At 43.5% G+C, this 67,242-nt stretch overlaps 3 protein-coding genes across 3 annotated transcripts; all 3 read right to left on the bottom strand.

Annotated features, from left to right (window-relative positions):
• Nucleotides 1-9,100: 9,100 nt before the first annotated feature.
• Nucleotides 9,101-49,722, bottom strand: LOC121560146 (NACHT, LRR and PYD domains-containing protein 1 homolog). Its single transcript, XM_045219348.1, has 9 exons — nt 49,704-49,722; nt 49,339-49,376; nt 48,630-48,694; nt 48,283-48,497; nt 10,926-11,185; nt 10,542-10,676; nt 10,276-10,408; nt 10,164-10,193; nt 9,101-9,553 (listed from the first exon to the last, which is right to left on the bottom strand). The coding sequence occupies exons 3-9, from the start codon at nt 48,635-48,637 to the stop codon at nt 9,240-9,242; spliced, it is 1,095 nt and encodes a 364-aa protein (XP_045075283.1). The 5' UTR covers nt 48,638-48,694; nt 49,339-49,376; nt 49,704-49,722; the 3' UTR covers nt 9,101-9,239.
• LOC121561648 (protein NLRC3-like) lies at nt 13,870-18,950 on the bottom strand. The gene is given in 8 exon segments (XM_045219349.1): nt 13,870-14,549; nt 14,686-14,732; nt 15,192-15,247; nt 15,249-15,366; nt 16,228-16,401; nt 16,485-18,285; nt 18,441-18,607; nt 18,862-18,950. Coding segments are annotated over 8 exon segments (2,997 nt in total). The 5' UTR covers nt 18,933-18,950; the 3' UTR covers nt 13,870-13,986.
• Nucleotides 49,723-57,542: 7,820 nt separating the features above from the next.
• Nucleotides 57,543-66,654, bottom strand: LOC121562360 (protein NLRC3; the record flags this gene model as incomplete). The annotated part of the gene is given in 10 exon segments (XM_045219350.1): nt 57,543-57,853; nt 57,990-58,036; nt 58,496-58,669; nt 58,836-59,009; nt 61,509-61,546; nt 61,792-62,784; nt 62,786-62,827; nt 62,968-63,557; nt 63,719-63,912; nt 66,511-66,654. Coding segments are annotated over 10 exon segments (2,682 nt in total), but the record flags the coding sequence as incomplete, so codon positions are not given.
• Between the last annotated feature and the right edge of the window lie 588 nt (nt 66,655-67,242).

The following is a 67,242-nucleotide window of genomic DNA, read 5'->3' as shown; positions in this document are numbered from 1 at the left end:
GGTGGAGGGATGGAGAGGTGGGGGAGGGAGGAGGTGGGAGAGGTGGGGGGAGAGAGGAAGAGGTGGAGGGAGAGAGGAAGAGGTGGGGGGGATGGGAGGGAGGGAGGGAGGGTGGAGGGATGGAGGGGGTGGAGGGGGTGGAGGGAGGGAGGGATGGAGAGAGGGAGGGAGAGGTGGAGATTGAGCATAGTGCAATATCAAAAGTAGTGCACTATATAGGGAAAAGGGTGTCATTTGAGAGTACGTACTCTATACACTGTGTAGTAACATAGGACCTTAGAGCTTATTGACATAGGATCTGTCTCTCTCTCTAACACACACACACACAGACACACACAAACACACACACACACACACACACACACACCTTAACAGCGGTGACTACACTACATTTACAACTTGCGGTAACTCTCTGTGGTTCTAAATCAATAGTTGTTTAGTGGTCGGAAACATTAACTTGCTTGACCATGATGTAGGTCATGTCTGTTACATAGAATATGCATTGTGGACTTAACTGGACAGAAGTTGCTCTCCGGTTTTGTGATAAAACAAAGGTGTGGTTGAATTTATTCTGCCACTGTGTCTTCTTATTGTCTCGGCCTTTAGGCCTACAGTCTATTTCACGGTCACAAGGCATATGAATTAACAGTGATTTTACGCACGCACCTCTACTGGTGTGACCTCATAATAGGCGTGGATGCAATTTGGACACCCAAGCTTTAGGCTTCTGTAGGGCTGAACCTGCCGAGTTGATGAATGAGCTTCGAATGTTTTAATTATAGGCTATGCCCGGCCTTTTCTCCGTTTATTTTACAAGTTGTATCATGTTAAATATCAGCCACTATCGAGAGCCACCGTCAGTAAAACCCACATACATTTATAACTGTCACTTTAGTGTTCGTTTTCTTCAATTTGTAGCTTACATTTTGCATATTTTTTTGCGTCGTGTGTAAAGGTTCTCCAAACCAGTTTTTTTTATGATTCATACATACTTTCTTAACCCTAAAATGTGCCTAAATAATCTACAAAATCCGAGTATTTTTAATATTCTCAACCCGTTCTCTCGATGTATTCTAGTCTGTCGAAAAAAATATAATTAAAGGTACACCGTACTTAAAGGCTTAAAATATATGTACTGAAAACGCTATTTAATGAAAACTCCACCAGAAAATCTGTTGGCCAGCAAGTGAGAGTGTTTTCAGCGGTTGAATTACATTTATTCAGCGCACGCAAGGGAACCACGCCTGCAAAACCCGTTATGCAACTTAATAAGGTAAAGTCTGAATAGAAACTATGAGCAGTGCGTAGGAAAGAAGTGCATAAGAAAGGCGTAATTCATAAGTTGGAATAGTGGAGAGGGAGGGAGAGGTGGAGGGAGGGAGGGAGAGGTGGAGGGAGGGAGAGAGAGGTGAAGGGAGGGAGGGAGGGAGGGAGGGAGGGAGGGAGGGAGGGAGGGGGTGGAGGGAGGGAGGGAGGGGTGGAGGGAGGGAGGGGTGGAGGGAGGGAGGGAGGGGGGGAGGGAGGGAGAGAGGGAGGGAGAGGTGGAGGGAGGGAGAGAGGGAGGGAGAGGTGTCAAAGGACACCAGAAACAAAATTGTAGACCTGCACCAGGCTGGGAAGACTGAATCTGCAATAGGTAAGCAGCTTGGTTTGAAGAAATCAACTGTGGGAGCAATTATTAGGAAATGGAAGACATACAAGACCACTGATAATCTCCCTCGATCTGGGGCTCCACGCAAGATCTCACCCCGTGGGGTCAAAATGATCACAAGAACGGTGAGCAAAAATCCCAGAACCACACGGGGGGACCTAGTGAATGACCTGCAGAGAGCTGGGACCAAAGTAACAAAGCCTACCATCAGTAACACACTACGCCGCCAGGGACTCAAATCCTGCAGTGCCAGACGTGTCCCCCTGCTTAAGCCAGTACATGTCCAGGCCCGTCTGAAGTTTGCTAGAGTGCATTTGGATGATCCAGAAGAGGATTGGGAGAATGTCATATGGTCAGATGAAACCAAAATAGAACATTTTGGTAAAAACTCAACTCGTCGTGTTTGGAGGACAAAGAATGCTGAGTTGCATCCAAAAAACACCATACCTACTGTGAAGCATGGGGGTGGAAACATCATGCTTTGGGGCTGTTTTTCTGCAAAGGGACCAGGACGACTGATCCGTGTAAAGGAAAGAATGAATGTGGCCATGTATCGTCAGATTTTGAGTGAAAACCTCCTTCTATCAGCAAGGGCATTGAAGATGAAACGTGGCTGGGTCTTTCAGCATGACAATGATCCCAAACACACCGCCCGGGCAACGAAGGAGTGGCTTCATAAGAAGCATTTCAAGGTCCTGGAGTGGCCTAGCCAGTCTCCAGATCTCAACCCCATAGAAAATCTTTGGAGGGAGTTGAAAGTCCGTGTTGCCCAGCGACAGCCCCAAAACATCACTGCTCTAGAGGAGATCTGCATGGAGGAATGGGCCAAAATACCAGCAACAGTGTGTGAAAACCTTGTGAAGACTTACAGAAAACGTTTGACCTGTGTCATTGCCAACAAAGGGTTTATAACAAAGTATTGAGAAACTTTTGTTATTGACCAAATACTTATTTTCCAACATAATTTGCAAATAAATTCATTAAAAATCCTACAATGTGATTTTCTGGAAAAAAAATTCTAATTTTGTCTGTCATAGTTGACGTGTACCTATGATGAAAATTACAGGCCTCTCTCATCTTTTTAAGTGGGAGAACTTGCACAATTGGTAGCTGACTAAATACTTTCCCCCCCCACTGTATGTAAAGAAAAAAGTATTTAATAAGATTATTTCATTCATTCAGATCTAGGATGTGTTATTTTAGTGTTCCCTTTATTTTTTTGAGCAGTGTATATTTGTTTTTAAACATTTAATCGCAGTGTTGTCAATATACATATTTTTTCTTCATTTAGTGAATTTTATTTTTTTATTTTTTATTTCACCTTTATTTAACCAGGTAAGCCAGTTGAGAACAGGTTCTCATTTACAACTGCGACCTGGCCAAGATAAAGCAAAGCAGTGCGATAAAAACAACAACACAGAGTTACATATGGGGTAAAAAACATAAAGTCAAAAATACAACAGAAAATATATATACAGTGTGTGCAAATGTAGCAAGTTATGGAGGTAAGGCAATAAATAGGCTATAGTGCAAAATAATTACAATAGTATTAACACTGGAATGCTAGATGTGCAAGAGATTATGTGCAAATAGAGATACTGGGGTGCAAAAGAGCAAAATAAATAACAATATAGGGATGAGGTAGTTGGGTGGGCTAATTTCAGATGGGCTGTGTACAGGTGCAGTGATCGGTAAGGTGCTCTGACAACTGATGCTTAAAGTTATTGAGGGAGATAAGAGTCTCCAGCTTCAGAGATTTTTGCAATTCGTTCCAGTCATTGGCAGCAGAGAACAATAACATGACTCATTTCTTTATTTTATTCAGTTCAATCCAGTTCAATTAAACTGAGTCCAATCCATTCAATTCAATTCAACAGAGTCCAATCAAATCAATTCCAATCCATTCAATATGATTCAATTCAGTTCTTACTGGCGATTTCCAGAGAGGTGTAGGTGTGTCCGCAAATGTTGTCATTTATTAAAACTGAACTTGACATGACAATGTGCTAATCCTCCTGCAACCTTTAGACCATGCGTGCTCACAGTTTCTAGTGGTTGAAGTCTTGCATTGCAAGAAGGCAAAAGTAGCCTAGTAGCTTTGTGCAGATGGGGAATATATGACGAGACTCTTATTCAGAACAAAACAACCGGTAGCCCTAGCTAAATATAATAACAAGATGCAATCATTTGCTGTTAGTGAGAAGAGCGAAAATCGATGTATCTTTACATTCTAAAATAATTAGAAATATACATATATTTCCTGTTTTTATTTCATTTCCATGATCATTACAGAATAAAGCCTATACTCGCCAAAAAGCCTATAGGCCTACAACAAGTTAGGATTGGCTACCATTCGTCCCATCTCTCATTTAATAGGACCCACTTCACAGTAGTAAATAGATCAGCTACAGTATTTCCAGCAGCCTATTTTGCTCTATGCGATCCGATCCGAAGCGCAGTTTAACTTTAGAACAGACGATTCACCTTTACCATTGACGTTTATAGGCTAAGCCAGAATACTGAAACGTGACATTTCTTGCGTAGACAATATTTCATTTATAAACATAATACATTATCATAATCATTGCATAATAAATTCCTCACCTTTTCTGGCCATGATGAGTTCATATTCCCGATGTAGCCATACAACAAATTACCATGCGCATTTCTCATTTAATTGGGGCTATCAGAGAGGCTATTATTTAAAGTGTTTGCTCTATGCAGATGACAGGGTGCGCGGCGCGGTTTATAACATACAGCAGAATGGAACAGGTGAACAGACAGATTATCTTTTGTATTGAAGTGTGTAGGCTACCAATAAACTCTAGTTTATTTTTATTTTTTCGAGTAGACAATGTTTCAGAATTTGTGTGCAGGGCAGCATATTTAGTTTCGGGAAAAAGTGAATGCAAAACATTACTGCATTCCAACGATCTGTTTACAGGTCCACAACAATTTGCAATTGTTTTTGTCTTTTAGAAACGGTCAGATAGACCTACAGCAAATGTTACTGTAAAATAAAACATTCTGCCAACACCTCCAAAGACATTTGAAGTTCTCCATGGATATGTTCTTTAGATATACTGTCTGGGCCTAATTCCAATACTTCCCAACTATACAGCAAATAAGGTCGTTATTGTCACCATGAAGGGTGAATGATGGGCGTATTTCACGTGGAGTTATAACGCTCATTGTTACTCATCAAACCACAACTGAGTGAGACAAATAAAACCTTTGTGGTTTGATGAGTAAAAATAAAAATATAGTTACAAAGAGACCATTAGAACAATTCAAGTTACTTTAGCGATGACAAATATACTTTGAAGTGTTCTAATGGTCCTCTCTTTGTAGCTATGCTTTTTATTTTTACTAATCAAACCACAACTGAGTGAGACAAATAAAACCTTTTGGTTGAATTCAATATCTGACACTAGCAGTAGGCAATACTCACCAATACGCCATCCATCCTCAACAGCTCCCCCTGTAGGCGGATCGGCAACATTGCTGTTCTGCAGAATGAACAAGTCGTGCTTTCCACCTGGGCACTATATTCAACAGCGTCTTTTGCACCTAACATCACATATCACCTGCTCATTAAGAGTAGAAGCCTTCTCTGTTCACATAGCCTAGTTGAACTCGTTTTGGGATGGTGCTTTTATGGCGATGTGGGGGCCGTCTATTTCTCCGTTCGTATTTGGGAACCCATTGATGGCAAAGAAACCCCTCAACCTGTTGCGCGATATTGGAAATTGTATGTTACAGTACCTTTTGCTGATGATTGCGTCCAAAACATTGGCTCATCGAGGGATGTGAGATGCCGCCGCTGGCCGATCAGCAAGCTCCGGCTGAAAAGTGCCCTGTTGCCAAAAACCCGAGGATGGATAACACTTTGACGCGCACCCGAATGGCATGGGTTTGCCTTTCTAAAGTAGGTCTTAAATCCTCTCAAAGATCCTATAAGATTGGTTTTGGGAAACGATATCTGATGAGCCAATCTGTACTTTCTGCTAAAAATCCCACCTGTCTCTAAAAACGTGCTCTCTGTGAAATGCAGCGGTGCCAGATCTTCCAACAGAGCAAGATCAGCCATCTCTCATTGGATTTCCATTATCTCAGTCTTTTATAGGATTTACACAATAGTTTCACTTTCACACGTACCTCTAATTTAACAAATTACTGTACTTTATATGGATTATTATCGTTACAAATGCACCGATGTGGTCAAATTATATTTAGCCTGTCAAGCCGTTGCATGAATTCACAATGTCAATACAATAAAATAAATAAAATAATGTCATTATTACTCTCACAATTAAACACATTTTCAACATACAGTATATTTTCCCCGTTCTACGCTTGACAAGCAGTTCCCTTATTCCACCACTTGGCACTGATCGTGGTCATGGGGCTGAACACTCTCAAGCCAACATTTATATTGATCAATCTCACAACTATCTAGTAATCATTACTTATAATGCTGTTAACAAATGTCGATGGTATAATATTATTTGTGCTATAAAGGCGGTTGACTTTATTGCTTTTTTCATATTGTTAAACAACATTCTAAGTCTGCTAACATTTCCTAATTAAATGTTACGAATTTCAGTATAAAAGAAATCACTATCATCATTGATCTACAATAAGAGGTAGACCCGTTCCTCTACTTCATTATAAATGGACTTCCTGTTTCAACACAGTGGGAGGATTCAACACCCATAGGTTCATGTAAAGTCTTCATCCACTTAATACAAGTATTCAGCCTATAAGTTAAGATTCTATCTAGTAAAACTGAAATTACATTCTTTAATTTAAAAAGGTGATGTTTTGCAGTGCTACCAGGAGAGGGCAGTGTGACACAACAACCAGGTTTGGCAGAAGGACTCCAGACCAGTGGTTCCCAACCTGTGGTCCTTGGGGGTGGTGCAGGTGGTCCTCAATTACTTTTAGATTGTAGTATTTTATTATTCAAAAATAATAACAGTTGGGAGTATTAATGGTATTATAAGCAATTTTACATTCCTTTTCACAATGCAAATACTTTCTAATAATATTAATAATAGACCTTTACAGGCTTTGTTACATTGCAATATATTTGATGTGAAAAAAAATCAGCGACTCCGTGAATGGTGGTCCTCAAGAGCTTTGGACGGTGATTTGATGGTCTCCAGAATGGGAAAGTTTGGGAACCGCTGAGCTAGACAGTCACATCTGTGTGGTAACATGATAGGATGGAAAACCAATGATATACAATGATTCTGCTAACCCAAAACAGACTGATTATAATGTATAGTATATGACGTTACATTGAACTAATCACAGTAATCAGAGACCAACTCACACACAGTATATACAAAGACACACACACACAAAATAAATTCCTTTTAATTGACATGTACAACATGTATTTGACAGGGATACTGCACATCAATCAACATTTCTGTAAATGTGCCAGATTTAGCTGTAGTCCCTGGGCAGGTAGATACACATAGAAAAATACAACGTTATAAAACATTTACTAAAACATTGGGTATAGATGGGGGCTGATTGGTCCTTCAGCCTCTCAAGTCATTGGTAAAGGGGAGAGAGGTTGAACAGCTCCTTATATGTCCTTCAGCCTCTCAAGTCATTGGTAAAGGGGAGAGAGGTTGAACAGCTCCTTATATGTCCTTCAGCCTCTCAAGTCATTGGTAAAGGGGAGAGAGGTTGAACAGCTCCTTATATGTCCTTCAGCCTCTCAAGTCATTGGTAAAGGGGAGAGAGGTTGAACAGCTCCTTATATGTCCTTCAGCCACTCTCAAGTCATTGGTAAAGGGGTGAGAGGTTGAACAGCTCCTTATATGTCCTTCAGCCACTCTCAAGTCATTGGTAAAGGGGTGAGAGGTTGAACAGCTCCTTATATGTCCTTCAGCCACTCTCAAGTCATTGGTAAAGGGGAGAGAGGTTGAACAGCTCCTTATATGTCCTTCAGCCACTCTCAAGTCATTGGTAAAGGGGAGAGAGGTTGAACAGCTCCTTATATGTCCTTCAGCCACTCTCAAGTCATTGGTAAAGGGGAGAGAGGTTGAACAGCTCCTTATATGTCCTTCAGCCACTCTCAAGTCATTGGTAAAGGGGTGAGAGGTTGAGCAGCTCCTTATATGTCCTTCAGCCACTCTCAAGTCATTGGTAAAGGGGTGATAGGTTGAACAGCTCCTTATATGTCCTTCAGCCACTCTCAAGTCATTGGTAAAGGGGTGAGAGGTTGAACAGCTCCTTATATGTCCTTCAGCCACTCTCAAGTCATTGGTAAAGGGGTGAGAGGTTGCACCGCTCCTTATATGTCCTTCAGCCACTCTCAAGTCATTGGTAAAGGGGAGAGAGGTTGAACAGCTCCTTATATGTCCTTCAGCCACTCTCAAGTCATTGGTAAAGGGGTGAGAGGTTGAACAGCTCCTTATATGTCCTTCAGCCACTCTCAAGTCATTGGTAAAGGGGAGAGAGGTTGAACAGCTCCTTATATGTCCTTCAGCCACTCTCAAGTCATTGGTAAAGGGGAGAGAGGTTGAACAGCTCCTTATATGTCCTTCAGCCACTCTCAAGTCATTGGTAAAGGGGTGAGAGGTTGCACAGCTCCTTATGTCTTTCAATGGTCAATGTGATCTCACTGAGAAAACTGCTGATAGACTGAGGTGGTTGTGTTGATATCCAGCCCCTCTCATTAACCTCTATCAGGCCAACACTGTACAATATATTCATAAAATACATTTCTGTGGTTTTAAGTTGAATGCCAAATTCTCAGAGCCATTTTCCCGGACACATTCACAGTGAGTATGCAAATACAGTAAGTAAATTCCAATAACATCACAATACATGCTTACAATGCGTATACAATGAAATTTAAAATCTACAGTTTAAAATACACAGACATCAGGTAGGTAGGTGTGTTGGTGTGAGAGAGAGACAGAGTTGTATCAACATGTTCTGCTAGATAGGGGTCCAGCTAGGTACCTAGTGGAGGACTAACTGACCCTCCTGCTAGATAGGGGTCTAGCTAGGTACCTAGTGGAGGACTAACTGACCCTCCTGCTAGATAGGGGTCCAGCTAGGTACCTAGTGGAGGACTAACTGATCCTCCTGCTAGATAGGGGTCCATACCTAGGTACCTAGTGGAGGACTAACTGACCCTCCTGCTAGATAGGGGTCCAGCTAGGTACCTAGTGGAGGACTAACTGACCCTCCTGCTAGATAGGGGTCCAGCTAGGTACCTAGTGTAGGACTAACTGATCCTCCTGCTAGATAGGGGTCCAGCTAGGTACCTAGTGGAGGACTAACTGACCCTCCTGCTAGATAGGGGTCCAGCTAGGTACCTAGTGGAGGACTAACTGACCCTCCTGCTAGAAGATCCACACCTCCAGGAGGCTGCAGAAGGAGAGAGGCTGTGTGGCTGGACCTTTGGTTAGTTTATTGCTATTATAGTGGTCATGTTTGATTGACATTTTCTGTACATTTTTAGGAGCCTGAATTAAAGCAACAGACAACAAGACCATGTTGAACCACCCTGCCTGTCTATTCTGCCTGGTCTCCCCACACCCAGGGGTTGGCTACAACTTTAGATCTGAAGCTGTGTCCAAAGATAGGGGTCCAGCTCCCCAAGAAGGTTGATCATCCTGGAACATGACTCAGTTCCTTTTCTCAACACCATGTCGATGATGTCACGTGCCTTCTCTGCCCTCACAGCTATCACCTTTACTGACTCCATTTCCTCCTGGTTGATGACTGTGTGTTGCAGGAGTCCGTCCAGCAGACCTTCCAGGACAGGTCCTGACACTCGTCTCACAAACTCTGTCCGTACAGAACGCAGCTGCTGCGCTGTAGAACCAGTCAGACTGCTCTCAGCCGGACGCCCTGCCCCTAACACAGCACCTGAGAGAGGCAGGTTATAAAATAACTACATTTTTTAATTCACATTTCAGACATTTAGAAACAGACTTCTTTCAGAGTGACCTACAATAAGTCTTCATTGTATTATTCATCTTTCCATTAAGAACACATTCTGTAACAATAACAACCTGAATCAATGAACACATCACACCACTACTGTTTCATTCATATTTAGGGTTGGTTTTCACAGACGTAGAAAAACAGGCTGGGGCATTCAGAACCAGGCTAATCTACATCAAGTCCTGGAGGAGATGTCATTGGGGCATTCAGAACCAGGCTAATGTACATCAAGTCCTGGAGGAGATGTCATTGGGCATTCAGAACCAGGCTAATCTACATCAAGTCCTGGAGGAGATGTCATTCAGAACCAGGCTAATCTACATCAAGTCCTGGAGGAGATGTCATTCAGAACCAGGCTAATCTACATCAAGTCCTGGAGGAGATGTCATTCAGAACCAGGCTAATCTACATCAAGTACTGGAGGAGATGTCATTGATCTTGAAGACAGCCTTTTATAATCAGGACTAGTCCAACAGTAAACCATGTCGACTGGCCCTCAAGCCATTGGTTTGTACCTCTCATGTTTACTTACTAGTTGAATGGGTTTCAGGGATGTATTCATCTGAAAGAAACAAAAAGAGGTTATAATCACTAAATAGCATCTGTCAGAAAATAACAGAGTTATGATTGACATATTCTCCTACCTGTTGGTACCATATCTCTCCATACTGTCCTCTCATCATCCCCGATTAACTCCATCTCAATGTCAACCCCTGTGTTTCTCATAACCATCTTACAACAGCTTGGTGTGGTGTCTGCAGGTAACAGCTGAATCTTCTGTAGAAGGTCATATATTGCAACGATTGAGACGACAGACAGAGAGAGAGAGAGAGAGAATGAAATATAATGATATTCCAGTTATTCATATATAATATGACAGATTCATGTCCTCAGCCTGCTAAAACTGCACCTCTGGATTGATGGAGGAGGAATGGGGATTCTTGAGTGCAAACCAACTGTTCAGCTTTAAGGACCCGTTTGGACTTGACAGGACCAATTCTGAATATCCTTGGGACACCTGATGTTTCTCCCGGTCCCGAACAGCCTACAAAATGAGCAGTGTGTTAGTCAGTCTGAACAATGTAGTCTCTTAATTTACACAACATGCAGCTAACTGAGAAACCAATTTTGGTCATAGTTTCTATTGTATCACTGTATTAATGAATGCCACGACATAAATAGATTTCTCACAGAGCTGCATGTTGTCTTTGTAATCTATAGATTTTCAACAAACTATCAGCTTTCCTTTAGTAAGTTTCAACATACTGTTGTCACTTCAATGATGGTGCCTCACCTCTTTCTGACTGGAGTTTCTGAGGAGCATGTACAGCCGTGAAATTACTGTTGCCTTTTTTACTGCCATATAGAGGACCACGTCACAGTGGACATCTACGTTCCAAAAAAAGATATAGCTCAGTATAACAGCGATAGGTGAGAACTTGGGATGGAGAATCTTAGCATGGAATCTGGTGACCTCATGCACTTCCTCAACAGACACTCCATGTTCCTCTACATGAAGAATCTTCATCTCATTCCTCAGGGAAGGGTTGGTCCCTGAACAACACAATAAAAAGGAGACAGAAAGACAAATATTGTATTATTCATCCAACTAAAACCCAAAGAATATGCAGTATCAGATCACAGTAAATAAACTCCTAGAATATTCATTAATTAATTCAGGAAGTGAAACTCAGTTACATGGAAATGTCTTTCTGAATACTATGTGAATATGGTTTTACCTAAACAGACAAAGTGTGGCAGATGAACTTCTTCCAGTTCACCTAACTCCATAGTGATGTCCAGCAATGGACCACCTTGTCCGTACTGCATGTCTTTCAGAAGTTGACTGTAGGGTTCCCAGTTCCTGAAGTGATACTTCAGAATGACATCTCTCTCACACACCCAGCGGAGCCCAGACACTGTGCACTCATAACGCCCTTTGGGTGTCCTGTGCCTGAGGGCAACAACAAGATATGGTAGAGAGGGTCAATCGTCAAATGGAGAGGTTGGATTAGAAGCCTATTCCCAAAGGTAATGGGGAAATACACTAGCAAGTGGAATTAAATGTTAAAAGTAGTTATTTTACCTGAACATTGTCACTCCCTGGACAGTGGAAGTCAAGGGTTCAATCTGAAGCCAGTGTGTGGATTCCTGAACAAGGACAAGCATGTCAGTTATACATATGGGGCCAGTTTCCTGGACACAGATTGAGTCTAGTGCTGGACTTAAAGCATGATCAGTGGAAGTTTCAATAGAAAGTTCTTTAAGGTCCAGGACTAGGCTTAATCTGTGTCCGGGAAACTGGCCCATTAACCAAAGGAACTAATCTAATGTATTTATTCAATGTTACATGGAATGCTGGTATGACAACAGCTAAAATCCTGCATGCCTACAAGCAGAACACAGGACTGTCTATATCCCAGTATGAATGGTTGGTCAGTACACACCTGGCTTTCAGACTGTGTATATATTACTAAAGCAGAACACAGGACTGTCTATATCCCAGTATGAATGGTTGGTCAGTACACACCTGGCTTTGAGACTGTGTTTATATTACTAAAGCAGAACACAGGACTGTCTATATCCCAGTATGAATGGTTGGTCAGTACACACCTGGCTTTCAGACTGTGTTTATATTACTAAAGCAGAACACAGGACTGTCTATATCCCAGTATGAATGGTTGGTCAGTACACACCTGGCTTTCAGACTGTGTTTATATTACTAAAGCAGAACACAGGACTGTCTATATCCCAGTATGAATGGTTGGTCAGTACACACCTGGCTTTCAGACTGTGTTTATATTACTAAAGCAGAACACAGGACTGTCTATATCCCAGTATGAATGGTTGGTCAGTACACACCTGGCTTTCAGACTGTGCCTGACTCCTGAAGGTATGTAAAAGTGAGAATTGACATTATGACTTACCTCAACATGGTCACAAGTCTTACAGCTCTGAGGAATCCCTGAAGTCAAAAGTAGTTGTTATTTAAAATGGACAATCTCATGTAATAATTAATTAATCATTATTAAATAGACTTGTAATAAAAATGTATATAAGTGAGCAACAGTCTCATTAGCACACATTAGTGTTATATTAATGAATGTTTGTGGAAGCAGGAAACAACATGGTTCTGGTCCATGTTTTGTAGATGTTGGGGGCCTGATTTCTGGTAGATCCCAGGATGAGAGCTTAAAGGTAGAGTCAGCTAAATGATGTTGTACGAGCAGCACCGCAGATATTGTGATGAGCAAGATGCCTGACTTCTCTCTCACACAGTATCTGCCCATGTGCACGGGTTCTCTTCACTCTCTTACAGCGTGGTAGCCACGGGACCAAAACAGAGAAGTTTAGCATCGCGCACCAACACTCTTAGTTGTTGTAGAAGTTTACCCACTATGCTGTTTACTTTGTGCATCTACATCATATTGCTGACTCTACCTTTAAGTTTGTTTTGACCAAATAGATCATGATTGTGTTCCTTGCCTGGGACTCAAGAACGCTTTAATCGTATTTTGATTTTAAAACAATTATCAGTTAACACTCACATATCTGGTCTCTGGTGTTCTCAGGTCCAGGCTTGATACAACACTCTCCACCATGGTCTCTGCTGTTGGGAAAGCAGATGGATAGACTGTGATTAAACTAAATACAACTTATAAAGGCTTTATATAGCATACATACAGTCTTCATAAGCAATACAAAGGGTGTATAAAGGGTGACAGAACAGCTCCCTATGTAGGGTGCATTGCCTAATGTGACATAACACTATGTCAACTTCCATGAAGTCAATACTGATGGTGACATTACAGGTGACATTGCTTATCTTGATGAAAGCCCCTAGAGACGTGAAGTCACCAGGTATCATTTTAACAGGTTCTGATGCCCTCTTGTGGTTAGAGTGAAACTGACACTACAGTGAGACATAGGAGAGGAAACATCTGTACATCCAACAGAACACATTAAAAACACACCACCACCACTAATCTAACTGTCTGTAGGTCCAACAGAACACATTAAAACACACCACTACTACTAATCTAACTGTCTGTAGGTCCAACAGAACACATTAAAACACACCACTACTACTAATCTAACTGTCTGTAGGTCCAACAGAACACATTAAAACACACCACTACTACTAATCTAACTGTCTGTAGGTCCAACAGAACACATTAAAACACACCACTACTACTAATCTAACTGTCTGTAGGTCCAACAGAACACATTAAAACACACCACTACTACTAATCTAACTGTCTGTAGGTCCAACAGAACACATTAAAACACACCAATACTAATCTAATTGTAGGAATGATTCCAGAGGAAAACACATGATAAAACATTGCTATGACTCACCTTTGAATGTGTTGGTCATCTATCTGACACAGGGTCACTGAGGAGGAGGAGAAAGCCCCAATCCCAAACCCAACCCCAGGATAGAGGGGTTCAGTGAATGTGGTGTGTTCTGTGTAAAGGTGTGTCAGTGTACCAGAGGAGGACACACTATAGAAGGACAAAGTACCAGCTGGCCAGTCCAGATACACTCCAACTCTGTTAGAAACAGGACCAGGGATGGATCTGATGACTGCAGAATGGTAAAAGTCATATTCACTGTCAGAGCATAATAAAGCCCAGGACTTCCTATTGTATCCAATACAACTGTCATCCTCTCCCTTCCTCTGTATTCCTTTGTACACCACACCAATGCCAGCCCAGTCACCATCCTTCTCCACCTCCCAGTAATAACGAGATCCAGATAAGACTTCTCTGCAGAGAACTTGGGGAAGACTGTCAAATCTGTCTGGATGGTCTTCATAATGCTGCTTCTCCTCCACCCGTGTCACCTTCCTGTTCCCCTCAGACAGTATCAGGTGTGGGTTTGCTGTATTTGGGTCCAGGGTGAGATGACAGGCATCTGTAGACAAAAGGAGAGTTTAATCAAACCACATCTTCATATAAAATGTTGTTTTGTAGGTAGAGAACAAGTATTGATTAGTTACTATGTTACTGTAGTTCTGAATATGTAGTTAATTAGGATTGAAGAGACTTACATTTCCTCACCCCTGATTTCAGCCTGAACTCTCCACCATGATCCACACTGTAGGAGAAACAGGTTATTGACTGACAAAGACCTAATACAGCAGTCAACATTTAAACCATATTGTTGTGTTCTGGTGCACTATCCAAGTTCATTACTAGAGACATACAGGTATTCTGTCCTACCTACTGCATACAGAACAGAGTACAATTCATTACTAGAGACATACAGGTATTCTATCCTACCTACTGCATACAGAACAGAGTACAATTCATTACTAGAGACATTCAGGTATTCTTTCCTACCTACTGCATACAGAACAGAGTACAATTCCAACAGGATATCAGAGATGCAGAAGAAGAGTATTCATGTGGTGATGATGTATGCTGTGTTGGAGTGCTAAGCCTGCTGGGTAAACGTCTCCTGTATTCTACCATCATGTCCTCATGTTACTGAACCTACTACACTACATAGGACACAACCACTGCTCACACTATTAGGACATCTATTCTGACTTACTTCAGCTTCATCAGTTTATCTGTGGGATCCACCAGAGCAGCTGAAAGCAGTCCCCCCTGCAGAGTCTCCTGGGTGATTGTAGCTCAGGTCCAGCTCTTTCAGGTGGGAGGGGTTTGACCTCAGAGCTGAAGACAGAGCAGCACAGCCCTCCTCTGTGACCAGACAGCCAGACAGCCTACAGAGAGACACAACAGCTGTCTAGGTTGGTGGACTGGTGTCAATCATATTGTAGGACACCCATATATTTGTCCATGACACAAACATTGTGATGAAACATTAGATTTTTGTTTTACTAAGCTCAGTACCGACCTGACTGAAACAGCTGTACTTACCCCAGTGTGTGTAGTTTACAGTCTGGATCCTCCAGTCCAGCAGACAGCAGTGTAACTCCTGAGTCCTGCAGGTCATTGTCTCTCAGCTCCAGTTGTTTCAGTTGTGAGTTGGGTGAACTCAGGACTGAGGCCAGATCTGAACAGCAACCCTCTGTCAGACCACACTGACCTAGACTAGAGGGCAGAAGAGCACATGATTAACAAATGTTTAAAACATCCACATAATAACTCATACTGAAGAAAGTTAACTCACACTAGTGTCTGTATGTTGCAGAGTGGACTGGTTAGTCCAACACAGAGCAGCTCCACTCCTCTGTCTCCCAGGTCATTGTAGCTGAGGTCCAGTTCTCTCAGGGGGGAGTTTGGTGTCTGCAGAGCTGAGGCCAGAGTCTTACAGGATGTATATCTGAGTTTACAGTCAGCCAGTCTGGAGAGAGGATATATAGTGATACACTGTTAAATATGCAAAGCTTTAAGAATAATGAGATGCATTAAGACAATAACAGAAGGACACTTGATTAACCAATGTTAAAAATATACTAACTCACTCAAGACATTTAACCTTAGTTTGATATATTTATCACATTTTATGTATGTTTCTGCATATTTACCAAGACGTTCAAATAATGTTAAAAACATACACATACTAACTACATACATAATATATAAACACTCACAGTGGATACTGAAGATAGTTAACTCACACTAGTGAGTGTATGTTGCAGAGTGGACTGGTTAGTCCAACACAGAGCAGCTCCACTCCTCTGTCTCCCAGGTCATTGTATTTGAGGTCCAGTTCTCTCAGGGGGGAGTTTGGTGTCTGCAGAGCTGAAGCCAGAGTCTCACAGGATTCATATGTGAGTTCACAGCGATCCAGTCTGGAGAGAGGAGATAATCAGTTAGATATACAAATCCTTCAGAATAATGATAATGTATACATCAACTCAATAACAGAACTTACAGTGCTCTCTTGCAGGTTTTCACTACCGGCAGCAACCTCTGATAACCTGTCTCTGATGTGGTGTATGTCTTCAGGTCAAACTCCTCCAGCACCTCCTCTGACATCAGTAACAGGTAGGCCAGGGCTGAACATTGGTCAGGTTCTAGCTCTGTTTCTGAAAGAGTTCCTGATCGCAGGGAGGTTTGCATGTCTTCAACTAGAGAGTTGGCACCAAGTTCATTCAGACAGTGGAACAAGTTGATGATCCTTTGTGGTGAGGATTCCCTTTTGATCTTGTCTGAAAGGTACCTGACTGTTCTCTCAACTGTTTCCTCATTGCTCTGTGTTGTACTTCCTGTCTGTGTCAGAAGGCCTCGTAACAGATTCTGATTGGACTCCAGTGAGAGACCCAGAAGGAAGCGGAGGAACAGGTCCAGGTGTCCATTCTCACTCTTCAAGGCCTGGTCCACTGCTCTCCTGTGTAAGTCAGACAACTGGATTGACTCCTCATCTTCATCCTCACTAGTGGTGGAAAAAACATTTTCCTTCTTGTCCAGACATGATTCTAAAGCATGCACTGCTGCTAGAAACTCCTGCATGCTCAGATGCACAAAGCTGTAGACCTTCTCTTGGTTCAGCCCAGATTCTTCTTTAAAGATCTCTGTACACAATGCTGAGTACTCTGATGCCTCTGTGACATCAAGGCCACACTCTCTCAGGTCCTCCTCATAGAATATCAGGTTGCCCTTCTGCAGCTGTTGGAAAGCCAGCTTTGCCAGTTTCAGGATCATCTCTTTGTCTGACTGAGACAGTTCCTTTGGGTTTGTCTCTGTGGCTTTGTTGTACTTCTTGTTCTTCACAATGATTTGGATGTGCGTGAAGTGTGTGAACATCTGGGTCAGAGTTTTGGGGACTTCATCCTTCTCTGCCTCTTTCAGCATCATCTCAAGGACAGTGGCTGATATCCAACAGAAGACTGGCATGTGGCACATGATGTGGAGGCTCCTTGATGTCTTCATGTGTTTGATGATTTCATTGGCCAGATTCTGATCTGTGATTTTCTTCCTGAAGTACTCCTCCTTCTGTGGATCATTGAACCCTCGTACCTCTGTCACCTGGTCAACACACTCAGGAGGGATCTGATTGGCTGCTGCAGGCCGTGAGGTTATCCAGAGGAGAGCAGAGGGAAGCAGATTCCCCTTGATGAGGTTTGTCAGCAGCACGTCCACTGAGGTTGGCTTCGTGACATCACAGCACCTCTCATTGTTTTTGAAGTCTAGAGGAAGTCGACACTCATCCAGACCATCAAAAATGAAAACAGTTTTGGTTTCCCCATCTTCAATGCTGTCAATCTCTTTCAGCTCTGAGAAGTAGTGGGAAAGAAGTTGCATCAGACTGTATTGGTCCTTTTTCAGGTTCAGATCACGGAAAGGAAGAGGAAACATGAAATGAACGTCCTGATTTGCTTTTCCCTCTGCCCAGTCAAGGATGACCTTCTGCACAGAGACTGTTTTTCCAATGCCAGCGATTCCTTTTGTCAGCACAGTTCTGATAGGTTTGTCTTGTCCAGGTAAAGGCTTGAAGATGTCGTTGCATTTGATTGGTGTCTCTTGTGTGCTTTGTTTCTTGGATGCCATCTCTATCTGTCTCACCTCATGTTCATTATTGACCCCTCCACTTCCACCCTCTGTGATGTAGAGCTCTGTGTAGATGTCCTTTAACAGACTTTGGTTTCCATGGTGTCCAATTCCTTCAGATATGTGTTGATACTTGTGTTTCAGTTTAGCCTTAATGTCTTGTTGGACTGTCAGAAGAGTTTGACCTGTAGGAAAACAATGAGAGTTGGGACTCATAAATGCATGCATGTGTGTGTGTGTGTGTGTGTGTGTGTGTGTGTGTGTGTGTGTGTGTGTGTGTGTGTTTTTTAGAGGGGCCTTTGTACCGTTCTTTGTAATATTGTATGAAACACAGTCTTACTTCTTCTGTCCAGAAGGTTGTGTGTGATCTTTAATGCATCCTCACTGTCCAAACTCTCCACTTCCTTATTGTCATCTGGTAATGGTTCCTGGCTGAAAGCAGGTAGCTGATCACTCTTCATTGATAGCAGGCTGGGGGCAGGTGACTCTGCTCTGGGCTTCTGGACACTGAACAAAACAGGGAGGCAGATCACCTCATCAATATCTCATCAATACCTCATCTACATCATTTCAACAAGTGTATAGCTGAACTCATAGAAGTCCTGATGTTTCTTTATAAAGCTACAGTCTGCAATTGGTAAATCGGTTTTGGCCTTTTAAATGAATGATATAGGCCTACATTTGATGTAATTTGTGAACACTTTCTCTTCATTAGTTTGATATTTTTAAGAGAACTGTATATTATACAATTAATCTCTTACCTCTTAGAACTGGTGTCTTGAGTCATTTTAGAGGCAGTGGTCCCCTCCTCTCTCTCCCCAGAGAGACTCATTTTAGAGGCAGTGGTCCCCTCCTCTCTCTCCCCAGAGAGACTCATTTTAGAGGCAGTGGTCTCCTCCTCTCTCTCCCCAGAGAGACTCATTTTAGAGGCAGTGGTCCCCTCCTCTCTCTCCCCAGAGAGACTCCTTTTAGAGGCAGTGGTCTCCTCCTCTCTCTCCCCAGAGAGACTCATTTCCGAGTCACAGCTCACTTAGCTACACTAAGAAATAACAGAACAGTCAATATTTCCGAACATTAACAATGACAACACTTTTACTGTCTGTGGTCAAAGTTCAAACAGAGACTTCATGTTGCATTTAAACATGCACAGTCCAATGTGTTATTAATTTGATTTGATTTGACTTGGATCCCCATTAGCTGACTCCATAACAACAGCTAGTCTACCTGGTTGGATCCCCATTAGCTGACTCCATAACAACAGCTAGTCTACCTGGTTGGATCCCCATTAGCTGACTCCATAACAACAGCTAGTCTACCTGGTTGGATCCCCATTAGCTGACTCCATAACAACAGCTAGTCTACCTGGTTGGATCCCCATTAGCTGACTCCATAACAACAGCTAGTCTACCTGGTTGGATCCCCATTAGCTGACTCCATAACAACAGCTAATCTACCTGGTTGGATCCCCATTAGCTGACTCCATAACAACAGCTAGTCTACCTGGTTGGATCCCCATTAGCTGACTCCATAACAACAGCTAGTCTACCTGGTTGGATCCCCATTAGCTGACTCCATAACAACAGCTAGTCTACCTGGTTGGATCCCCCATTAACTGACCCCCATAACAACAGCTAGTCTACCTGGTTGGATCCCCATTAACTGACTCCATAACAACAGCTAGTCTACCTGGTTGGATCACCATTAGCTGACTTCATAACAACAGCTAGTCTACCTGGTTGGATCCCCATTAGCTGACTCCATAACAACAGCTAGTCTACCTGGTTGGATCCCCATTATCTGACTCCATAACAACAGCTAGTCTACCTGGTTGGATCCCCATTAGCTGACTCCATAACAACAGCTAGTCTACCTGGTTGGATCCCCATTAGCTGACTCCATAACAACAGCTAGTCTACCTGGTTGGATCTCCATTAGCTGACTCCATAACAACAGCTAGTCTAACTGGTTGGATCCCCATTAGCTGACTCCATAACAACAGCTAGTCTACCTGGTTGGATCCCCATTAGCTGACTCCATAACAACAGCTAGTCTACCTGGTTGGATCCCCATTAACTGACTCCATAACTCCTGGGGTCCAAACACAACTAAAATACATTACAGACATCAACTTTCCAGTTGACATTGAAAGACGGTAGAAAACATTATAAAACATTTACCAAGTAGACATTGCAGACAGTTAAAATAGCTGACAGGTATTTCTTCCTAACCCTTTAAGAGAATACAGCCTACACACCACTGCTTCTTGTTCTTATTTAGTAGTAGCCTACAAGGTGACACGCATTGCTTTGTTATGGGCAATTTTACGGTAACGGAATTACACTGAGACTCAGAGTTATCCCTTTAAAATGTATCCCAAACAAAAAGCATTTATTTTCTAAGTTTAGCTTTAGTTTTACTATTACAACAACTGTATATGCACAAGGACTCGTTCAAACAATTTACACAGAAACTGGAAGAACTGCAGATGCAAAGTTTGGTAACAGAATTACAGTAAAATCTCCCTCAGTTTTTTTATGCGACCACGTTTTCCAAAAACAAAAGATTTCTTCAGTAAAAAATGGGGTGTATATATTTTTTTTACTCAGACACCCGTGACCCATTCAAAACCATTTGGGTTGCGACCCACATTATACTGTCCTCTAGTGTACTGAACTCTAATCTACTGTACTATACTGATATGTACCGTGCTGTCCAAACTCGTGAAACATAGACGTCTAGGATTGGTTCAGATTTAGTCCGGACAAGAAAAATCAACGTCTGCGGACATTGAAATGAAGGCCGGTCCGAGCCGGCCCAAAAAACTACGTATATGTGGACGTTGAAATCAAGGCCAGGGCAGACTGACCAAATTTCAAAGTCCATGGAAGTCCGGTGTTGGTCGGTGCTCAGTGTATGCGGATGATGGTTACAGTAGATGGGAAGAGAGGGGGCTCATGGGTAGGTGTCAATAAGAGCCGGGAGAGGAGACATTACCTGGAGAGAGAGAGAGAGAGAGAGAGAGAGAGAGAGGGAGGGGTAACATTACCTGGAGAGAGAAGAGAGAGAGAGAGAGAGAGGAGGGAGGGGTAACATTACCTGGAGAGAGAGAGAGAGAGAGAGAGAGAGAGAGAGAGAGAGAGAGAGAGAGAGAGAGAGAGAGAGAGGGGTAACATTAACTGGAGAGAGAAGAGAGAGGCAAAGAGAGAGAGAGAGAGAGAGAGGTAACATTACCTGGAGAGAGAAGAGAGAGGGAGGGAGAGAGAGAGAGAGAGGGGTTGTCCAGACAGTGTTCACACTCTCGATCTGACCACCAGACCAAGCTTATTATAGTTTGGTGTTTTTATATTAGTTCCTTCTATTCGTATTTCGATATTTATTTGAAATTCAGTTTAGTTTCAAACTTGATTTACTCGTTTCTATTCAGTTTTAGTTTGACAAAAACATTTATATTTTTGTTTTTAAATGATTTAGTTTCAGTTTCAGTGTGAGGGACAGAAAGTATCCATGTTGGAGGCTAAGAGCCAGTTATGTTTTATCTGTCGCAAAGACAACACAGTACAGAGGAAAGGCAGAAACTGCTGCTCCAATAGAAAATCCCCCATCACACTTGTAGGCGATGTCATGGCGACATTGGCTGGCTAAACCAACGCAGAAACACGTCATCTGGTCTAATGGTCGTCTCGCACCAAACTGTGCATGTGCAGGCCTTCAAAATCAAAAGCACTCCTTCGATATAAAGTTGTTTTTGACAAAAATGAAAACGTATCACTTTGTCACTTTCACGAGGCTGTAGTAACAACAGGACATTGGCTCTAATCTGTGCTGTGCCTTTACATTTAGAGAAGATTAACAACTACTGAAGACATTGGCTCTAATCTGTGCTGTGCCTTTACATTTAGAGAAGATTAACAACTACTGAAGACTTTGGCTCTAATCTGTGCTGTGCCTTTGCATTTAGAGAAGATTAACAACTACTGAAGAACCTTTCACTTCTCTCATAGACTTCTCAAACCCCGGCCTGGTCTGTTTGGTCTCTTTTCTCAATGTTGCGCCTCTGGGGTTAGAAACTCTGTGCCTACAGTGTATTCGGAAAGTATTCAGACCCCTTGACTTTTTCAACATTTTGTTACGTTACAGCCTTATTATAAAATGGATTAAATAAATAAAAATCTTCATCAATCTACACACAATACCCCATAATGACAAAGTGAAACGTTTTTTGTTTTTTTTTGTGCAAATTTATTCAAAATAAAAAACAGAAATACCTTATTTGAATAAGTATTTAGACCCTTTGCTATGAGACTAGACATTGAGCTCAGGTGCATCCTGTTTCGATTGATCATTCTTGAGATGTTTCTATAACTTGATTGGAGTCCACCTGTGGTAAATTCAGTTGATTGGACATAATTTGGAAAGGCACACACCTGTCTATATAAGGTCCCAACAGTTGACAGTGCATATCAGAGCAAAAACCAAGCCATGAGGTCGAAGGAATTGTCCGTAGAGCTCCGAGACAGGATTGTGTCGGGGAAGGGTACCGAAAAATGTCTGAAGCATTGAAGGTCCCCAAGAACACAGTGGCCTCCATCATTCTTAAATGGAAGAAGTTTGGAAACACCCAGACTCTTCCTAGAGCTGGCGGTCCGGCCAAACTGAGCAATCGGGGGAGAAGGGCCTTGGGAGGTGACCAAGAACCCAATGGTCACTCTGACAGAGCTCCAGAGTTTCTCTGTGGAGATTGGAGAACCTTCCAGAAGGACAACCATCTCTGCAGCACTCCACCAATCAGGCCTTTATGGTAGAGGCCAGACGGAAGCCCCTCCTCAGTAAAAGGCACATGAAAGCCCACTTGGAGTTTGCCAAAAGGCACCTAAAGACTCTCAGACCATGAGAAACAAGATTATCTGGTCTGTTGAAACCAAGATTGAACTCTTTGTCCTGAATGCCAAGCGTCACGTCTGGAGGAAACCTGGCACCATCCCTATGGTCAAGCATGGTGGTGGCAGCATCATGCTGTGGGGATGTTTTTCAACAGCAGGGACTGTGAGACTAGTCAGGATTGAGGGAAAGATGAACGGAGAAAAGTACAGAGAGATCCTTGATGAAAACCTGCTCCAGAGCGCTCAGGACCTCAGACTGGGGCGAAGGTTCACCTTCTAACAGGACAACAACCCTAAGCACACTGCCAAGACAAAGTAGGAGTGGCTTCGGGACAAGTCTCTGAATGTCCTTGAGTGACCCAGCCAGAGCCCGGACTTGAACCTGATCGAACATCTCTGGAGAGACCTGAAAATAGCTGTGCAGCGACGCTCCCCATCCAACCTGACATAGCTTGAGAGGATCTGCAGAGAAGAATGGGAGAAACTCCCCAAATACAAGTGTGCCAAGCTTGTAGCGTCATACCCAAGAAGACTCAAGGCTGTAAATGTGATATTTCCGTTTTTAATTTTTTATAAAGTAGCAAACATTTCTAAAAATCTGTTTTTGCTTTGTCATTATGGGGTATTGTGTGTAGATTGTTGATGGGGGGGGACTATTTAATCAATTGTAGAATAAGGCTGTAAGGTAACAAAATGTGGAAAAAAAATCAAGGGGTCTGAATACTTTCCGAATGCACTGTAAATATGTTTTTGGGGGGATGCCACTTCTTGCCACTGGGGGGCAGTAATACATAAGGTAATATATCAGGCGATAGGTCAGGTTAGGTTTAAATTATACATTGGTTAATGGACCAATAACAAACCTCTCTACCAATAGAGAGCAATAGTAATAGTGTATTTCTGTAGGTACTAACTCCACCATGGTTCATTGGACAAAGCCTATGGGGAAATGAATGGAATTGATGTAGTGTGGTTGGATAAAAGGCTGTCAATAAGGTCTGTGGTAAACACAGGCTTAGAAGATCTTATACGTTTTGTTCTATGAGATCATCTTCATCAGCTAACGCCATTTTGTGAAATTTGAAGCATTTATGTAATCAGATTTTTAAAAAATTAAACACAAAGGCTTCATAATTCATAAAGGTCATGTTAACTGATTGATATCTCATAGAACAAGACATATCAAACTGCATTGTTGGTTAAGGGGCTTGTTAGTAAGCATTTCACTGTAAGGTCAACAACCTGATGTATTCGGCGCATGCGGCAAATAACATTTGATTTGATCTACTAAGCCTTTGTTAACCTCTGACCATATTTTCAGCGTTTATCCCAAAACCCCTATTCTTTCCCATTCATTTTCCCCCATAGGGAAATATACAACTGTTGTCCCCAACGCAACCACTAGATAGAGCTGTAGGCCTGTTGTGCCTGTTGCCATAGAAATAGAGGACTCATCAGGGATATAACCAGTTTTAGCATGGACATTGAGTTGGGAGCGATCAGCCAATGAAGAAGAAGAAAATGTACTATTTTAAAATGGAGATAGCCTGAATGGCTCTGCCCATGCTGTCCCAGATGCTATAATGGCACAGATACAAAGATGAGTCCCTTTATCTCTATGGCCTGTTGTTCAAACACATATCTGCCCTCTCATTGGCTAGATGGTCCCATCGGCTCTCGCATCCTCCCGCCTGCCTTCCATCTTTGAGGACATGCATCCTCCCGCCTGCCTTCCATCTTTGAGGACATGCATCCTCCCGCCTGTCTTCCATCTTTGAGGACATGCATCCTCCCGCCTGCCTTCCATCTTTGAGGACATGCATTTCCATTGTTAGAGCGGTCACTTGAGTATCTTCTCAATATAATAGACAATCTTTGCTTGTATTTAGGAACATTGGTACATTGTGGGAGGCTGTCTAGAGAGACTACTGATGAACAAGCTAGGCCTATTTGAAACATTGCCATCTCCTGGCAGCATTTACCAGACAGATTCAGAAGCTTGAAAACCCCATTAGATTTTTTGCCCCAAAGTATAGAAGGAAAAAAAACTAACTGAACATAGTTTATGATTGTTTTTATTTTATTATAGTTTTTGAGTCAATGATAATAGTTTCAGTATAGTTTTAGTTTTTCAAATGGGTTTCTTAATTATTGTATTATTTTAGGTTCAGATTTGGTAACATAATTACGAGTTTTAATCAGTTAATAATTCACAAATAAAAATGTATATCAGTAAAAACACTACCTAATTGTTACATCTACTTTTACTTGTTACGTCTGTGAACTTTCATTATCCTCCCTCCTGATGAGGAGAGAAATTAGAAAATATCTTAAATATACTGTGTGTGTTTTTGTGGTAACGGAATTACAAGGCAATGTTTCTTAAAAACTTACAGAAGGCAAATAATTTATCCAAAACTAAATATAAGTGTTGCTATTAGTTGGCTATTAGGGGTCTTCACTTTAACATTATTGTGTTTTGATGTATTTCTAATACCTTTTTAGACTTTTTCTGGTAGATGTTTTCGAAGACCTATTACTTATACATCATTTTTAAGATGGAAAATGGTTGAAAAATGTATCTATGCCTTCTGATTTCCCCAAAACACAGACTCTTAAGCTTTCATTTGATACCCAATTTGATATTCTCCTATGACCTTCACATGGTGCTCATGGGTCCTTTTACATGGAAATTACCTCATGCAGAAAAATGTCCAATGATGGAAAAGTTTGTTTGTCTGGCAAGTGCATTTGATAGTGCCTGAGCTTGGGTGTACTCGTTAGTGAACACCGTACCAAACCGTAGCAAAATGTTGTCAACAACTAGACTTTCTATTGGACAAATTCTGGTAGGTCCCTAGTGGTGGGATGGGCAACTTTGATGGGGGTGGGTGCCACAAAAAAAAACAGAACTCATCATGGGGTGCCGCAGTGTCTCTGCGTACCCACATCCATAATAGTTTTCATGTTCATTTCCTGCAATTCTACACATTTCGCCATGAGGGCGGAGAGAATATTTCGCAATTTTCTAACTAATTTCCTGCAATTCTACACATTTCGCCATGAGGGCGGAGAGAATATTTCGCAATTTTCTAACTCATTTCATGCAATTCTACAAATTTTGCCAAAGGGTGGAGGCAAATGTTTGCCGTTTTTAATATGATAACTGACGATCAATGGTCCCCACCCGCGGTCTGTAATTCAGTAACCTACCAATCTAAAAACAAATGTAGCTGACATGGGCTAATTGAGTGACTGCTGAGGCACAACCACATTTCGAAATTGCACCTCGTGTGTTCTATTATTCTAACGGTCAACAGCAAGTTGAGACCCAGACTGAGTTCCAAAACAACGTCTTTTATTATTGGTCCGCGGGACTACAAAAGGTGGGTCGCGGCCCGCCAGTTGCCCATCCCTGGTTTAGTGAATACACCCATGCAGCGCTTGAGATCCCTTGAGGTGCGATCAGTTTATCTCGCCCGGGGCACCGGGGTTTTGCATTCGGAGAAAAGGTGTGCTGCCGATTCAACCTGTGGTTAACAATGCGCGTACGTGAGCCGGTAAATTATATCGAGCGCTCCTGCTCCAAACGGCCCACCGCCTTTCTGATCCGTCACCAGAAAGCTTTAAACTTAAAATTTGATTTAGCCCTACATTTAAATAGTTTCTATGCACATTGTTGCACGTCACTTTTACTTGACGAGACATACTATTTTATTTAGTGGACAGCTTTACATAATTCCGATGCACGTCTTCTTTCAGGAAGTGAAAGTGCGCAGTTTCCAAAGTCTTTCACGCGGATAATTATCACCATAATGTGCTGTCAATCGCCTATAACAATAATACCCATAATCATAGCCCTGTAGCCTATCACATCACATTCGATCTTATCGATTAGGCTGATCACTAACACCAATGTTAATCAGCCAAAATTATCATTCACGGAAGCTGAAATCAATATTGTAATAACTTGGCGGATGTCTTACCCCCTAAATCATCTCTCTCTTTATGATAGCATAACTTCTCAATAAATAATAGTCTACATTAAATTGTACAAGAACGCTACAAACCTCTTAAACATGTTTCTTCGACGACAACGTCCTTTACTTCCTTATACATGTATTTCCTATTTCAACTCGTGATGGGTCGTTCGCAAAAGAACGGATCTTTTTTGGCGAACGTCGGGAATCGAATTGCATCGGTGAAAGAGCCGTTAATTTGTTCTCCCTGATTTACATGCAGCCAGGAGGTGCTTTTTGAGCTCAAAACAATGATCACCCGCAGATAAGTTACACAATAATTATCTAAAGAGGGTGAATCCTTACTGCAGAAACAGTAAATAGTGGGGAGAGCGCGTCATTCTGCTCCAGGCTTATGTTTGTAGTGCGTTAAAAATAAACTTATTTTTTAAGCAGGTGATCTAATAATTTATCCAGGTAAAAATGTATTTGAACGCGCATTTCACTATCTGACGTAATGGTAGTCTACCGTTTGACCTTTATATTGTAGATTTGCAATTAAGCATTTTAAATGAAGAGCCATTTGGGAGCCAAATGATGGCTCTCTTATGTGAACGGAGTCAAATGAACCGGCTCACCAAAAATACTCATAGGTTTATAGCCTATTATATATTGATATTTAGGTCATGTAAAGTCTCCATACACTTAAGGCAAGTATCCAGCCGATACGTTCATATTCTATCTAGTAAAAGTCGATTTATATTTTGTATTTCTTGATTTAATTAAATTAGGGAGTGGTCGAAATGCACGCAATTGTTCACAATGGGGGAGGGTCATGATCTTTCGCTTGGTCTCAATCACATGATCCATGGCCTCTACTGTAGGCCTAAGGCTATAGGAAGAGAATGCTCGGAGAAGAACAGCGCCAAGTTCCATTTCTAAGAAAATGTACTTCCTTTTCCGAGTTTTTGCACTGCTGCTGGGATGGTGTATACAGTGTTACACAGTGCAATGGATAGGTTATCCCAATCATGAGCCCTGTCCTACCCTGCTCTTGCTGATGTAAACCCTGGTGTGCTTCCTAATCAATGGATGTGCTGTGTACCGTGGGACTTCAGGAGGCGAGTCAAAGGCTTCTAACGAAAAATAAATTTAAAAAAGGTTTAAAAATATATCTGTGTGCGCGGACTAGTCTTACTTACTTTCCTGTTCAGTTTGAGAGGGAGTACGTGAACATGAGAAGGAAGACAGGAGGTAAACTTGCTTGCTGTAATTTATATGAATAAAAACAATATGTTTTGTTGCCCCATAATGAAGCTATTTATCAGAGTTATTGACCTCTCTTTACAATTTATATAAATACTACTGGTCTATGTATTAAAATCCTGTAATATTCTTCTATATATATTTTTTTTTTTTTTTTTCAACCCTTATCAGAATTTTCGTTATGCTGCAGACTATATGGTTATGCGCCGACTGTTGACCAAGCTATGTTAGAGCTGCAATCTGATTTAGTTACATTACAGGAAGCCCTTGTTGATTTAAAACCCGTACTTATTGCGGGCAAAACTAAATATGTTGTTCTCTTATTCACTGAATAAACTGTTTCAGATGGGCTACATATTCACTCATTGTGTGGCTCTGTTATGGAGCGCGTTCCCGCTTATAAATATCTGGGCATTTGGGTTGATAAAGATCTAACGTTTAAAAAACATACTGATGAGCTAGTTAAAAAGCTAAGATTTTAAAGTGGGCTTCTTTTTTTATTAACAGCAGGAAGCAGATTGTGCTGTCAACTTTCCTTCCAGTTCTTGACCACGGTGACTCCATTTACCAGAATGCAGCAGCCACTACTCTTAAACATTTGGATGCCGTCTACCATAGCGCCTTTCACTTTATCACAGGTGATAGTTTTAATACACATCGCTGCATCCTGTATCAAAAGGTTGGCTGGTCCTCACTAAAATCCCATAGATCACTTCATTACTCCCTTCTTGTTTACAGAGCTCTTGTCCACAAGCTTCCAACATACCTCACTTCCCTGTTGAAATATAACAACATGAGATACCAAACCCGTTCGCAAGGTTGGTTAACTCTTGGGGTCCCGCTTGTCTCTACACATTTTTTGGTAAATCTGCCTTTAGTTTTAACGCACCACAGTTATGGAACACAAAACGAATCACCAATTCGATGATTCGAATCCATCTGGATTCCCAGGTGCTGATAGGGCAGTTTAAAACTCTGTTGTTAAATGAGTCCCACTGAAGTGTGTAATCACCTGATGTCATGTATTTATAGCTGTCTGGTAGTTTCTCTTTGTCTTTTGTTGTTGTGTTGATGGAATTTTTATCCTCAAGACACCATTACAAATGAGACACTGGTTTCAGTTGGGCTCCCCTGATTTTAAATTCAGTTAAATAAAGAAATAATCCATAAACCAGTAATTTCCATAACTTACCCATGAAGCGGCAGCCGCGGAGATGGACAGTGCATGGGTGCTGAATAGGCTAATGTTCATCCCGAGGAAGGCTAATTCAAGAAGGCTTCATTCACTTAAACAACCTTCATTTTAATGTCGCTTTAGGCTACTAACAACGAGGGATTTGTGTTGCATATAGAATATCATTGGTTTGTCTCTATGACATTCAGAGGCTGTGCTACAACTTTCTATGTTTTTAAATTTTTAGTCATTTAGCAGACGCTCTTATTCAGAGCGACTTACAGGAGCAATTAGGGTTAAGTGCCTTGCTCAAGGGCACAGCCACAGATTTTTCACCTAGTCGGCTCGGGGATTAGAACCAGCAACCTCTCGGTTACTGGCACAACGCTCTTAACCACTAAGCCACATACCGCCCCAGCCAGTGTGACAAAGGAAACAAAACATTGACTTTGCAAATTCATTGATGATCAAATAGTTCAGTTGTAACTGGTTCTGTTGCACTTAATTTTTTACAGTTTAAATACAACTTTAGCACTGTTCCAAAACTTAGACTATCCTCTTTCTTAACAACAGCCTGTATAGAAATCAAAACGTCTCCGGTGAACAGCCTGTATAGAAATCAAAACGTCTCCGGTGAACAGCCTGTATAGAAATCAAAACGTCTCCGGTGAACAGCCTGTATAGAAATCAAAACGTCTCCGGTGCTGCAGCGTGCGCTCATTCGTTGTCATGCTCTGTTGTGGTATTAAAATAGATTTCTGCTTGTCTCCAGTCATGTAAAATGACAAAGAATTGCATGAAATGCCTTTTATAAAAGCTATCTTTTCTTCACCCCTACCATTGTCCGTGGTGGTCTGCGAATCCACAACCTTCTGGCTACTTTGCCATGTGATGGTTACAAAACAACGAACAGTTTCTAAAACTCCATATCTAAAGGCTGTGGTCTGTCCTAGGAGTGAGGGTAATTTGGGGTGTAGGGGAGGGTCACTTTTTTTTTTCCTCATGTTTTACAAATTCACATACACAGATAGACAGACACATAGATACATTCCATTCCTTTTAATTTAATCTATGAAATGTATTTGACAGGGATACTGCACATCAATCAACATTTCAGTAAAGGTGTCAGATTTAGCCAGCTAGCTAGTTTTCAACTGTAGTCCCTGGGCAGGTAGATACAAAATAAAATGGCCCTAGCACTAACACACCTGATACAAAAACAATCAAGGGCTTGATGATAAAGTTAATTAGTTGAATCTAAGGTGTTAGTTCTAGGACCAAAAACTAAAACATGCACCTCCTGGGGGCCCTGGAGGAGAGCTTTGAAAAAGGCTGAGCCAGAATAACGTCATTCAAATGAAGTCATTATTTGTTAATGAACTAACTGACACGTTGTAGTCCTACATCAGTTGTACAACTTCAGTGTGGACTTTACAGGTCCCTATGGCTGTGTTTACACAGGCTGACCAATTCTGGGTTATTTTATTTCACTCATTGGCTTTTGACCAATCAGATCAGCTTATTTTGCCAATGAACAGGAAACATATCAGAATTGGGCTGCCTGTGTAAAACGCAGGTGATATTCTGGGTTCTGATGGGGTACGACAGTTGAACTGAGCTCATGAGGCATTTATAAGTTAGATTCTGGGTTCTGATGGGGTATGACAGTTGAACTGAGCTCATGAGGCATTTATAAGTTAGATTCTGGGTTCTGATGGGGTATGACAGTTGAACTGAGCTCATGAGGCATTTATAAGTTAGATTCTGGGTTCTGATGGGGTACGACAGTTGAACTGAGCTCATGAGGCATTTATAAGTTAGATTCTGGGTTCTGATGGGGTATGACAGTTGAACTGAGCTCATGAGGCATTTATAAGTTCGATTCTGGGTTCTGATGGGGTATGACAGTTGAACTGAGCTCATGAGGCATTTATAAGTTAGATTCTTCAAGAATCAATGGGTACACACTGTATCATTAATTTATAAGTCAAAAAATGGATTTAGCAACTGCCGATTACCTCATTAAGTTTCGTTTTGGCATCTTTTGACTTTCTGTTTTGTACACCAGCTTCAAACGGTTATTTCTCAGCGGTTAAGATGGTACCATGTTTTGTCACACAAACTGAAATTAGACAAACTATCAGCATTTTTGCAACCAGGCAAATGTCTCATAAAACTTTCCAGTAATCCAGTCTACTAGTTTCCCCACTGAACCTTTTAACATTTCCAACATCCAAGACACCCAGGTAGATTGACTTCTCAATGAGATAATCTGGGATTCTCATCATCATTTGGACTGAATCTATCTCCATGAAGGCCAACAGGTCACACACACACACACACACTAAAGCATATACACAAACACAGACACACACAGAGAGATTAACCCACTACAGGATAATAAACCCAATATTTACCTTTTACTAAAAATATCATTAAGGTCTATATTTTCATAGTGACTATGTACATGGTTGGAGTCACTTCCATTTGAATTCCAGTCAAGTCAGAAAGTTAACCAAATTCCAAATCCAAATTGTCTTCATTGAAAAGCATTGAGGAAAATTGGAATTAGAATTTCAGTATACTTCCTGAATTGACTGACATTTTAATGGAATTGACCCCAACCCTGACTATGTATTGGTTTACCAACCTTTCTCAATATATTTTTCAATGATGAATTCTCACACACAGGGGCCATTTTGAGGCAGAACCATTCTGTGTCCGTTTTGAGCCACAGCACTTGTCAGTTGCACTGCAGAGACTGGGTTAAGATGTCAACAAACCTGTCTTGGGGTTGATGAACATGGCAGGTGGCATGTTGAGACAGTCAACCTGTCTCTTAAAGTCATCCAGTTCAGCAGTGGTGAGCTCCCTTCACTTACCTGGAACATTAAGTCAATATAGTGAATACACATGACTTCATTTAGTGAATTACATGACTCATTTCTTTATTTTATTCAGTTCAATCCAATTCAATTAAACTGAATCCAATCCATGCAATTCAATTCAACAGAGTCCAATCAATTCAATATGATTCAATTCAGTTGTTACTGGAGATTTCCAGAGAGGTGTAGGTGTGTCCATGGATGGTGGTTGTAGTCTGGGTCAGATAACAGTCTGGACAGGTAGACAGGAAGATGGTGGTGGAAGAGACAACGAACACTGTGAAGACAGACAGGCAGACAGGCAGACAGACAGGCAGACAGACAGGCAGACAGACAGACAGACAGACAGACAGACAGACAGACAGACGTACACAGAGACTGGTCTAAAGTAGTGCACTATAAAGGGAATAGGGTTCCAGGTCTAAAGTAGTGCCCTATAAAGGGAATAGGGTTCCAGGTCTAAAGTAGTGCACTATAAAGGGAATAGGGTTCCAGGTCTAAAGTAGTGCACTATAAAGGGAATAGGGTTCCAGGTCTAAAGTAGTGCACTATAAAGGGAATAGGGTTCCAGGTCTAAAGTAGTGCACTATAAAGGGAATAGGGTTCCATTTGGGACAACATGTTCTACTAACTCCAGCTTAGCATGTGGTCTTCCAGAGTCAGGGGGAGGTTGTTACTACAACATCTGGAGCCCTGTGTAAAGAGAGGAGGAGTCGGAGGAGGAGGAGGAGTCGGAGGAGGAGGAGGAGGAGTCTGAGGAGGAGGAGGAGTCTGAGGAGGAGGAGGAGGAGGAGTCTGAGGAAGAGTCTGAGGAGGAGGAGTCTGAGGAGGAGGGATCTGATCAGGAGGAGGAGTCTGAGGAGGAGGAGGAGGGGGAGGAGTCTGAGGAGGAGGAGGACTACAAGAGGTTAGTTCAATACCTGCTGGCGTCCAGAAAGAAAACAAATACTATTTCGGTAAGGTCTGGCAAACACACGTCCAAAACACACATGTATGTAAATACCAACACAGCGTGTATCCGCAAAATCATCACACACAGGCAAGTCGATTAGTATTTTGTGTAAATGGAGAATATGATGGACAAGCTTATTCATAACAATAAAAAGGTTGATAACAAGATGCAATCATTTGCCGTTAGATAATTTTTTATTTATTTTTTTATTTCACCTTTATTTAACCAGGTAAGCCAGTTGAGAACAGGTTCTCATTTACAACTGCGACCTGGCCAAGATAAAGCAAAGTAGTGCAATAAAAACAACACAGAGTTACATATGGGGTAAAAAAAAACATAAAGTCAGAAATACAACAGAAAATATATATACAGTGTGTGCAAATGTAGCAAGTTATGGAGGTAAGGCAATAAATAGGCTATAGTGCAGAATAATTACAATAGTATTAACACTGGAATGCTAGATGTGCAAGAGATTATGTGCAAATAGAGATACTGGGGTGCAAAAGAGCAAATTAAATAACAATATAGGGATGAGGTAGTTGGGTGGGCTAATTTCAGATGGGCTGTGTACAGGTGCAGTGATCGGTAAGGTGCTCTGACAACTGATGCTTAAAGTTATTGGGGGAGATAAGAGTCTCCAGCTTCAGAGATTTTTGCAATTCGTTCCAGTCATTGGCAGCAGAGAACTGGAAGGAATGGCGGCCAAAGGAGGTGTTGGCTTTGGGAATGACCAGTGAGATATACCTGCTGGAGCGCAGACTACGGGTGGGTGCTGCTATGGTGACCAATGAGCTAAGATAAGGCGGGGATTTGCCTAGCAGTGATTTATAGATGGCCTGGAGCCAGTGGGTTTGACGACGAACATGTAGTGAGGACCAGCCAACAAGAGCGTACAGGTCACAGTGGTGGGTAGTGTATGGGGCTTTGGAGACAAAACGGATGGCACTGTGATAGACTACATCCAATTTGCTGAGTAGAGTGTTGGAGGCTATTTTGTAAATGACATCGCCGAAGTCAAGGATCGGTAGGATAGTCAGTTTTACGAGGGCATGTTTGGCAGCATGAGTGAAGGAGGCTTTGTTGCGAAATAGGAAGCCGATTCTAGATTTAACTTTGGATTGGAGATTCTTTATGTGAGTCTGGAAGTTGAGTTTACAGTCTAACCAGACACCTAGATATTTGTAGTTGTCCACATACTCTAGGTCAGACCCGTCGAGAGTGGTGATTCTAGTCGGGTGGGCGGGTGCTAGCAGCGTTCGATTGAAAAGCATGCATTTAGTTTTACTAGTGTTTAAGAGCAGTTGAAGGCTACTGAAGGATTGTTGTATGGCATTGAAGCTCGTTTGGAGGTTTGTTAACACAGTGTCCAATGAAGGGCCAGATGTATACAAAATGGTGTCGTCTGCGTAGAGGTGGATCTGAGAGTCACCAGCAGCAAGAGCGACATCATTGATATACACAGAGAAAAGTGTCGGCCCAAGAATTGAACCCTGTGGCACCCCCCATAGAGACTGCCATAGGTCCAGACAACAGGCCCTCCGATTTGACACACTGAACTCTATCTGAGAAGTAGTTGGTGAACCAGGCGAGGCAGTCATTTGAGAAACCAAGGCTATTTAGTCTGCCAATAAGAATGCGGTGGTTGACAGAGTCGAAAGCCTTGGCCAGGTCGATGAAGACGGCTGCACAGTACTGTCTATTATCAATCGCGGTTATAATATCGTTTAGGACCTTGAGCGTGGCTGAAGTGCACCCGTGACCAGCTCGGAAACCGGATTGCATAGCGGAGAAGGTACGGTGGTATTCGAAATGGTCGATGATCTGTTTGTTAACTTGGCTTTCGAATACTTTCGAAAGGCAGGGCAGGATGGATATAGGTCTGTAGCAGTTTGGATCTAGAGTGTCACCCCCTTTGAAGAGGGGGATGACCGCGGCAGCTTTCCAATCTCTGGGGATCTCAGACGTTATGAAAGAGAGGTTGAACAGACTAGTAATAGGGGTTGCGACAATTTCGGCGGCTAGTTTTAGGAAGAAAGGGTCCAGATTGTCTAGCCCAGCTGATTTGTAGGGGTCCAGATTTTGCAGCGCTTTCAAAACATCAGCTGTCTGAATTTGTGTGAAGGAGAAGCGGGGGGGCATGGGCAAATTGCAGCAGAGGGTGCAGAGTTGGTGGCCGGGTTAGTGGTAGCCAGATGGAAAGCATGGCCAGCTGTAGCAAAATGCTTGTTGAAATTCTCGATTATTGTAGATTTATCGGTGGTGATAGTGTTTCCTAGCCTCAGTGCAGTGGGCAGCTGGGAGGAAGTGCTCTTATTCTCCATGGACTTTATAGTGTCCCAAAACTTTTTGGAGTTAGTGCTACAGGATGCAAATTTCTGTTTGAAAAAGTTAGCCTTTGCTTTCCTGACTGCTTGTGTATATTGGTTCCTAACTTCCCTGAAAAGTTGCATATCGCGGGGGCTATTTGATGCTAATGCTGTACGCCACAGGATGTTTTTGTGCTGGTCAAGGGCAGTCAAGTCTGAGGAGAACCAGGGGCTATATCGGTTCTTAGTTCTGTATTTTTTGAATGGGGCATGTTTATTTAAGATTGAGAGGAAATTACTTTTAAGGAACAACCAGGCATCCTCTACTGACGGAATGAGATCTATATCCATCCAGGATACCTGGGCCAGGTCAATTAGGAAGGCCTCCTCGCTAAAGTGTTTTAGGGAGCGTTTGACAGTGATGAGGGGTGGTCGTTTGACCGCGGACCCGTTACGGACGCAGGCAATAAGGCAGTGATCGCTGAGATCCTGGTTGAAGACAGCTGAGGTGTATTTAGAGGGTATATTAGTCAGGATGATATCTATGAGGGTACCCATGTTTAAGGATTTAGGGTTGTACCTGGTAGGTTCGTTGATAATTTGCGTGAGGTTGAGGGCATCTAGCTTGGATTGTAGGATGGCTGGGGTATTAAGCATATCCCAATTTAGGTCACCAAGCAGTACAAACTCAGAGGATAAATGGGGGCAATCAATTCACATATGGTGTCCAGGGCACAGCTGGGGGCTGAGGGGGGTCTGTAGCAAGCGGCAACAGTGAGAGATTTATTTCTGGAAAGGTGGATTTTTAGAAGTAGAAGCTCAAACTGTTTGGGCACAGACCTGGATAGTATGATAGAGCTCTGCAGGCTATCTCTACAGTAGATTGCAACTCCACCCCCCTTTGGCAGTTCTATCTAGACGGAAAATGTTATAGTTGGGGATGGAAATTTCAGAATTTTTGGTGGCCTTCCTGAGCCAGGATTCAGACACTGCTAGAACATCAGGGTTGGCAGAGTGTGCTAACGCAGTGAATAACTCAAACTTAGGAAGTAGACTTCTGATATTTCTGTGCAAGAAACCAAGACTTTTGCGATTACAGAAGTCAACAAATGATAGCTCCTGGGGAGTAGGAGTGATACTGGGGGCTACAGGGCCTGGGTTAGCCTCTACATCACCAGAGGAACAGAGGAGGACTAGAATAAGGATACGGCTAAAGGCTTTAAGAACTGGTCTTCTAGTGCGTTGGGTACATAGAATAAAGGGGGCAGATTTCCGGGTGTTATAGAAAAGATTCAGGGCATTATGAACAGACAAGGATATGGAAGGATATGAGTAAAGTGGAGGTAAACCTAAGCGTTGGGTAACACTGAAAGAGATAGTATCTCTAGAGGCATCAATTGAGTCGGTCTCTGAGTGTATGGGTGGAGGGACAAAGGAGCTAACCAAGGCAGGTTTAGCTAGGCTGGGGGGTCTACAGTGATATAGTACAATTAGAAATAACCGAAACAACAATAAACTAACCATGTTTGGGCTGAGGCTAAACATAAACAGGATGTAGTACCGTAAAAAGGAACAGTCCAGCAGATATCAGCTGTATAGCTGAGTTATCATAAGGTCCGGTGGTGAAGCGCTAGTGAGTAAGAGGCCACGGCTAGCGTGTGCTACGTCCGTTTTGTTGTAGCCAGCTGGTAGCGATGAATCCGGAGTTAAAGGTCCAGTGATTCAGTGATGCCGGCGGAAAAACTGATATGTTCTGGGTCGATAACGCGCAGTGCTGACTGGCCGAATATCCGGTGATCAATGTCCAGTGATTAAAATTAATCCCGCGGAAAAAAAATCAAATGTTCTGGGTAAAACACCGCTAGCTGTGGCTAATAGCAAGTAGCTAGTTCAGTAGCTAGTTCAGTTTAGTGAGTAAGCGTGTGCTAACGGGCCAGGGCTAGCAGATGGATGGATTCTTCGTGGTTACGTCGTAACCACATCAGACGATTTCGTCGGCAGACCAGTCGTGTAGGATCGGCGGGGCAATACTAGGTGGTCCCGTCCGGTTGATAGAGAGGTAGATAGCCGGGAGATGGGCCTAGCTCAGGTTGATTAGCCAGACCACAGCGTCCGTTTTGTTGTAGCCAGCTGGTAGCGATGAATCCGGAGTTAAAGGTCCAGTGAATCCTTTATGTTCTGGGTCGATAACGCGCTGTGCAGACTGGCCGAATATCCGGTGATCAATGTCCAGTGATTAAAATTAATCCCGCGGAAAAAAATCCAATGTTCTGGGTGAAACACCGCTAGCACCGCTAGCTGTGGCTAATAGCAAGTAGCTAGTTAGCTGGCTAGCTAGTTTCAACTGGAGATTCTAGATTCTAGATAAAAGGTAAGTCAATAATAGAATCCGTTCCACATTGAGTGAGGCGGGTTGCAGGAAAGTATATTTTGTAGAAGGATGAAAAGTCTGATAGGGAAATATGTACGAAAAATACAAAAAAACTGGGTATTTACAGGCTATTTACAGACACACGACAGAAACAGGACTGCACTACTTCGCAATCTTGGAATCTTTTTACAAATAGACAGATATTTCCTAGGCTATTATTTATTTCGTTTCCATGATCATTGCATAATAAATTCCTCACCTTTTCTGTGATGGTTTCATACTCACGTGGTAGCATATAGACCTACAACAAGGTTACTGTTCCAACCATCTCTCGTTTAATTGGACCCACTTCACAGCAGTAAATAGATCAGCTATTCCAAGTATTTTGCTCTATAATACCAGGGGTCTCATTTATAAACGTTGCCTACACACAAAATATGCCACAAAACATGCATGTTCCAGTTTTCACGGAACTTGACCTGAGAATTTTCTGCAAACTTTAGACCATGCGTGCGCACAGTTTCTAGTGGTTGAAGTCTTGCATATTAAGAAGGCTAAAGTAGCCTAGTAAATTTTTGTGCAAATAGGGAATATATGACGAGACTCTTATTAAGAACAAAATAACAGGTAGGCCTAGCTAAATACAATAACAAGATGCAATCATTTGCCCCTAGTGAAAATCCATTTATCTTTACATTCTAAAATGATTAGAAATAGGCATACATTGCCTGTTATTGCAGAACAAAGCCTATACTCGCCAAATATCCTATAGGCCTACAACAAGTTCGGATTGGCTACCATTCGTCCCATCTCTCATTTAATAGGACCCACTTCACAGTAGTAAATAGATCAGCTACAGTATTTCCAGCAGCCGATTTTGCTCTATGCGATCCGATCCGAAGCGCAGTTTAACGTTAGAACAGACGATTCACCTTTTCCCTTGACGTTTGTAGGCGACTGAATGATGTAATGTGACATTTCTTGCGTAGAAAATATTTCATTTACAAACATAATACATTATCATAATCATTGCATAATAAATTACTCACCTTTTCTGGCCATGATGAGTTCATATTCCCGATGTAGCCATACAACAAATTACCTTGCGCATTTCTCATTTAATTGGGCCTATTAAAACATTACTGCATTCAAACGATCTGTTTACAGGTCCACAACAATTTGCAATTGTTTTTGTCTTTCAGAAACGGTCAGATAGACCTACAGCAAATGTCACTGTAAAATAAAACATTCTGCCAACATCTTCAAAGACATTTGATCAAGTTCGCCATGGATATTTCCTTTAGATATACTGTCTTGGCCTAATTCCAATCCTTCCAAGGTATACAGCAAATAAGGGCGTTATTGTCACCATAAAAGATTGATGATGGGTGTATTTCATAACGCTAGTTCATGCAGGCACCGTTTTACAACAGGTCTGATTTATAACTGCAAACATGAATGCGCCAAGTTTATACATCTCAATGCTTTTGTGCACATTTATCAATTTATAAATATTGTGTAGAAACTATCCTAAAATACTACTTATAAACGCTATTTTAAATGTTGGTATGCATAGAAAAAGTGTGATGTATCAACCAATCCTATGACGCAAACGTAGGAGGTCGCCATTGATAAATACCAGTTGTTCTCAGCCTCAGTTCTTGTGTATTACTTTGGCTATTTAGCATTTAGAAACGCCCCTAATTAACCAGATATGGTCAAAATCATCCATTTAAAGCCCGTGGGGAATGTACAAAGCCTTACAATGAAATGAAACAACAAAAGCTAAGAAAAAACTTTTCCTAGACTGAAATAGAGGTGCTAGTGTCAGATATTTAATACAACCAAAAGGTTCTGCTGAATGAACAAGTCGTGCTTTCCACCTGGCCACCACATTCAGTAGCGTCTTTTGCACATAACATCACCTATCACCTGATCATTAAGAGTAGAAGCCTTCTCTGTTCACATAGCCTAGTTGAACTCGTTTTGGGATGGTTCTTTTATGGCGATGTGGGGGCCGTCTATTTCTCCGTTAGTATTTGGGAACCCATTGATGGCAAAGAAACCCCTCTTAACCTGTTGCGCGATGGTGGAAATTGTATGTTACAGTACGTTTTGCTGATGATTGCATCCAAAACATTGGCTCATCGAGGGATGTGAGATGCCGCTGGCCGATCAGCAAGCTCCGGTTGAAAAGTGCCGTTGCCAAAAACCCGAGGATGGATAACACTTTGACGCGCACCCGAATGGCATGGGTTTGCCTTTCTAAAGTAGGTCTTAAATCCTCTCAAAAATCCTATAAGATTGGTTTTGGGAAACGATATCTGATGAGCCAATCTGTACTTTCTGCTAAAAAGTCCCACCTGTCTCTAAAAACGTGCTCTCTGTGAAATGCAGCTGTGCCAGATCTTCCAACAGAGCAAGATCAGCCATCTCTCATTGGATTTCCATTATCTCAGTCTTTTATAGGATTTACACAATAGTTTCACTTTCACACGTACCTCTAATTTAACAAATGACTGTACTTTATATGGATTATTATCGTTACAAATGCACCAATGTGGTCAATTATATTTAACCTGTCAAGAAGTTGCATGAATTCACAATGTCAATATAATTAAATAAATAAAAGAATGTCATTATTACGCTCACAATAAAACCCATTTTCAACATACAGTATATTTTCCCCGTTCTACGCTTCACAAGCAGTTCCCTTATTCCACCACTTGGCACTGATCGGGGTCATGGGGCTGAACACTCTCAAACTAACATTTATATTGATCAATCTCACACTTTGGGTGGAAATGATCCCTTGCATGGTTTACGTACAGATTAGCGCCTATGTATGACTGATAAATGATGTAATGAATAATAACAAAGTGCATAAAATAAACTAGAAAATAAAGTTTAATAAGGAACGTATTAGTATTGTTTGGGGGGTTGTATCAGAATAGTATTTTAGAATACAACAGGACAGGGTAAATGAGGAAGTGATGATTACTAGATAGTTGTCATGGTAACAGCAGTAAAACATTATTTATAATTTTACTATTAATAAGGGTAGGATAAACGAGGAAGTAATGATTACTAGATAGTTGGATTTCCATTCCAACTGACTCTTACCCTGCCCCCACCAACACCCAACAGACTCTTACCCTGCCCCCACCACCACCCAACAGACTCTTACCCTGCCCCCCACCACCCAACAGACTCTTACCCTGCCCCCACCACCCAACAGACTCTTACCCTGCACCCACCACCACCCAACAGACTCTTACCCTGCCCCCACCACCACCCAACAGACTCTTACCCTGCCCCCACCACCACCCAACAGACTCTTACCCTGCCCCCACCACCACCCAACAGACTCTTACCCTGCCCCCCACCACCACCCAACAGACTCTTACCCTGCCCCCACCACCCAACAGACTCTTACCCTGCCCCCCACCACCCAACAGACTCTTACCCTGCCCCCCACCACCCAACAGACTCTTACCCTGCCCCCCACCACCCAACAGACTTACCCTGCCCCCACCACCCAACAGACTCTTACCCTGCCCCCACCACCCAACAGACTCTTACCCTGCCCCCACCACCCAACAGACTCTTACCCTGCCCCCCCACCACCCAACAGACTCTTACCCTGCCCCCACCACCCAACAGACTCTTACCCTGCCCCCCACCACCCAACAGACTTACCCTGTCCCCACCACCCAACAGACTTACCCTGCCCCCACCACCCAACAGACTCTTACCCTGCCCCCCACCACCCAACAGACTCTTACCCTGCCCCCCACCACCCAACAGACTTACCCTGCCCCCACCACCCAACAGACTCTTACCCTGCCCCCACCACCCAACAGACTCTTACCCTGCCCCCACCACCACCCAACAGACTCTTACCCTGCCCCCACCACCACCCAACAGACTCTTACCCTGCCCCCCACCACCCAACAGACTCTTACCCTGCCCCCACCACCACCCAACAGACTCTTACCCTGCCCCCACCACCACCCAACAGACTCTTACCCTGCCCCCACCACCCAACAGACTCTTACCCTGCCCCCACCACCACCCAACAGACTCTTACCCTGCCCCCCACCACCCAACAGACTTACCCTGCCCCCCACCACCCAACAGACTCTTACCCTGCCCCCCCACCACCCAACAGACTCTTACCCTGCCCCCCACCACCACCCAACAGACTCTTACCCTGCCCCCACCACCACCCAACAGACTCTTACCCTGCCCCCACCACCCAACAGACTCTTACCCTGCCCCCACCACCACCCAACAGACTCTTACCCTGCCCCTACCACCCAACAGACTCTTACCCTGCCCCCCACCACCCAACAGACTCTTACCCTGCCCCCACCACCACCCAACAGACTCTTACCCTGCCCCCACCACCCAACAGACTCTTACCCTGCCCCCACCACCACCATAAGATTTTGCGTCCCTCTCCATGTGACTAATAAACTCATCTAATCTAATTAACGGTGGGATTTTAAAGTGTTTTCTAAAATTGATTATTATAATAATATTCTTATTATTAATAGTGTTATTGCTATTATTATTAATAGTAGCATCATAAATGTTATTTGTATTACTGCTGTTACCATGACAACTGTCTAGTAATCATTACTTTTAATGCTGTTAACAAATGTCAATGCTATAATATTATTTGCGCTTTTAAGGCGATTGACTTTTTTGCTTTTTTCATATTGTTAAACAACATTCTAAGTCTGCTAACATTTCCTCACAAAATGTTACGAATTTCAGTATAGAAAAAATCACAATCATCATTGCGGGACTTTTATTTTGAAGGAAAATCGCAGAGGTCACGACCTTATTCTTTCTAGGTCTTGTTTATTCGTACTGGCGGAACGGAGGTGAAGCGAAGTAGCGGCACCATTGATCTACAATAAGAGGTGGACCCGTTCCTCTACTTCATTATAAATGGACTTCCTATTTCAACACAGTGGGAGGATTCAACACCCATAGGTTCATGTAAAGTCTATATACACTTAATACAAGTATTCAGCCTATAAGTTAAGATTCTATCTAGTAAAACTGCAATTACATTTTTGTATTTAATGATTGTATTTAATGAGGTCATGTTTTGCAGTGCTACCAGGATAGGGCAGTGTGACACAACAACCAGGTTTGGCAGAAGGACTCCAGACCAGTGGTTCCCAACCTGTGGTCCTTGGGGGGTGGTGCAGGTGGTCCTCAATTACTTTTAGATTGTAGTATTTTATTATTCAAAAATAATAACAGTTGGGAGTATGAATGGTATTATAAGCAATTTTACATTCCTTTTCACAATGCAACTAGTTTATAATAATAATAATAGACCTTTACAGGCTTTGTTACATTCACATCTATTGATAGAATTTGACCGGCAATATATTTGATGTGAAAAAAGAACAGCGACTCCGTGAATGGTGGTCCTCAAGAGCTTTGGACGGTGATTTGATGGTCTCCAGAATGGGAAAGTTTGGGAACCGCTGAGCTAGACAGTCACATCTGTGTGGTAACATGATAGGATGGAAAACCAATGATATACAATGATTCTGCTAACCCAAAACAGACTGATTATAATGTATAGTATATGACGTTACATTGAACTAATCACAGTAATCAGAGACCAACTCACACACAGTATATACAAAGACACACACAAACAAAATACATTCCTAGGTGAAGAAGTGTCTTAGTCCACAGACTAGTAGACAGGCCTCAGCGTCTTCAGATTAGGTGAAGAAGTGTTTTAGTCCACAGACTAGGAGACAGGCCTCAGCATCTTCAGATTAGGTTCTACAAGAAAGAGGATGGAGGAGAAGGGAAGAGAGAGATCAGAAAGTATGGAGGAGAAGGGAAGAGAGAGATCAGAAAGTATGGAGGAGAAGGGAAGAGAGAGATCAGAAAGTATGGAGGAGAAGGGAAGAGAGAGATCAGAAAGTATGGAGGAGAAGGGAAGAGAGAGATCAGAAAGTATGGAGGAGAAGGGAAGAGAGAGATCAGAAAGTAGGGAGGAGAAGGGAAGAGAGAGATCAGAAAGTATGGAGGAGAAGGGAAGAGAGAGATCAGAAAGTATGGAGGAGAAGGGAAGAGAGAGATCAGAAAGTATGGAGGAGCAGGGAAGAGAGAGATCAGAAAGTATGGAGGAGAAGGGAAGAGAGAGATCAGAAAGTATGGAGGAGAAGGGAAGAGAGAGATCAGAAAGTATGGAGGAGAAGGGAAGAGAGAGATCAGAAAGTAGGGAGGAGAAGGGAAGAGAGAGATCAGAAAGTATGGAGGAGAAGGGAAGAGAGAGATCAGAAAGTAGGGAGGAGAAGGGAAGAGAGAGATCAGAAAGTATGGAGGAGAAGGGAAGAGAGAGATCAGAAAGTATGGAGGAGAAGGGAAGAGAGAGATCAGAAAGTATGGAGGAGAAGGGAAGAGAGAGATCAGAAAGTATGGAGGAGAAGGGAAGAGAGAGATCAGAAAGTATGGAGGAGAAGGGAAGAGAGAGATCAGAAAGTATGGAGGAGAAGGGAAGAGAGAGAACAGAAAGTATGGAGGAGAAGGAGGAGTTCCACCTGAGATAATGATGTGATGATGGTCCTATGATGTAACTACAATAAGATAACAGTCATTTATTACAGACTGAAACACAAAAACATGCTTCCATTCTGGAAAAACAGTTCCTCTTTGATCTGGGTAGCTGTGTTTTTATTTGACCTATATTTTAATCATTACACATATTCAAGGGAGGGAGCAATGAAAACTGTCTTACCTAGATTCACTCAAGTCCTTAACAAGATGGTTTTCATGTTCAACGAGAGCTTTGAGACAAGCTCCCGTCACTTCTGGTCCTTTGGGGATGACTGCTTTCAGTAGTTTTCTCATTCGGTCCTGTTCAGTTGTTTCAGCTGTTATTCTGGAGTGCTCTTCTTCACCAATCATGTTCTTTGACCACAGATCATCTGCTATTGGCATTGAGTTTTTGGTTCGCTGAATTAGTTTAGCCCAGTGTTTCTTCAGAAACTCCTCAGCAGGAATGTCAGGGACTGTTAATGCTGAAGGGGGGGGTCAATTAAATTAATATGGCTTTAGGGTTAACAGCAGCTGTTTCTACATCTTCCAGTCTCTCCAGTTATCATTCCTCTGATAGTCATTTCTTGTATAGAGCCGACTCCAGGGTTGTGGTCAATTCCAATTAAAGTCAGTCAATTTAAAATAGAAAATTGAAATAATAATTATTCCTGTTAGGTTTATTGAGAAGTCATTGAAAATAGATTATTAATGTTTTATCAACAATCTACTCAGAATCCTCTAATGTCAAAGTGGAAATGTCCCCCATACATTCAACATCTGGAAGGTCCCTCAGTCAAGTGTTGCATTTCAAGCACAGATTCAACTATATACAAAGACCAGGGATCTTTTAGAAAGCCTCATAAAGAAGGGCAGTGATTGGTAGATGGGTAACAATAACAAATCAGACATTGAATCTCTCTTTAAGCATGGTCAAGTTAATAATTATCCTGTGGGTGATGTATTAAACCACACAGACACATCAAAGATACAGTCGTCTTTCTGAACTGAGCTGCAGGACAGGAAGGAAACTGCTTAATGATGTCACCATGAGGCATTGGTGATTTTAAAACAGTTAACGAGTTCAATGTCTGTGATGGGAGAAAACTGAGGATGGATCAACAACATTGTAGTGACTCCACAATAATGACTTAAATGACAGAGTGAACAGAAGAATACAAAATATACAGAATAAAAAAATATTCCAAAACAGAAATACCTTATCGAAATAAGTATTCAGACCCTTTGCTATGAGACTTGAAATTGAGCTCAGGTGCATCCTGTTTCCATTGATCATCCTTGAGATGTTTGAACAACTTGATTGGAGTCCACCTGTGGTAAATTTAATTGATTGGACATGTTTGGGAAGGAACACACCTGTCTATATAAGGTCCCACAGTTGACAGTGCATGTCAGAGGAAAAACCAAGCCATGAGGTCGAAGGAATTGTCCGTAGAGCTCCGAGACAGGATTGTGTCGAGGCCCAGATCTGGAGAAGGGTACCGAAACAGTTCTGCAGCATTGAAGGTATCCAAGAACACAGTGGCCTCTATCATTCTTAAATGGAAGAAGTTTAGACCCACCAAAACTCTTCCTAGAGCTGGCCGCCCGGCCAAACTGAGCAATTGGGGGAGAAGGCCTTGGTCAGGGAGGTGACCAAGAACCTGATGGTCACTCTGAAAGAGCTCCAGAGTTCCTCTGTGGAGATGGGAGAACCTTCCAGAAGGACAACCATCTCTGCATCACTCCACCAATCAGGCCTTTATGGTAGAGTGGCCAGACGGAAGCCACTCCTTAGTAAAAGGCACATGACAGCCCGCTTTGAATTTGCCAAAAGGCACCAAAAGACTCTCAGACCATGAGAAACAAGATTCTCTGGTCTGATGAAACCAAGATTGAACTCTTTGGCCTGAATGCCAAGCATCACATCTGGAAGAACCCTGGCACCATCCCTACGGTGAAGCATGGTGGTGGCAGCATCATGCTGGGGGGATGTTTTTCAGCGGCAGGGACTGGGAGACTAGTCAGGATCGAGGGAAAGATGAATGGAGCAGTACAGAGAGATCCTTAATGAAAACCTGCTCCAGAGCGCTCAGGACCTCAGACTGGGGCGAAGGTTCACCTTCCAACAGGACAACGACCCTAAGCACACAGACAAGACAACGCAGGAGTGGCTTCGTGACAAGTCTCTGAATGTCCTTGAGTGGCCCAGCCAGAGCCCGGACTTGAACCCTATCGAACATCTCTGGAGAGACCTGAAAATAGCTGTGCAGCGACGCTCCCCATCCAACCTGACAGAGCTTGAGAGGATCTGCAGAGAAGAATGGGAGAAACTCCCCAAATACAGGTGTGCCAAGCTTGTAGCATCATGCCCAAGAAGAATTGATGCTGTAATCGCTGCCAAAGGTGCTTCAACAAAGTACTGAGTAAAGGGTCTGAATACTTATGTAAATGTGATATTTCAGTTTTTTTTATATATATACATTTGCAACAATGTCTAAAAACCTGTTTTTGCTTTGTCATTATGGGGTATTTTGTGTAGATTGATGAGGGGGAAAACACGATTTTATCAATTTTATAATAAGGCTGTAACGTAACAAAATGTGGAACAATTCAAGGGGTCTGAATACTTTCTGAATGCACTGTAACTCATGTTTACTTACTTGTTGAATGGGTGGCAGTGATGTATTCATCTGAAAGATAAATAAAATGAGGTTATATCACTCTAAATAGCATCTGTTACAAAAGTACAAAGTTATGATTGACATATGCTCCTACCTTGTGATACCACTTCTTTCCATGCAATCCTCTCATCATCACCAAATAATTCCATCTCAATGTCAACCCCTGTCATTTTCACAACTGCCCTGAAAAAGCTTGGTGTGGAGTCTCTATGTATGAGATGAATCTTCTGGAGAGAGATGGAGAGAGCGAGAGAGAGATTGCTTGCAATGTAAACATATGTTTCCCATGCCAATAAAGCCATGTGAATTGAGAGCCATCGAGCGAGAGAGAGCAATGGATAGAAATGTGACTTAAAATGTCAGATTCATGTTCTTAGTCTACTAAAACTGTACCGGTGGATTGATGTAGGTAGAACAGGGAATGTTCAGTCTGAAGTAACTATTCAGTTTGAAGGCCTGCTCTGGTCTTGAGATGAGAACCCTTGAAGACCCTTCAGACTTTTCCTGTTGTTCCACAGCCTGCGAAACGAGGCATGAAATACACAGCCAGTCAATGTATAGTCTTATTCAAACATTATTCAGAAAACTAGCAACAAACTATTATCTTCATGTTATGAGTGTCAACATAAACCGTACCACTGCTTAGTTAAGGTCACCTCTAAAAGAATGGTACCTCACCTGTATTTGGCTGGGGTTTCTGGGGAACAGGTATAGGCGTGGAATTAGTGTTTGCTTTTTCACTGTCAGATAGAGCATCAGCTCACAGTGGACATCTATGTTCCGCTTAAAGATATAGCTCAGTATAACAGAGATAACTGAGAACCTGGGATGGAGAATTTTGGCATGGAATCTGGTGACCTCATGCACTTCCTCAACAGACACTCCATGTTCCTCTACATGAAAAATCTTCATCTCATTCCTCAGGGAAGGGTTGGTCCCTGAACAACACAATAAAAAGGAGACAGAAAGACAAATATTGTATTATTCATCCAACTAAAACACAAAGAATATGCGGTATCAGATCACAGTAAACTCAAACTCCCAGAATAGCTCATTCATTCATTCAGGAAGTGAAACTCAGTTACATGGAAATGTCTTTCTGAATACTATGTCTATATGGTTTTACCTAAACAGACAAAGTGTGGCAGATGAACTTCCTCCAGTTCACCTAACTCCATAGTGATGTCCAGCAATGGACCACCTTGTCCGTACTGCATGTCTTTCAGAAGTTGACTGTAGGGTTCCCAGTTCCTGAAGTGATACTTCAGAATGACATCTCTCTCACACACCCAGCGGAGCCCAGACACTGTGCACTCATAACGCCCTTTGGGTGTCCTGTGCCTGAGGGCAACAACAAGATATGGTAGAGAGGGTCAATCGTCAAATGGAGAGGTTGGATTAGAAGCCTATTCCCAAAGGTAATGGGGAAATACACTAGCAAGCGGAATGAAATGTAAAAAGTAGTTATTTTACCTGAACATTGTCACTTCCTGGACAGTGGAAGTCAAGGGTTCAATCGGAAGCCAGTGTGTGGAGTCCTGAACAAGGACAAGCATGTCAGTTATACATATGGGGCCAGTTTCCTGGACACAGATTGAGTCTAGTGCTGGACTTAAAGCATGATCAATGGAAGTTTCAATAGAAAGTTCTTTAAGGTCCAGGACTAGGCTTAATCTGTGTCCGGGAAACTGGCCCATTAACCAAAGTAACTAATCTAATGTCTTTATTCAATGTTACATGGAATGCTGGTGATTTATCCAATTAAAACTGTCTAATGAAAAAATATGACAACAGCTAAAATCCTGCATGCCTACAAGCAGAACACAGGACCGTCTATATCCCAGTATGAATGGTTGGTCAGTACACACCTGGCTTTCAGACTGTGTTTATATTACTAAAGCAGAACACAGGACTGTCTATATCCCAGTATGAATGGTTGGTCAGTACACACCTGGCTTTCAGACTGTGTTTATATTACTAAAGCAGAACACAGGACTGTCTATATCCCAGTATGAATGGTTGGTCAGTACACACCTGGCTTTCAGACTGTGTTTATATTACTAAAGCAGAACACAGGACTGTCTATATCCCAGGATGAATGGTTGGTCAGTACACACCTGGCTTTCAGACTGTGCCTGACTCCTGAAGGTATGTAAAAGTGAGAATTGACATTATGACTTACCTCAACATGGTCACAAGTCTTACAGCTCTGAGGAATCCCTGAAGTCAAAAGTAGTTGTTATTTAAAACGGACAATCTCATGTAATAATGAATTAATATATATTAAACAGACTTGTAATAAAAATGAATGTAAGTGAGCAACAGTCTCATTATGTACACTCATTATCATACCATAATCTGACATTAGTGTTATATTAATGAATGTTTGTGGAAGCAGGAAACAACATGGTTCTGGTCCATGTTTTGGAGATGTTGGGGGCCTGATTTCTGGTAGATCCCAGGATGAGAGCTTAAAGGTAGAGTCAGCTAAATTATGTTGTACGAGCAGCACCGCAGATATTGAAACAATTATCAGTTAACACTCACATATCTGGTCTCTGGTGTTCTCAGGTCCAGGCTTGATACAACACTCTCCACCATGGTCTCTGCTGTTGGGAAAGCAGAAGGATAGACTGTGATTAAACTAAATACAACTTATAAAGGCTTTATATAGCATTCATACAGTCTTCATAAGCAATACAAAGGGTGTATAAAGGGTGACAGAACAGCTCCCTATGTAGGGTGCATTGCCTAATGTGACATAACACTATGTCAACTTCCATGAAGTCAATACTGACGGTGACATTACAGGTGACATTGCTTATCTTGATGAAAGCCCCTAGAGACGTGAAGTCACCAGTTATCATTTTAACAGGTTCTGATGCCCTCTTGTGGTTAGAGTGAAACTGACACTACAGTGAGACATAGGAGAGGAAACATCTGTACATCCAACAGAACACATTAAAAACACACCACCACTACTAATCTAACTGTCTGTAGGTCCAACAGAACACATTAAAACACACCACTACTACTAATCTAACTGTCTGTAGGTCCAACAGAACACATTAAAACACACCACTACTACTAATCTAACTGTCTGTAGGTCCAACAGAACACATTAAAACACACCACTACTACTAATCTAACTGTCTGTAGGTCCAACAGAACACATTAAAACACACTACTAATACTAATCTAACTGTCTGTAGGTCCAACAGAACACATTAAAAACACACCACCACTACTAATCTAACTCTCTGTAGGTCCAACAGAACACATTAAAACACACCACTACTACTAATCTAACTGTCTGTAGGTCCAACAGAACACATTAAAACACACCACTACTACTAATCTAACTGTCTGTAGGTCCAACAGAACACATTAAAACACACCACTAATACTAATCTAACTGTCTGTAGGTCCAACAGAACACATTAAAACACACCACTACTACTAATCTAACTATCTGTAGGTCCAACAGAACACATTAAAACACACCACTAATACTAATCTAACTGTCTGTAGGTCCAACAGAACACATTAAAAACACACCACTACTACTAATCTAACTGTCTGTAGGTCCAACAGAACACATTAAAAACTCACCACTACTACTAATCTAACTGTCTGTAGGTCCAACAGAACACATTAAAACACACGACCACCACTAATCTAACTGTCTGCAGGTCCAACAGAACACATTAAAAACACACCACTACTAATCTAACTGTCTGTAGGTCCAACAGAACACATTAAAACACACCACCACTACTAATCTAACTGTCTGTAGGTCCAACAGAACACATTAAAGCACACCACTAATACTAATCTAACTGTCTGTAGGTCCAACAGAACACATTAAAAACACACCACTACTACTAATCTAACTGTCTGTAGGTCCAACAGAACACATTAAAACACACCACTACTAATCTAACTGTTTGTAGGTCCAACAGAACACATTAAAACACACCACTACTAATCTAACTGTCTGTAGGTCCAACAGAACACATTAAAACACACCACTACTACTAATCTAACTGTCTGTAGGTCCAACAGAACACATTAAAACACACCACTACTACTAATCTAACTGTCTGTAGGTCCAACAGAACACATTAAAACACACCACTACTACTAATCTAACTGTCTGTAGGTCCAACAGAACACATTAAAACACACCACTAATACTAATCTAACTGTCTGTAGGTCCAACAGAACACATTAAAACACACCACTACTACTAATCTAACTGTCTGTAGGTCCAACAGAACACATTAAAACACACCACTAATACTAATCTAACTGTCTGTAGGTCCAACAGAACACATTAAAAACACACCACTACTACTAATCTAACTGTCTGTAGGTCCAACAGAACACATTAAAAACACACCACTACTACTAATCTAACTGTCTGTAGGTCCAACAGAACACATTAAAACACACCACCACCACTAATCTAACTGTCTGCAGGTCCAACAGAACACATTAAAAACACACCACTACTAATCTAACTGTCTGTAGGTCCAACAGAACACATTAAAACACACCACCACTACTAATCTAACTGTCTGTAGGTCCAACAGAACACATTAAAACACACCACTAATACTAATCTAACTGTCTGTAGGTCCAACAGAACACATTAAAAACACACCACTACTACTAATCTAACTGTCTGTAGGTCCAACAGAACACATTAAAACACACCACTACTAATCTAACTGTCTGTAGGTCCAACAGAACACATTAAAACACACCACTACTAATCTAACTGTCTGTAGGTCCAACAGAACACATTAAAACACACCACTACTACTAATCTAACTGTCTGTAGGTGTCACGGTTTCGGCCGAGGCTGCCTCTCTCCCTTGTTCGGGCAGGCTTCGGCGTTCGTTGTCTCCGGAATACTAGCTGCCACCGTTGTATGTTTCATGTTCGTTTGCTTTTGTCTGTTTGTTGTCACACCTGTTCTTGTTTAGCCTAATTAGTGTTCTATAAGTTTCTCGTTGTGTTTGCCTAGTGTTGTGTGTTATTGATTTTTGTCATTCATGTATAGGGCGTTATTCCTGTATTTTCGCTCGGTTGAGCTTCCCTCCACTGTTGGAGTATTTACGCACCTGTTTGTGCGCTTTTGTTTTGTTTCGCCTTCGTGCGTATTTCGCCTTCGGGCAAGAGTTGACCTATTGCCGTGTTTGGCGATCACTAAAGTCTGTTGGACTATCCGTCTGTGTCCTGCGTTTGATTCCACCACTGCACCCACCTACAGCACGCGTTGACAGAATAACACACCTTTTAAATGGAATCAGCAGGAGCCGCAGCAGCCCAGGCGACGCTGGAGGACAGGGTCCGGGAACAAGGTGACCAGATCCTGCAGATGGGGACCGCACTGCAGGAGGTGATCACCACCATTCGAGGCTGGGGGACGCCTCCACCGCCACCCGCCCTGCCAGCACCATCGGCCAGTCAGCCTATTCCCGCACCGGAACCCCGAGGAGTCCGACTCTCGCTCCCGAGGGCTTACGATGGAACCGCGGCTGGGTGCCAGGGTTTCCTTCTCCAGGTGGAGCTGTACCTGGCCACCGTGCACCCGGCGCCCTCGGGACATGAGAGCGTGTCCGCCTGATCTCCTGCCTGTCCGGGAAGGCGTTGGAATGGGCCAACGCGGAGTGGAGGAGGATCGACGCGGACACCATAACCTACGAGGAGTTCTCCCGCCGCTTCAGGGCGGTGTTTGACCATCCCCGGAGGGGAAAGCGGCGGGGGAGCGTCTGGTCTTCCTCCGGCAGGGGAGGAGGAGTGCTCAGGAGTTCGCCCTCGAATTCCGTACTCTAGCGGCAGATGCAGGGTGGAATGATCGGGCTCTCGTCGATCACTACAGATGTAGTCTACGAGAGGACGTCCGTCGGGAGCTGGCCTGTAGGGACACCAGCCTCACGTTCGACCAGTTGGTCGACATGTCCATCAGGCTGGATAACCTGCTAGCTACCCGCGGACGTTCCGAGGGGGTCCGTCCATTTCACCCTCCAGCGCCTCCAAGCCGTGCCCCATGGAGCTCGGGGGCGCTGGCGCTAGAGAGAGGAGGGGTCGGCTTACTAGGGGGTCCATCCCCTGCACCAACTGTGGTCGGGGAGGACACACCGCGGCTAGGTGCTGGGGATGGCCTCCTAGGGGAGAGGACGACAGGTTCCGCACTGGGGATTCCTTCCAGGTGAGTAGGCGCCCCACTCACCCAGAGCTCTCTGTTGCACATTTCTGTATACCTGTGCGTTTTCCACAGGTAGCACCTCATTCCCAGCATAAGGCGCTGGTAGATTCAGGCGCGGCTGGGAATTTTATTGATAAGAAATTTTGTTTAGCTGTAGGGATTCCCCTTCTTCCTGTTGATGTCCCTTTCCCCGTTCATGCCCTAGATAGTCGTCCGTTGGGTGCGGGCTTGATCAGGGAGGTCACTGCGCCACTTAGGATGTGTGCGCAGGGGGGTCATCAGGAGATGATTCAGCTATTTCTGATTGACTCTCCTGCGTATCCGGTGGTGCTGGGCATGCCCTGGTTGAGTACCCATAACCCATCTATTTCGTGGCAGGAGAGGGCTCTGATGGAGTGGTCTGCCCAGTGTGTGGGTAGATGTTTAGGCGTTTCCGTAGGGGCTACCTCGGTGGAGAGTCCAAACCAGGTGCCCGCATTGCACGTTCCCCCCTGAGTATGGGGATTTGGCGATTGCGTTTAGTAAGTCGAGGGCGACGCAGTTGCCGCCCCATAGGCAGGGAGATTGTGCGATAGACCTCCAGGCAGGAGCTGCGCTCCCACGGAGCCATGTGTATCCTCTGTCTCAAGAGGAGAAAAAAGCTATGGAGACCTACATAGACGAATCTCTGAGACAAGGATACATACGGCCTTCCACTTCCCCTGCGTCCTCGAGTTTCTTTTTTGTGAAGAAGAAGGATGGTGGTTTGCGCCCGTGCATCGATTACCGTGGTCTCAATCAGATTACGGTGAAGTACAGTTATCCACTCCCGCTGATTGCGACCATGACTGAGTCATTGCATGGGGCGCGCTTCTTCACTAAATTAGATCTCAGGAGCGCGTACAACTTGGTGCGCATCAGGGAGGGCGATGAATGGAAGACAGCCTTTAGTACCACCTCGGGCCATTACGAGTATCTGGTCATGCCATACGGGTTGATGAACGCTCCGTCAGTTTTCCAATCATTCGTGGATGAGATCTTCAGGGACATGCAGGGGCAGGGGGTGGTTGTGTACATAGATGACATTCTCGTGTACTCGCCTACCCGTGTCGAGCATGTGGCCCTGGTGCGCCGAGTGTTGCGGAGGCTGGTGGAGCACGACCTGTATGTTAAGGCAGAGAAGTGTCTGTTTTTCCAGGAGTCAGTCTCCTTTTTTGGGGTATCAGTTGTCTGCGTCAGGGGTGAAGATGGAGGTAGACCGGGTGTCGGCCGTGCGTAATTGGCAAACACCAACCACTGTGAAGGAGGTGCAGCAGTTTTTGGGGGTTTGCAAATTACTACAGGAGGTTTATCCGGGGTTTTGGACAGGTGGCAGCTCCCATCACGTCTCTTTTGAAGGGGGGTCCGGTGCGTCTGCAGTGGTCGGCCGAGGCGGACAGGGCGTTTGGGAGGCTGAAGGACCTGTTTACCTCAGCCCCGGTGCTGGCGCATCCGGATCCCTCTTTGCCGTTCCAGGTAGAGGTGGACGCGTCAGAGGCCGGTCTAGGAGCCGTGCTTTCACAACGGTCTGGCGCGCCACCTAAACTCCGCCCCTGTGCTTTTTATTCTAAGAAGCTCAGTCCGGCGGAGCGGAACTATGACGTAGGGGACAGGGAGCTGTTAGCCGTGGTACAGGCCCTAAAGGTGTGGAGGCACTGGCTTGAGGGGGCTCAACACCCTTTCCTCATTTTGACGGACCACCGTAACCTGGAGTACATCCGGGCAGCGAGGAGGCTGAACCCTCGCCAGGCAAGATGGAATATGTTCTTGACCAGGTTTACATTTAAGATCACGTACATCCCTGGGTCACAGAACGGTAAGGCAGATGCGCTGTCTCGGCGGTATGACACGGAGGAGAGGTCCGTGGAGCCCACTCCCCATACTGCCGGAGTCGTGTCTGGTGGCACCGGTAGTGTGGGAGGTCGATGCTGAACTCGAGCGGGTGTTACGCACCGACCCTAGTCCACCGCAATGCCCTGAGGGTCGGAAGTACGTTCCGCTCGAGGTTCGGGATCGATTGATCTATTGGGCTCACACGTCACCCTCCTCTGGACATCCTGGTATCGGCCGGACAGTGCACTGTCTTAGTGCCAAGTACTGGTGGCCCACGTTGGCGAAGGATGTGAGGGTTTATGTTTCCTCCTGCTCGGTGTGCGCCCAGTGTAAGGCGCCTAGACATCTGCCTAGGGGTAAGTTACTACCCCTGCCCGTTCCACAACGACCATGGTCTCACCTCTCGGTGGATTTCATTACTGACCTTCCTCCTTCACAGGGGAACACCACTATACTGGTCGTTGTGGACCGGTTTTCTAAGGCCTGTCGTTTGCTCCCCATGCCGGGCCTTCCTACTGCCCTGCAAACCGCCGAAGCACTATTCACCCATGTGTTCCGGCACTACGGGGTACCCGAGGATATTGTGTCTGATCGGGGTCCCCAATTTACCTCCAGGGTCTGGAGAGCCTTTATGGAGCGGTTGGGGGTCTCGGTGAGCCTCACCTCGGGTTACCACCCAGAGAGTAATGGGCAGGTGGAACGCGTGAACCAGGATGTGGGTAGGTTTCTTAGAACATACTGCCAGGACCGGCCGGAGGAGTGGGCAAGGTACGTTCCCTGGGCCGAGATGGCCCAGAATTCCCCTACGCCATTCCTCCACTAACCTAACCCCTTTTCAATGTGTGCTAGGTTACCAGCCGGTTCTGGCACCTTGGCAGCAGAGCCAGATCGAGGCTCCTGCGGTGGATGAGTGGGCGCGGCGCTCGGAGGAGACATGGAACGCTGCACATGTCCACCTGCAGCGGGCCCTCCGACGTCATAAGGCGAGCGCCGATCTCCACCGCAGTGAGGGACCGGTGTACGCACCTGGTGATCGAGTCTGGCTCTCTACCAGAAACCTGCCCCTCCGCCTGCCCTGTCGGAAACTGGGTCGGCGGTTTGTAGGGCCATTTAAAGTCCTGGGAAGGTTGAACGAGGTGTGTTACAAATTACAACTGCCTGTTGAATATAAAAGTATTAACCCCTCGTTCCATGTGTCCCTTCTCAGGCCGGTGGTAGCTGGCCCACTCCAAGAAAGTGAGATCAGGGAGACTCCTCCGCCCCCATTGGACATCGAGGGGGCACCGGCGTACACTGTGAGGTCCATCTTGGATTCGAGACGTCGGATGGGGGGTCTCCAGTATCTAGTGGAGTGGGAGGGTACGGTCCGGAGGAGCGGTGCTGGGTGCCGAGGAGAGACATCTTGGACCCGTCTCTCCTGACGGAATTCCATCGTGGGCACCCGACGCACCCTGCTCCGCGTCCTCCGGGTCGTCCCCGAGGCCGGAGTCGGCGCACGTCTGGAGCCACGCGTCAAGGGGGGGGTACTGTCACGGTTTCGGCCGAGGCTGCCTCTCTCCCTTGTTCGGGCAGGCTTCGGCGTTCGTTGTCTCCGGAATACTAGCTGCCACCGTTGTATGTTTCATGTTCGTTTGCTTTTGTCTGTTTGTTGTCACACCTGTTCTTGTTTAGCCTAATTAGTGTTCTATAAGTTTCTCGTTGTGTTTGCCTAGTGTTGTGTGTTATTGATTTTTGTCATTCATGTATAGGGCGTTATTCCTGTATTTTCGCTCGGTTGAGCGTCCCTCCACTGTTGGAGTATTTACGCACCTGTTTGTGCGCTTTTGTTTTGTTTCGCCTTCGTGCGTATTTCGCCTTCGGGCAAGAGTTGACCTATTGCCGTGTTTGGCGATCACTAAAGTCTGTTGGACTATCCGTCTGTGTCCTGCGTTTGATTCCACCACTGCACCCACCTACAGCACGCGTTGACAGTAGGTCCAACAGAACACATTAAAACACACCACTACTAATAATCTATTTGTAGGAATGATTCCAGAGGAAAACACATGATAAAACATTGCTATGACTCACCTTTGAATGTGTTGGTCATCTATCTGACACAGGGTCACTGAGGAGGAGGAGGAGGAAACCCCAAACCCAAACCCAGGATAGAGGGGTTCAGTGAATGTGGTGTGTTCTGTGTAAAGGTGTGTCAGTGTACCAGAGGAGGACACACTATAGAAGGACAAAGTACCAGCTGGCCAGTCCAGATACACTCCAACTATGTTAGAAACAGGACCAGGGGTGGATCTGCCGACTCCAGCAATTAAAAAGATATATCCACTGTCAGAGCAGAATAAACACCAGGACTTCCTATTGGCTCCAATACAACTGTCATCCTCCTCTCCCTTCCTCTTCATTCCTTTGGACACCACACCAATGTCAGCCCCGCCACCATCCATCTCCACCTCCCAGTAATAACGAGATCCAGATAAGACTTCTCTGCAGAGAACTTGGGGATGATGGTCAAATCTGTCTGGATGGTCTTCATAATGCTGCTTCTCCTCCACCCGTGTCACCTTCCTGTTCCCCTCAGACAGTATCATGTCTGGGTTTGCTGTATTTGGGTCCAGGGTGAGATGACAGGCATCTGTAGACAAAAGGAGAGTTTAATCAAACCACATCTTCATATAAAATGTTGTTTTGTAGGTAGAGAACAAGTATTGATTAGTTACTATGTTACTGTAGTTCTGAATATGTAGTTAATTAGGATTGAAGAGACTTACATTTCCTCAGCCCTGGTTTCAGCCTGAACTCTCCACCATGATCCACACTGTTGGAGAAACAGGTTATTGACTGACAAAGACCTAATAAAGCAGTCAACATTTAAACCATATTGTTGTGTTCTGGTGCACTATCCAAGTTCATTAGTAGAGAAATACAGGTATTCTATCCTACATACTGCATACAGAACAGAGTACAATTCAATACTAGAGACATACAGGTATTCTATCCTACATACTGCATACAGAACAGAGTACAATTCATTACTAGAGACATACAGGTATTCTATCCTACCTACTGCATACAGAACAGAGTACAATTCCAACAGGATATCAGAGATACAGAAGAAGAGTATTCATGTGGTGATGATGTATGCTGTGTTGGAGTGCTAAGCCTGCTGGGTAAACGTCCCCTGTATTCTACCATCATGTCCTCATGTTACTGAACCTACTACACTACATAGGACACAACCACTGCTCACACTATTAGGACATCTATTCTGACTTACTTCAGCTTCATCAGTTTATCTGTGGGATCCACCAGAGCAGCTGAAAGCAGTCCCCCTGCAGAGTCTCTTGGGTGATTGTAGCTCAGGTCCAGCTCTTTCAGGTGGGAGGGGTTTGACCTCAGAGCTGAAGACAGAGCAGCACAGCCCTCCTCTGTGACCAGACAGCCAGACAGCCTACAGAGAGACACAACAGCTGGCTAGGTTGGTGGACTGGTGTCAATCATCTTGTAGGACACCCATATATTTGTCCATGACACAAACATTGTGATGAAACATCAGATGTTCAGAGTATTTGTTTTACTAAGCTCAGTACCGACCTGACTGAAACAGCTGTACATACCCCAGTGTGTGTAGTTTACAGTCTGGATCCTCCAGTCCAGCAGACAGCAGTGTAACTCCTGAGTCCTGCAGGTCATTGTCTCTCAGCTCCAGTTGTTTCAGTTGTGAGTTGGATGAACTCAGGACTGAGGCCAGATCTGAACAGCAACCCTCTGTCAGACCACACTGACCTAGACTAGAGGGCAGAAGAGCACATGATTAACAAATGTTTAAAACATCCACATAATAACTCATACTGAAGAAAGTTAACTCACACTAGTGTCTGTATGTTGCAGAGTGGACTGGTTAGTCCAACACAGAGCAGCTCCACTCCTCTGTCTCCCAGGTCATTGTAGCTGAGGTCCAGTTCACTCAGGGGGGAGTTTGGTGTCTGCAGAGCTGAGGCCAGAGTCTCACAGGATTCATATGTGAGTTTACAGCCAGCCAGTCTGGAGAGAGGAGATATGTTGATACACTGTTAAATATGCAAAGCTTGAAGAATAATGAGATGCATTAAGATAAAAACAGAAGGACACATGATTAACCAATGTTAAAAACATACTAACTCACTCAAGATATTTACCTTAGTTTTATATATGTTATGTATGTTTCTGGATATGTTCCAAAATGTTAAAATAATGTTAAAAACATACACATACTAACTATACTGAACAGAAATATAAACCCAACATGTAAAGTGTTGGTCCCACGTTTCATGAGCTGAAATAAAAGATCCCAGATATGTTCCATACGCACAAAAGTTTATTTCTCTCAAATGTTGTGCATAAATTTGTTTAGATCCCTGTTAGTGAGCATTTCTCCTTTGTTAAGATAATCAATTTTGTTAAGATAATCCATTCACCTGACAGGTGTGGTATATCAAGAAGCTGATTAAACAGCATGATATCATTACACAGGTGCACCTTGTGCTGGGGACAATAAAAGGCCACTCTGAAATGTACAGTTTTGTCACACAACACAATGCCACAGATGTGTCAAGTTTTGAGGGAGCGTGCAATTGGCATGATGACTGCAGGAATGTCCACCAGAGCTGTTGCTAGAGAATTTTATGTTAATTTCTCTTCCATAAACCGCCTCCAACATCGTTTTAGAGAATTTGGCAGTACATCCTACCGGCCTCACAATCACAGACCACATGTAACCACGCCAGCCCAGGACCTCCACATCCGGCTTCTTCACCTGCAGGATGGTCTGAGACAAGCCACCAGGACAGCTGATTTAACTGTGGGTTTTCACAACCTAATACTTTCTGCACAAACTGTCAGAAACCGTCTCAGGGAAGCTCATCTGCGTGCTCGTCATCCTCACCAGGGTCTTGACCTGACTGCAGTTCGGCGTCGTAACCGCCTTCTGTGGGCAAATGCTCACCTTCGATGGCCACTGGAGAAGTGTGCTCTTCTCGGATGAATCCCGGTTTCAACTGTACCGGGAAGATGGCAGAAAGCGTGTATGGCGTCGTGATGGCATTGTGTGGGCAAGCGGTTTGCTGATTTCAACGTTGTGAACAGAGTGCCCCATGGTGGCGGTGGGGTTATGGTATGGGCCGGCATAAGCTACGGACAACGAACACAATCACATTTTATCGATGGCAATTTGAATGCACAGAGATACCGTGATGAGATCCTGAGGCCCATTATCGTGCCATTCAACCGCCGCCATCACTTCATGTTTCAGCATGATAATGCACGGCCCCGTGTCGCAAGGATCTGTATACAATTCCTGGAAGCTGAAAATGTCCCAGTTCTTCCATGGACTGCATACTCACCAGACATGCATGTTTGGGATGCTCTGGATCGACGTGTACGACAGCGTCTTCCAGTTCCCGGCAGTTTTCAGCAACTTCGCACAGCCATTGAAGAGGAGTGGGACAACATTCCACAGGCCACAATCAACAGCCTGATCAACTCTATGTGAAGGAGATGTGTCGCGCTGCATGAGGCAAATGGTCGTCACACCAGATACGGACTGGTTTTCTGATACACACCAATACTTATTTTTTTAAAGGTATCTGTGACCAACAGATGCATACCTGAATTCCCATTTATGTGAAATCCATAGATTAGGGCCTAATGAATTTATTTCAATTGACTGATTTCCTCATTTGAACTGTAACTCAGTAAAACCTTTGAAATGGTTGCATGTTGCATTTATATTTTTGTTCAGTATACAGTACATACAGAATATATAAACACTCACAGTGGATACTGAAGAAAGTTAACTCACACTAGTGTCTGTATGTTGCAGAGTGTACTGGTTAGTCCAACACAGAGCAGCTCCACTCCTCTGTCTCCCAGGTCATTGTAGCGGAGGTCCAGTTCTCTCAGGGGGGAGTTTGGTGTCTGCAGAGCTGAAGCCAGAGTCTCACAGGATTCATATGTGAGTTCACAGCCAGCTAGTCTGGAGAGAGGAGATATAGTGATATACTGTTAAATATGCAAAGCTTTAAGAATAATGAGATGCATTAAGACAATAACAGAAGGACACATGATTAAACAATGTTAAAAACATACTAACTCACTCAAGACATTTAACCTTAGTTTGATATATTTATCACATTTTATGTATGTTTCTGCATATTTACTAAGATGTTCAAATAATGTTAAAAACATACACATACTAACTACATACATAATATATAAACACACACAGTGGATACTGAAGATATTTAACTCACACTAGTGTCTGTATGTTGCAGAGTGGACTGGTTAGTCCAACACAGAGCAGCTCCACTCCTCTGTCTCCCAGGTCATTGTAGCTGAGGTCCAGTTCTCTCAGGGGGGAGTTTGGTGTCTGCAGAGCTGAGGCCAGAGTCTCACAGGATTCATATGTGAGTTCACAGCGATCCAGTCTGGAGAGAGGAGATCATCTGTTAGATATACAAATCCTTCAGAATAATGATACTGTATACATCAACTCAATAGCAGAACTTACAGTGCTCTCTTGCAGGTTTTCACTACCGGCAGCAACCTCTGATAACCTTTCCCTGATGTGGTGTATGTCTTCAGGTCAAACTCCTCCAGCACCTCCTCTGACATCAGTAACAGGTAGGCCAGGGCTGAACATTGGTCAAGTTTTAGTCTTGTTTCTGAAAGAGTTCCTGATCGCAGGGAGGTTTGCATTTCTTCAACTAGAGAGTTGGCACCAAGTTCATTCAGACAGTGGAACAAGTTGATGATCCTTTCTGGTGAGGATTCCTCCTCGATCTTGTCTGAAATGTACCTGACTGTTCTCTCAACTGTTTCCTCATTGCTCTGTGTTGTACTTCCTGTCTGTGTCAGAAGGCCTCGTAACAGATTCTGATTGGACTCCAGTGAGAGACCCAGAAGGAAGCGGAGGAACAGCTCCAGGTCTCCATTCTCACTCTTCAAGGCCTGGTCCACTGCTCTCCTGTGTAAATCAGACAACTGGATTGACTCCTCATCTTCATCCTCACTAGTGGTGGAAAAAACATTTTCCTTCTTGTCCAGACATGATTCTAAAGCATGCACTGCTGCTAGAAACTCCTGAATGCTCAGATGCACAAAGCTGTAGACCTTGTCTTGGTACAGCCCAGATTCTTCTTTAAAGATCTCTGTACACAATGCTGAGTACTCTGATGCCTCTGTGACATCAAGGCCACACTCTCTCAGGTCCTCCTCATAGAAGATCAGGTTGCCCTTCTGCAGCTGTTGGAAAGCCAGCTTTGCCAGTTTCAGGATCATCTCTTTGTCTGACTGAGACAGTTCCTTTGGGTTTGTCTCTGTGGCTTTGTTGTACTTCTTGTTCTTCACAATGATTTGGATGAGCGTGAAGTGTGTGAACATCTGGGTCAGAGTTTTGGGGACTTCATCCTTCTCTGCCTCTTTCAGCATCATCTCAAGGACAGTGGCTGATATCCAACAGAAGACTGGCATGTGGCACATGATGTGGAGGCTCCTTGATGTCTTCATGTGTTTGATGATTTCATTGGCCAGATTCTGATCTGTGATTTTCTTCCTGAAGTACTCCTCCTTCTGTGGATCATTGAACCCTCGTACCTCTGTCACCTGGTCAACACACTCAGGTGGGATCTGATTGGCTGCTGCAGGCCGTGAGGTTATCCAGAGGAGAGCAGAGGGAAGCAGATTCCCCTTGATGAGGTTTGTCAGCAGCACGTCCACCGAGGTTAGCTTCGTGACATCACAGCACCTCTCATTGTTTTTGAAGTCTAGAGGAAGTAGACACTCATCCAGACCATCAAAAATGAAAACAGTTTTGGTTTCACCATCTTCAATGCTGTTAATCTCTTTCAGCTCTGAGAAGTAGTGGGAAAGAAGTTGCATCAGACTGTATTGGTCCTTTTTCAGGTTCAGATCACGGAAAGGAAGAGGAAACATGAAATGAACGTCCTGATTTGCTTTTCCCTCTGCCCAGTCAAGGATGACCTTCTGCACAGAGACTGTTTTTCCAATGCCAGCGATTCCTTTTGTCAGCACAGTTCTGATAGGTTTGTCTTGTCCAGCTAAAGGCTTGAAGATGTCGTTGCATTTGATTGGTGTCTCTTGTGTGGTTTGTTTCTTGGATGCCATCTCTATATGTCTCACCTCATGTTCATTATTGACCCCTCCACTTCCACCCTCTGTGATGTAGAGCTCTGTGTAGATGTCCTTTAACAGACTTTGGTTTCCAATTCCTTCAGATATGTGTTGATACTTGTGTTTCAGTTTAGCCTTAATGTCTTGTTGGACTGTCAGAAGAGTTTGACCTGTAGGAAAACAATGAGATTGATATTAATCCCATAAAACTAGAAGATTAACTTTTGAAAGTTAAAACTGATCAACATGATCTAATATTAAAGCAGTAATTTGATCAATAGAGAAAGATGTAAGGTGTGGACGGGAGGGCTGTTGTAACTCCCAGTCTTACTCCTCATACCCAGAGGGTTGTGTGTGAACATTACAGCACCCTCGCTGACAATCCCCTCCATCGTCTCAACTGGATCCTGAACGTTTTCATAGTCCAACTGGTAGTCAGAGCTTTTCATCTGTTGTTCAGACATTTTGCCACGTCTCAGAGGTTCCCGGCTGGGTGTAGGTGACTCTGCTCTGGGCTTCTGGACACTTTCAACAAAACAGGGAGACAGATCACTTCATCAATAGTGCATCAATATCACATCAACAACTGCATAGCTGAACTCAAGTCCTGATGTTTCTTTGAAATGAGGGGCTGCTGTTCTGAAGCCTTTTCCAGATTGCAAAAAATCTGAAGCATGTACGGGATTCTCTACTTTACACACAGTCTCTACTCTACTCATTCACTACGGGATTCTCTACTTTACACACAGTCTCTACTCTACTCATTCACTATGGGATTCTCTACTTTACACAGTCTCTACTCTACTCATTCACTGTACGGGATTCTCTACTTTACACACAGTCTCTACTCTACTCATTCACTGTACGGGATTCTCTACTTTACACACAGTCTCTACTCTACTCATTCACTATGGGATTCTCTACTTTACACAGTCTCTACTCTACTCATTCACTGTATGGGATTCTCTGCTTTACACAGTCTCTACTCTACTCATTCACTGTATGGGATTATCTACTTTACACACAGTCTCTGCTCTACTCATTCACTGTATGGGATTCTCTACTTTACACACAGTCTCTACTCTACTCATTCACTGTACGGGATTCTCTACTTTACACACAGTCTCTACTCTACTCATTCACTGTACGGGATTCTCTACTTTACACACAGTCTCTACTCTACTCATTCACTATGGGATTCTCTACTTTACACAGTCTCTACTCTACTCATTCACTGTATGGGATTCTCTACTTTACACACGGTCTCTACTCTACTCATTCACTGTATGGGATTCTCTACTTTACACACAGTCTCTGTTCTACTCATTCACTATGGGATTCTCTACTTTACACACAGTCTCTACTCAACTCATTCACTGTCCAGAGAACAGACTACTCTGGCCATTTCAGTGATGAATGGAGAATGGTACTTGTTTAATAAAGCTACATCAATCAATGTCTGCAAGATCACATACTGATAGTATTCTACAGAACCCAATATAATAGCATAGTATAAAGTTACTGGAAGACAAAAAACACCACATTTCTTATGAGATGTTAAGATGACTGTGCGAATGGTCAAATTTCTCTCATGTGGCCAAAACCCAACAGAGTGCCACTAGGCAAAATATGTGCAGTGATTGAAACAAAACACAGGTATGCTGCAGTTTGTTAACATCATCTGCTCTACAATTCGCTCACTGTACTTCATTCAAAACACAAAACAGCACTGTACAAAACTCAACTGATTGAGATGAAATGGTTGACTTGCAAGAATTTCCAAGACCGGCCTGATTGAAACAGCAAATTTTTCAGTAAACTTTCCAAATGTCGACAAAACAAAATACGCTGTGGGATCTTTTTGTGTTTGTAAAATTAATTATGCCAGAAATGGCGGTGGAAACGCATTTATCCGCAAATATTGATATAATATCCATCATATGGAAGTAAAGTTGGAGTCACGAGATGACATGCTGTGTGGTCCTCCCACTACGACTCAGGAAAGCATGTCGTTTATTAGGCTACAGATGAAATAAGTTCTGATGAACTTCACAGGGTGGTGAAAGGGCCCGGTGACAAGCTTGATGCTCCTTTCAATAAATATCCAGGGTCTTATTCTGGTGGGTTCTGTCATCATTATAATCCAGATGATGATCTATGGGGTTATAATGATGACAGAACCCTGACAGTTTGTATTTTGAATTTCATGGTCGCACATTGAGATTCATGGTTGTAAGTACGGTTCCTCTTCAAGCCTCTTCCTGAGATTTGAATGATGGAACAATCCAGCCAATGGTTGCAACAATAGGCAGCTGTGGTTTTGGCTGATTGGTCAGGAGTAAAAGGTCATGCCCACAAAGCTGCTGAAACCATTTTGTTTTTACATGCGAATCTCTTTCTATAACTTTTTACAAGTTTACGAATCTCTTGGTGATGTGACACTGACAGAACGTTAAGCGTGCAGAGATAAACAAATCTGCAAGTGTATTTTTGATTCACAGTAGAATATTCATAGCAGTAAATGGGCTTGTATTAATTCTGAAAATAAATGCTTACAAATCTTATTGAATGTATTCAAAATGTCAAGTTATAAGTTTGCGACCTTGTTAAATTTCACACAACATGATACATTACAGATTTCGTGGCATCCAATTGGTAGTTAGTCTTGTCCCATCGCTGCAACTCCCGTATGGACTCGGGAGAGGCGAAGGTCGAGGGCCGTGCGTCCTCCGATAAACAACCCAGCCGAGCCGCACTGCTTCTTGACACAATGCCCGCTTAACCTGAAATCCAGCCGTGTCAGCGTACACCTGGCGACCGTGTCAGCGTGAATTGCGCCCGGCCCACCACAGGAGTCGCTAGTGCGCGATGGGACAAGAACATCCCTGCTGGCCAAACCCCCCCCCTAACCTGGACGACACTGGGCCAATTGTGCGCCGCCCCATGGATCTCCCGGTCGCGGCCGGCTGCGACAGAGCCTGGACTCAAACCAGGATCTCTAGTGGCACAGCTAGCACTGCGATGCAGTGCCTTAGACCACTGCGCCACTCGGGAGGCCCCCTGGTCAAAGGATTTTTGGAAACACTTCTCTTAAAATAACTATATTTACAATTTATCTCTTACCTCTTAGAACTGGTGTCTTGTGTCAGACTCTTTTTAGAGGCAGTGGTCCCCTCCTCTCTCTCAGAATACTTCCTCTTAGAGGCAGTGACTCTCTTCTCGCTCTCCCCAGACAGACTCATTTTAGAGGCAGTGGTCCCCTCCTCTCTCTCCCCAGAGAGACTCATTTTAGAGGCAGTGGTCTCCTCCTCTCTCTCCCCTGAGAGACTCATTTTAGAGGCAGTGGTCTCCTCCTCTCTCTCCCCCGAGAGACTCATTTTAGAGGCAGTGGTCTCCTCCTCTCTCTCCCCAGAGAGACTCATTTTAGAGGTAGTGGTCCCCTCCTCTCTCTCCCCAGAGAGACTCATTTTAGAGGCAGTGGTCTCCTCCTCTCTCTCCCCAGAGAGACTCATTTTAGAGGCAGTGGTCCCCTCCTCTCTCTCCCCAGAGATACTCATTTTAGAGGCAGTGGTCCCCTCCTCTCTCTCCCCAGAGAGACTCATTTTAGAGGCAGTGGTCCCCTCCTCTCTCTCCCCAGAGAGACTCATTTTAGATGTAAGTCACAGCTCACTCAGCTACAATAAGAAATAACAGAACAGTCAATATTTCTGAACATTGTTGAAGAACCATTAACAATGACAACACTTTTACTGTCTGTGGTCAGAGTTCAAACAGAGATTTCATATTGCATTTAAACATGCACAGTCCAATATGTTATTAATTTGATTTGATTTGACTTGGATCCCCATTAGCTGA

The sequence above is a fragment of the Coregonus clupeaformis genome, unplaced genomic scaffold, assembly GCF_020615455.1.
Source record: "Coregonus clupeaformis isolate EN_2021a unplaced genomic scaffold, ASM2061545v1 scaf2296, whole genome shotgun sequence".
NCBI classification, from domain to species: Eukaryota; Metazoa; Chordata; class Actinopteri; order Salmoniformes; family Salmonidae; genus Coregonus; species Coregonus clupeaformis.
This window is presented reverse-complemented; position numbering and strand designations above follow the sequence as displayed.

Coding starts and splice junctions, on each gene's coding strand:
- LOC121560146 (XM_045219348.1), bottom strand. Junction 11,186..48,282: donor GCCACACTTTGTCTGTTTAG/GTAAAACCATAT, acceptor TGTGTTGTTCAG/GGACCAACCCTTCCCTGAGG. Junction 9,554..10,163: donor CCCTGAAACCCATTCAACTA/GTAAGTAAACAT, acceptor TGCCTCTCTCAG/GTGCTGTGTTAGGGGCAGGG.